The 72089-nt window shown below is 34.9% G+C and overlaps 3 protein-coding genes across 4 annotated transcripts in view; 1 reads left to right on the plus strand and 2 right to left on the minus strand.

The window, feature by feature from the left end:
* LOC149841220 (protein WEAK CHLOROPLAST MOVEMENT UNDER BLUE LIGHT 1-like) overlaps positions 1-5388 on the minus strand; it is a 7457-nt gene extending 2069 nt beyond the window's left edge. Inside the window, exons 1-3 of one of the 2 annotated variants that reach the window (XR_016431433.1) lie at positions 5230-5388; positions 804-1483; positions 1-584 (exon numbers count right to left, since the gene is read on the minus strand). The exon at positions 1-584 is cut by the window's left edge and continues 1457 nt beyond it. Coding sequence is in view for 1 of the 2 variants with exons in the window: in XM_090003699.1 (XP_089859825.1) it covers positions 1-584; positions 804-1466 (1247 nt within the window). In the remaining variant the exon portion in view is untranslated. The remainder of the gene's footprint in view (positions 585-803; positions 1484-5229) is intronic. The other variant, XM_090003699.1, reaches the window with a different exon arrangement.
* A 14160-nt stretch (positions 5389-19548) lies between these two features.
* Positions 19549-27333, plus strand: LOC149841221 (uncharacterized). The gene is made up of 7 exons (XM_090004711.1): positions 19549-19787; positions 20001-20064; positions 21220-21357; positions 24784-25014; positions 26430-26469; positions 26544-26641; positions 26724-27333. The coding sequence occupies exons 1-7, from the start codon at positions 19738-19740 to the stop codon at positions 26739-26741; spliced, it is 639 nt and encodes a 212-aa protein (XP_089860837.1). The 5' UTR covers positions 19549-19737; the 3' UTR covers positions 26742-27333.
* A 1167-nt stretch (positions 27334-28500) lies between these two features.
* On the minus strand, positions 28501-43319 carry LOC149841222 (ferrochelatase-2, chloroplastic-like). The gene is made up of 11 exons (XM_090003700.1): positions 43139-43319; positions 42748-42856; positions 41467-41788; positions 39920-40063; positions 32372-32473; positions 31901-32004; positions 31683-31809; positions 29928-30080; positions 29530-29630; positions 29168-29369; positions 28501-28857 (listed from the first exon to the last, which is right to left on the minus strand). The coding sequence occupies exons 1-11, from the start codon at positions 43185-43187 to the stop codon at positions 28633-28635; spliced, it is 1638 nt and encodes a 545-aa protein (XP_089859826.1). The 5' UTR covers positions 43188-43319; the 3' UTR covers positions 28501-28632.
* Between the last annotated feature and the right edge of the window lie 28770 nt (positions 43320-72089).

Genomic DNA, 72089 nt, shown 5'->3' on the forward strand with positions numbered 1-72089 from the left:
ATCTTCATTTCCTTTTCCTGTTTGAGGTAGTCTTGTTCTCTAGCCAAGGCTGCAGCAACCTTCTGCTCTTCCATCTCCAAATGGGATGCATGGGCCAACTCCAGAGATTCATTTGTAGTCATCAGCTCTAAAGTCAGTTCTTCAACTGTCTTTTCTATTTCCTTGGATGCAGATATTGCGTCCTCAGCTTTCTTGACAGCTTTGTCCTTCTCCTCAATCAATGCAAGATGCTCGCTTTTGAGAACTTCCAGTTCGTCCTTCACTAACTTCATCTCAATGAGTGCAGCTTCATGCCTGGCTTTTGCAGCGTCCAACTGAGCTTTGGCAGCAACACTAGCTTCATCAGCAATCCCTTGCTTAATTTCTTCAACGCGCATTTGAGCAAACTGAGAGTCTTGTTTTGCCTGCTCCTCTTCAGTTTGTGCCTTCTCTAAACTCACTTTTAGTTCTTCAATTAGTCTCTTGGTGCTGTCAAGCTCCTGTAGTACTTGTGCCTTTGCATTTTCAGCAATTTCCAATTCCTTCTTGCATTCAGGAACTTCCTTTTGCACCTTCTCAAGCTCAAGCTCCACAAGCCGGTGCCTCTGATGCATCAAAAGAAGTCAAAGAAAACATCCCCAATGATAATAATAAAATAATTACTATATGCAAGTGGAATCTAAAAATAAAAAAAAATCACATTACTTTTGACTAAAAACCAAAAGAACTAGCAACTAAAAAAATGCATCATGGCTGTAGCAAAATTCCATGAATTATGGCAAATCAAGCAAATGAAACTAGCAAAACAAAGATTTCATGCATACCTCCATCGTCCTCGTTTTATGGGCTTTCCAATCGACAATGCCTCCAAACTTGGTCACAGCTTCTTTCACAGATTCAAAAGGTGCTGCAGTATCAACAAGAGCTCTGTGCACCTTCACCTGCTTCACACTGCTGGAGGACAGACTAAAGGCTTCTGAAGTTTCAGATTGCCTAATTACAATCTCTTCTTGGGGTAATATCTGACTTTCCATGACAGTAGAATGATCCTTTGCATCTCCTGCTTCTTTTGAGATTATAGATGGCACCACATCGTTACCATGAAGACCATTTAGAATAATACCTCCTTCCTTTTCAAGTTGCTGACAATTGGTGTTCACCTCGGGTTTATTGTTATCTGAAGTCTGAGTTAATACAGTATTAGATACACCTGATTTTTCTGTCACATGGTCATCAACAAAAAGATTTTTTTCTTCCACAGGCAATGCCAACTTAGCTCCATCATGATCCAGTACCAGGATATCAGGCATGGCTTCTGAGGATGATACCTCATATTCTTTTACAACCATTTCCTCATGCATTTTTGCGCCATTAATCACTGGAATATCTGAAGCTGCAGAGTGGACACTAGGGTATTCTTGAGATGGTAATGAAGGGGCAATGGACGCACTAATTGGAGATCGCTCATCATTATTTTTTCCTTCCATTTCCTTGCACTTGTAATCTACAAGAAAAACACAGTGACTTAAACACTGCCTGCAGCCTGGAAGTAATTTAAGGTGTCACCCTGTGAACTATTAAATGCATGGAGCAGCAGGAATACAAACAAGCTATTGCTTTCTTATTTTAGGTGTCAAGATACTGCCGTTTCTAAGCAATTTCTAATTTTCTCTATCCATGCCCAAGATTTTGATGAAGAAATATCATTTTCACAAAAAACATTAATTACATAAAAAATTAGGACTTTGTGATACTCACACTTGAGGCACAATCCAAGTAAAAAACTATAGACACATTTCAAGGCTTAAGCCAATATTAGCGCCAATTATGAATAAGCAGTCAAACATAAGTAATTGGCCTCCCATCTGTTAATTTCATGAAAATCATACTAATCCAGAAACAGACAAATAAAGAAAGTAACATTGACTAGTAAGATTATTATCTTCAGAAAATATTATACACGACATTAATGCTGGAACTTTGAAAGAACCTAGCCTTGAATCTTACTAGAAATGCTTTTTTTCTTTTCTTTGAGGGAATGATCGTACAAGAAATTCTAATTACACGAAGCATGGTGTGTGATGAATTTATTTCCAGCTAAAAAGTTTTTCTGTTACTGTGTAGTTTTAACTTAGTTTAATGCAGGCTCAAAAGCCTACAACAGAAAATAATGCCATTAGGCACTAGTGAAAGTTTGCTGGTAATGCGCTGGCATACCAAGCATCAGGTTGTTGGGATAGGTAATGCAGTGCACTCCAGGTTGCTGCGATCTCAACATGAAATAACAAAATGCATAAGCATATGCCTAGCACTAATATTAGTGGTAGACTGATGCATTGCAAGTCATAATCCTCATTAAGATTCTTTGTATCTCCTTCTCCTTCTGTTTTTATCTTTGGGTGTACTTTCTGATATTTTCATGTTACATGAAAGCATAGGTATATCATCAGACGCCTGGATAACATAGGCCTAATCATGATTCAAACCAGAATTTTTTATGCATTGTGATAGAGATGTATTGTAAACCCATTGACAAGAACACCATTACATGACATTTTAGTAATTTTTACAAAGAAATTAAATTAAAATGTTACATTTCCAAAGTACAGATAATGTGGTTTTTCTCCTTTTATAAAATTAATTACCTTTGGTGAGTGTGATTTTTGTGTGGAATCACTATGGCAATCCAGATTCAATAGGGGTAGAAAGCATCCATTTAGGGCCCAAGATATTGCAGCAACACGTATGCATGTATATCATAGTAATGAATCTTGGTTTCAGAAATTTTCTCAGCACGGAAATTCTTATGAGTTTTTAAAATTAAAAAATCTTGGTAAACATAAAAAATATATCAAAGACTTAGAAATTAAGAATAATTACAAGATTGAAAAAGAAAATAGAAACAAAAACATCAGATTAACACCACATTAGGAACATGATAATGGCAATAAATTGAATTGATCATGTTTTTCATGGTTTGTGAATTTATTGTGATAAATTCAAAATATGACTAATATTTGGGACTATCACACACACAATGCATGTGTGTGTGCATGTGTGTCTGTGAAGCGTGGACAAGTTACTGCAGGTGACATTGGGATATCTGAGAAAAATCCCCCAATCTTGAATTCTGGTAGGAACTACTGAAGTGGAAGTTATATGCAAATGCCACGATGAATGCACCAAGAATAACAATATATCACTGCTGTAATAAAATAAATTTATTTCTTTGAAAGCATTTCATTAAGCTGCAGGTCGTGAGAATACTGTGCACTTTGGGCTTCCCTACAGAATACAAACCTTGGGATTGCTCTGAAATTTCCTATGGCACATTAGCATATTTGCCAATTAAAGTAATGTGAAATTAAGCTCAACGAGTTTAATATTTGATTAATCTAGTAAAAATTATAGGATACTTAAATTATAGTTTAAAACAAATTATACATCTATCCACTGGAAATGTCTACTTGCAAAATGAAAAGATCAGTGAATTAAAAAATCCTCAGGTTGTCAAAGGCATCATATGCTTTTTTGCCTAACAGGAATAGATGATGAAAGACATCATATGCTTTTTTGCAACCATCGCCTGCGGACAAAGACAATGTTTTCTTTTTTCTTTTTTTCCTCAAGTTATATTTTAGATCAGCACAAGTTTGCTTCCTCAATGCACACAATCATGCAGACATGGTATGAAAGTATATCTTTGATTCTCAAATTGTGCTTTCACCATGTGCAAGCTTGTTGATGTACATGAGCAATGGTACACCTCTGAAGACAGCTTGACCTAAAGGTAGTTCAATTTCTTTGTACAGAGGGGAAAAAGCGCAAATCACAATTTAAAGCATAAAAGGAGCATCATGATGACAAAATCATGACAAAGAACTTGACAAGAACACTGTTCATTAGCTAAGAGCCAATCACAACCCGTAGATATAATATTTAAGCATGATACAAGAACTATAAACACAAAGAAAAGTGATTATATTATATTGCTTTCAAGTAAGGTTTGAACATGGACCCATCTGATCAATTTAGCAGCAGCTAATGACACTATTTTACAAAATATTTTTGTCAGTCAAACATGCAAAGATAAAAAATTCTTAATCATGCCTCAGTTCTTCCATGATATCAAGAGGAAACAAGATTATTGAAGTTATTTACAGTTTTGCAAAGGAATCAGTTTGCAGCCATATCCTCATAAAGAACTGCCATACTACTTATATGCGCTTTGAGGGCATAATTTCAAGTCAAACTGGCAGGAATTCAATCGCTTGGTACTTTGAGAAACCAAAACAAGATTTTGATTTCCACCATTTCCTGAACAGAAAACTTTAAATTGAAAAAAAAACAAAAAAAAAACTGAAACCTTAATGAAAATGATACAGGATGTTGGAGAAAAAGGGCTGAAAAAGTGAAGTCGCTTAAAATGCTAAATAAAAGAGACAAGATTTCAGAGAAAGAACTCACCAGGAGCAAAACTACCCAATAGAACATAGATAACGAACAGCACAATTCATAACAAAGAAGGCGGATAACCATAAAAGTATCAATTGAAAGACGGTTGTAACTCAAGAGCCACCTCACTCATTTCGGATAAAAAAATTCAAAAACTCGACAAGATAGTAAACAAACCTTCAAGCCTCGCACGCTCAATTCAGCGTTACAAAACACCACAGAAACCAACACAACACACAAAAAAAAAATCACACACATATAACTTCACTGCAAATGCCCATAATCTTCGTTCTTCACCAGGCACCAAAGTTCACTTGACCACCTCTAGCACCCAAATTCCACATAACGCGATGCAATGCCCCAATTCTTACCTTAATTCCATGCGGAACAAAAACAAGTAACCCTAACCACAAGCAAACCCCACCCAATTTCAACATTTCCCACCAGAAAATCGCGAGAAAACCCCAAACATCCCACTATCCACTAAGACAAAATGAGACAAAACCACAAAATTCGTCCAAACACCGATCACAGATCCAGGACAAAAAACATAGAATTCAAAATCAATAATCCGCACCAAGAGAACGATTTCCTCGGGAATTGAAACCCCAATTGAGGATTTAATCCAGGAAAACATATCTACATTACAAAAGGAGAGAGAGAGAGAGAGAGATTTGGATCCGTCGTTCAAATCAAAAACCCTAAATTTCGCCATCATTTCAGACGAAAACACTCACAAAGAGCAAATCAGAAAAACAGAGGAAGAAATCACAAGAAAAAAAGCCTTAACATTACCCGAAATTCTTCCTGGAAGAGCGAAATCGACCTACCTCGATGATTTTGTCTGAAAGGAACAATCTGAAGGGCGAAAGGAATAAATAAAAATCGGAAATTAAAAACAGAAAAATGGGGAGAGCGGAGCTCAAAAATTTATAATCATTAAACAATCGCTGCGTCGATCTGACTTTCTTTTTCTTTATTTATTCTCTGTTTATTTATTATCTGTAATTAATTTAACTCGAATTTCTTCTGTAATGGGGACAACCGGAAGGTCCGGAACGGCTTTTTTTTTTTTTTACATTTTATAATTTTCTGTGTTTTACTTAAATATTTGTGACAGAAATGCATCGTCCTGTCTCTTGTTTTGACCCTTCCTTTCCGACCTCCAATTGCCACGTGAGATTTTTTCGGAGGGGGGAACAGCCGCAGCTTTTACAAGAATGACACGATTGTCCTCGTTTTTCTTTTTTTGGGTTATTTGCAAGAGCATATCTAATTTTTTTGTAATTCAAATTCGCTGTTTTTTTTGTCATATTCGGATTCCAGTTCACATATTTTGCTAAAATCAGGGTCCCATCCAGATCACGTATCTGAGATTTTTAACTTGAAAATCAAATTGAAGTATAGAAAATATGGATTTGGGTCTGTGGCCTGGGCAGAAAAGGCTTAGGTTTGGCCCTTAATTCCCACCTGACCTAGCCCATACGTAGGGCTGGAAACTTGATGAGCTGCTCATGGCTAGGCTCATAAAGCGCTTGTTCAAACTCGTGAAATAGGCTAGACATGCTCGAGCATGAACAGTCAACGTTTTGTCTCACCTCGGCTCATATATATATATATATATATATATATATATATATATATATATAGCCCTTGCACAATTGCATGCCGTTCATCACAGGGTGCAAAAGATGCTAAAACATGTTATTTGTGCATTTTAGCACTTTCGATGATTTTTTATTGCTTCTAAAGGTCCTAGTTTTCGTTGAGACCTTTAGTGGCAGTCAAAACCAACCATTAAAGGTCTCAGCAAAAACTAAGTCCTTTAGTGGTGGTCAAAAACCACTACCACACTTTTGCTCTTTTCATATTTTTTTGGCCACAAGCATTTTGTTGGTAGCTGCGGACCTAAGAGTTGCGCAAAGTATCACTCACTATATATAAAAAAGTAGTAGCTGCTTAATATAATGGAAGAATTTTTTTTTCTAATCAAGTTATTTATTTTTATTATTCATTTAGTTTTGTTTGATCATTCATGCACATATGCAAATGTGGTCTACATGCTTGATTTATAAGAATCAACTGTTGGATGGTCTTATTCGGACACACTGTTAGGTTTTTATAAGATTTAAAAATCAATGGTATATGATTTTTAAAATATATAATGCTTACAAATTATCTTTTATCAAAAAACTAATCCAAGGGTTATTTCTTAGCAAATCAGCCATTTCCAACACATCTACAAGGTCAAATTTAAAAACAACTCAAAACTAGCGATAGGCTTAAAAAGTCTTAGGCATCTCTCTCTCTCTCTCTCTCTCTCTCTCTCTCTCTCTCTCTCTCTCTCTCTCTCTGCGGAAGGGGTCGGGACTCCCCCCCCCTTTTTTTCTTCTTGGTCCGGAAGGGGCCATCGACCCCTGCCCTTCTTTTATTTTTGGCAGGGGTCGATGCCTCTGCCCCTCTTTTATTTCCGACAGGGGCCGATGCCCTTGCCCCTCTCTCGCCCCGCCCTTTCTCTAGCTCTTTCTCACCTTGCTCGCTTGATATAACCCCTGCCTCGCTCCACAACCGACCTGCAACCGGATTCCCTTCGCCGGTGAGTCTGCAGGTATACTGCCACTCTCTCTCTCTGTGCCAAGCGATAGCGGAGCCCTTGCTGTGTCTTGATGGATTGCTACCCCTGTCATATATAAATGTGCTTTGCAAGTGCGTAGCTGAGCTAATTGTGTGATGCTTAGTGCTAAGCATTGCATGCGGCTAAAAGTGCAATGCAAAAAGAAATAAGAAAAAAATGCAAAGGCAATAGCATGCAAATCGGGTAAATACCCGTGGTGAGTAAGTGATGCAAGCACATCACAGGTTATTTAATTTTTTGGATGCAACAATTTTTTGTTCACGCACTCACTTAGTTGTGGATATATAAGACTGCTTTGATGGAGTTCGAAGATTATGTTGAGCATGATTTTAATGTATGAAAATAAAAGTGCTCTTATTTTTGGAGTTCGAATTCCATGCTAGTCATGGTAATAGTTAGCGGGATATTGAAGTTTTTTGCTGCAAGTATATGTTTGACATTGTTTTGATATAAATTACTTAAATGTATTGTAATGTTTGATGTGACTATATTTATGCTTGCATGAAGTTATTTTCAATTTGATTATGCCTTCCATGTGAAATTGTATCATGAAAATATGCTTCAAATGAATGTATCGTGTTATGAATGAGTTTGCACATGAAAATGAATGATAAGTTATCAATGCTTCAAACATGCTTCAAATGAATGGTTTTGCACATGAAAATATTAAGTTATTAATGCATGCATCATAGTTCTTGTGATTGAATGACATTATATATATATATATGTGTGTGTGTGTGTGTGTGATATATATATCAAATCATTATATCTACCATGAATGCATGATAAATTAGATATTTTCTTCATCATAGCATTCTTATGATTCTCTTTTAACTGGTTAGGATAATATTCATAACATCATAGGACAAAATGACTGCAAATTGTGAATGAATGTACCGTAGGATAGTTGACAATGAGGTATCACTTAAATATATGGATGGTATTGACAATTTTATTGAATTTATAATGACAAGTGTCAGTATAGTGGATCCCAAAGGTCAGATCAGGTGCCTTTGCACGATGTGTAAGAACAATCAATTTATAGAATCTCATGGCGTTAGACATCACCTATACAAGAAGGGTTTTGTGACTAATTATCAGAATTGGATGTTTTATGGTGAAGAATTTGGAAACAATTTTGACACACGAGTAGATGTGGTGCACGATAATTCATATGTAGATTTAATATTTGATGTCGCAGGACCAAAACTGAGTTCTGTTATGGGTCCTAGTGATGTACCAACTGGGGTAGAGGAAGAAGCAGCAAATGATGCAACTAATAAATTTTATGATTTACTTAGAGATGTTGATGAGCCACTTTGGAATGGTTGCGAGAGTCACACTATCTTGTCTGTAGTTCTTCAACTATTGAATTTAAAGTCTAAGTATAATTTGAGTCATTCATGTTCTGACCGTCTGAGCTCTATTGTGAAGAGTATGTTGCCCAAAGATGAGAAATTACCACAAAATTTTTATCGTGCGAAGGTTATAGTCAACACTTTAGGTATCAGGTGTCAAAAGATAGATACTTGTCCAAATCACTGCATTCTGTATTTTAAAGATCAAGAAAATAACGAATCATGTTCGTCATGTGGGCATCCTCGGTTCAAGCCAAAGACAAGAGGCAATGGTAGCACGAGGTCAAAAGAAGTGTCATACAAGTCGCTCCGCTACTTTTCTCTCACCCCTAAATTGCAACGATTGTATATGTCTTCGAGGACAGCTAAACACATGCGATGACATGCAAATAAAGTTCGACATGATGAAGACAAGATCACGCATCCTGTTGACATGAAAGCTTGAAAGCACTTTGATCGTACTCATCAGACCTTTGCAATTGAAGTGAGGAATGTTATGCTCAGTTTATGTACAGATGGATTTAATCCATTTGGGGGTAGATCAACTCCATACTCGTGTTGGCCAGTATTTGTCACCCCATGCAACCTTCCTCCAAGATTGTGTATGAAGCGTCAAAATCTTTTCTTGTCTTTATTGATCCCTAGTCCGACCTCTTCAGGCCAAAATCTTGATGTATACTTAAGGCCATTGATTGATGAACTGAAAATACTGTGGGATGATGATGTTCTCACGTACGATGCCCACAAAAAATAAAACTTTAATATGAAGGTTGTTGTTTTATGGACAATCAGTGACTTCCCTGCATATGGTATGTTATCTGGTTGGAGCACACATGGGAGGTTGGCATGTCCGTACTGCATGGAGGATACAAAATCTTTTAGATTGATTCATGGAAGAAAGCCGTGTTGGTTTGATTATCACCGTCAATTTCTACCCAGCGACTATCCATTCTGACGACAAAAGAATGTGTTCTGAGCAGACACAACTGAAATGAAAGGTCTACCTACAAGGTTGTCTGACATAAAGATTTTAAGACTATTGCAATACTTTCTATATGGACTGACAGATGCCCGTAGTCTGATGCCCTTTCTTGGATTTGGAAAGGATCATAATTAGACAAAGAAATCTATATTTTGAGAACAATCATATTGGTCGACCTTATTGATACGACATAATTTGGATGTGATGCATGTAGAGAAAAATGTGTTCAATACGGTAATGAATGTCAAAGGGAAAACGAAGGATAATTTGAAGGCCCGTATGGATTTAAAAGTAATATGCAAAAGACCAAAATTGAAACTCAAAGAGTACAATGGCCAAGTACTGAAACCAAAGACAAGGTCCATGCTTGGACCAGATCAAGTAAAGCAGGTATGTCAATGGTTGAGACAATTGAGATTTTCAGATGGATACATCTCTAACATTGCTCAGGCTGTGAAGATAGACGAGGGACAATTATATGGGTTGAAGAGCCATGATTGTCATGTCATTATGCAACGGTCGATTCCCCTAGCATTCCATGATATGTTAGATAAACCTATATGGGGGGTATTATTTGAATTGAGTAGATTTTTTAGAACATTATGCACATCAAAAGTTGTAGTAACTGAGGTAAAGAATCTCGAAAATTCTGTCATCACTACAATTGGTAAGGATGATGACATACATTCTTTTCGTGTGAACAATAATAAGTTACTTAATTGGTCGTAATCATAGTCATTGTTTATGCTTGTAAGTCCGCGATGATGATGTTAATGACCAAGAAATATGTGATTTACAAAATGGTCGGACCAAAGTTGTGCAATGTTACAACGGGTATATCGTAAATGACTATTGATTCCATACAAAAGACTACAGTATAAACAAGTCAATAATGAATAGTGGCATGTGTGTCAAGGGTAACAACTATGTGAAAATGAATACAACTTCTATGGTGTTATAGAAGAAATGATGGAGTTGACTTACTTAGGCATAAATAATAGGGTAACTTTATTCAAGTGTCATTGGTTTGATCCCACAGCAACAAGAGTCGACAAAGCCTCAAGCATTGTAGAGGTGAATTATAAATCAAGGTTTGAAACATATGAATTATTCATATTAGTCTCGCAAGCTCAACAAGTTTATTATACTTCATATCCAAATACAAGAAAGTCAGATAGAAATGAATGATGGGCAATTTGCAAGGTGAAATCTAAACTATACCCCGAGTCTGATCAGTTACAGAAAGACAAGATTGCTTAAGAGAGTGATTACTATCAATCAAATGATATATATAATTTCTCTTATGGTCACGATGTCGCACATGATATGCATGTTATATCTCCATTATTCGATGGCACACATATGGAAGAATGTGATCCAAATGATATACCAAGTGGATGGGCGCCTAATTTAGAAGAATAAGAGGACAAAGCAGAGAAGGAGAAGGAGAAGGAAGAAGAAGAATATGAAAGTCAAACAAGTGATGAGGAAGCATACTCGAGCTAGTGAAATACATCTTGTAATATATACCTTATGTTTGAATGTATTGCAATGTTTGATGTGAATGATTTGAATATATTGCAATGTATTGCAATGATTTGAATATATTGTAATGTTTGAATGTATTGCATGAAGTTATTTTCGATTTGATTATGTATCTATAAAGATATAGAGTTGTGTAACTAATCCAATTGCATTGCAAGTTAAGGATAAGTTATCCATGATTAGCAAGCGATGTCATATCTTATGTTTGAATGTATTACAATGTTTGATGTGAATGATTTGAATGTATTGCAATGATTTAAATGTATTGCATGAAGTTATTTTCGATTTGATTATGTATCCATGAAGATATAGAGTTGTGTAACTGATCCAAATAAAATTTTTATTTGTTAGAATATGGTTCATGGAGGTCACAGTGGTCGAGCACCTAGTGGTAGTCAGTCTCAGCCTTCATCTTCACGGGCTGCTTTGATAGGTATATCATTTAACTAATTGTATACTTGATTAGTTTAAATGTGCATTGTGTGAATTTCTAACTCATTTTTCTATAGATGATGTTTCGTCTGCACATGACCCACCTACACCAGCTATTCATATACATCACGAGACAACGCCGGATGCAAGGTCTTCTCAGTTTGACACACGATGACTCATTCAAATAGTGTATATCAATAATCAATTGTAAGTATTTCATTTTCACTTATTCATACTTATCTTATAAATAGTGTATATTGACTATCTTATAACACATATATGCATGATTGAATCACTATAAAAGTTTTTTTACAACATTAGAACACATATAAGCATGATTCCATCACTATGAAAGTTTTTTAACTGCCTTATAACACATATATGCATGATTAAATCACTATGAAAGTTTTTTGATAACCTTTGAACACATATATGCATGATTGAATCACTATGAGAGTTTTTTGACATTAGAACACATATAAGTATGATTTCATCACTATGAGAGTTTTTTGACATTAGAAAACATATAAGTATGATTTCATCACTATGAAAGTTTTTGACATCCTTAAAACATAAATATGCATGCTTGAAGCACTATGAGAGTTTTTTTACAATATTAGAATACATATAAGCATGATTTCATCACTATGAAAGTTTTTGACTGCCTTATAACACATATATGCATGATTGAATCACTATGAAAGTTTTTTGACAACATTAGAACACATATAAGCACGGTTCCATCACTATGAAAGTTTTTTGACTTCCTTATAACACATATATGCATGATTGAATCACTATGGAAGTTTTTTGACAACCTTAGAACACATATATATATATATATATGCATGATTGAATCACTATGAAAGTTTTTTAACAACCTTAAAACACATATATAAGCATGATTTCATCACTATAAAATTGTTTGACTGCCTTAGAATACATATATGCATGCTTAAATCACTATGAAAGTTTTTTGACAACCTTAGAACACATATATGCATAATTGAATCACTATGAGAGTTTTTTTACTACATTAGAACACATAGAAGCATGATTGTGATACAAAAGATATTTATTTGACAACCTTATAACACATATATGCATACTTGAATCACTATGATATTTTTTTGACAACCTTAGAACACATATTTGCATGATTGAATCACTATGAAATTTTTTTGTCAGCCTTGGAACACATATCTGAATTCTGTTAATGTCCTTCACTTTATTGCTAGCTAGTATATGTGTAATTCATTCATGTTACTTTGATTGCCTTAGATTAGGTGTATTGTATATAATTTATTTCATTATATTTTGTTTATCAATACTAACCTTCCTTTTCTCTTGTAGGATGCTGAAGATAATCAGCATAGAGGAGCTGATGGAGGCATGGATGAAGGGGCAGGTCGAGACAATGAAGAAAATGATGCTTAAAATCTCGACGATGATTAGATTCATGTGTTGAATTTATTGCACCTTTTTGTTGTTTCAAAAGAAACTCTTTGTAAATGTTCACTTGTAAATAATTAGAACTTGACGAGGATTATAGTGGATCGATAAATTTTTTCACCTTGTATCTTGTGTTAAATTTGTTCCAGCTGCTTTGTATATGTATTTTTTATGTGTACTTTATTTTTTATACACAGGATATATAAATTGTATAACAAGAAAATTTTTCTCGATATTTATATTTTAAATAATTTTTTTTTTTTTTTGCGATGGATTAGCGATGGGTATTATCTGTCGCTAATTAGTATCGACCTCCAATTTAGCGACAAATTGGGGATGAATATTTATCCATTAGAAAACTGAATCGGCCTATGTTTTGCGATAGATTGTAATCCGTCGCAATTCTGTCGCTACAATAGCGACAGAATTAGCGACGAATGTGTATCTATCGCAAAATCAAATCTCTACGGATTAACGATGGCCTTGCGACGAATCATGGCATTCGCTAATTCGTCACAAATGAGTGACGAAAATAACGACAAATATTTTCTGTCTCTAATTAGCGACTAAGAAATTGCAATGAAAGTTATCCGTCGTAAATCCGTCGCTAATCCACAAATATATATATATATATATATATATATATATATATATATATATATATATTGTAGAATGACTATGGTTGAAGTGTTTTGCTTACAAGGAATAAGTTTAGAATTTAAATCCTAATGCTTACAAGTTTGAAACAATTATTTATTTTGTAAACTAGCTAGTTTGAGCCCCAAAAAGGATTGCTATCGTGGGATGGGGCTTATGTCGTTAGTTTGGCGGTTGAGGGTCAAATCTCATGGGCATCACCCTATGCAGAAGCTGAAGTGTTGTGACTTTCTGGGGGCAAGAAGTAAGCCCACGAAGTTTTATGCTTGCCAGGACAGTATCTGTAAGTATGTCAAGGAGAGCCAGCGTGACTAGGTCTCTGTTCCGGGTGGTGGTTTCTCCATGTAAATATAAAAAATAATGAGCTATAGTTTGAGTTTGGCTTAGTAGTTTAGGTTTAATTTTTAAAAAAATAATATTTTTTTTTGCAAAGAACTTGCTCATGCTCAGCTCATTTAGTTCAGGCTTTTCATGAGCTCAAACTCGGCTCTACTGGATACAATAAACAAGTCAAACTTGAACACCCTCTGTATGGTTCGTTTATCAGCCCTACCCATACACACATACACGGAGGGTAACATACCAAATTGATGGGCTGAACTTGAATGGCCCATTGGCTATCCAAAATACAGCTTTTTTTAACATATAAATGAAAAATAACACTATCCAACAATCAATTCTTAACAAATGGATCATGCTTAACGCATCTGCAGGGTTGGATTCACAAAATATCTATTAGAACATGTTAAATTAAGTATGCTAAATGAAACATGCTAAATGGGGTTTTCCATGCTTTTTCGCAATTCTGACCCTATTGATGTATTTGACATGGTTGATTTACTAAGAATAGATAACTGAATTATGTGTTTCATCAAAAAAATTGGAACCTCAAAACTTACAAAGAGTTTGAATGATCTATTTTTCAAACCGTATAAAAACCCTCTCATGTATCAGAATTGAATGCACCAAGAGCTGATCCCTAAAAATTAAGTGCCTAAGTTTTTATTTTTAAAATTTTGTACAGTCAGAATTTTAAAAATAAAAACATAAAAACCCCAAAAACCCAGTTTGCATCTATCATATCTAAAACTTACCCATTTTTGAAATGGTTTTGAAATTGATACCTAAACCCATATGTCCACCAAAATTGGGTCTGTTGGGGGTATACCCAACCCAACTACACACTTAGGTTTTGCAAGGATTAAATATACAGTGAAGATGGACCGTACAAGTTTTATAAACGACCGAACAAAATGTGATCATCTTGTTCAAGATAGAATTGTTTTGCTCAACAGAAGCAGCTTGATTCGTTTACCATTAGTATTGGCAACAAGACTTGGTCAACTTGATCAAGTTGGCTCTATTAACCTAGTCATGGCTGTTCTATGTCACTCTTTCAAATGCCCCAAAATATTTAACTTGAAAAAATACATGATTTTTTTTTAAAAACACAGCAGAATTAACTTAATAAGAATTCCGTTAAAAATCCAGGTTGAGTAAAAGGTAATTAACATAGACTTTCATTTTATAAATCAAAATGTTTTAAACATCATTTTAATCAATTACATGTTAAGCAGATTCTTAAACAATAAAGAAAATTATTTAAAATAGAGTTCCACAAGACATGTAAAAATGTATGGTCTCGTGGCATCACCTGTAGCGATGCCCACATTTGTTCAATGCTGATCATTTTTTATCTAAAAATTATTAAATATTGAGGTCAGACTACAACAAGTTTGAGTAAGTAACACACAAGTAATATGAATGTGCAATATGTCAAGGTTACACAACACACGTTCTTCTTCTAGTATATAATAAATATTTTCATTCACGGATATATGCAATTCATACACAGTTCATTCTATAAACCATTAATTCATTAAGCAAACAAATTCTGAATTTACAAATATTGCATTGCAAAAATAAAATACAACATTCACATATCCAAACCATGTCTAAGTGCACAAAAAAATTATATAGTTTTCTCTGATTAACCTTTTCTGTGGGTAAACTTGAGATTCCAGTTTATTTTAGGAAATTGCTTAGCCATAACAAACATCTATTTTCCAATGCAAGTTTGATGCAAATTCAGACCTCTTAAATAAGAGAAAAATAAACGTTAGAGTATGGAAAAAATGGAACAAGACATTTGAATAACAAAGTGATTTGTGATCAATGTTGTGAAAAGCGTTGTGGCACAGCGTAGTGCTCCACCAAAAATTGAAGTGAGGCTTAAGCCTCAAAAAAATTTTCTTTAACTATAAAAAAACCTTTAAAAATATCTACAAATACAAATAAATAATAAAAATGCTTTTTTGATAAAGTAACAATCAATAAGAAACAGAAAATTGCAAATAAATAGCAAAATTAACATTTTTTCTTCTTTTATAGAAAATTACAAATATAAATAGTTTTCTTTCTTTTTGTCTCTCTCTCTCTCTCTCTCTCTTTCTTTCTTCCTTCCTTTCTTTTTCTTTTCTTCCTTCCTTCCTTTTCTTCCTTCCATTTCTTTCTTTCTTTTCATTTTTTTTTATTTGTTGCGCTATTTACCTGCGCCTCAAGGTGCAGAGGGCCTCACCTCAAGGTGAGGCATGCTATTTGTGCCTCAACTATGCATATGATACGTGACCTAAAATGGGGTTCCAGAACAAATATGAAATTTTAAAAGGAAAAGATGGAAAAGTGCATTCATTTTTTTTATTATTATGAGGGAAAAACTATTGTGCTAAAAGCTATGTGCTTGATTTTTTGCTGTTTTTTTTCTTGATTATGCATTTGTACGGATGATTAACCATTATTTTTTGCTTAATTTTATTTTTGACAGATAATGATGGTAGTAGTGGTGGGGATGATGATGGTTTGGTGAGGCTAGTGGTGGTGGCTCAGATGGTTGGGGACGAGTTCTCTTAGACCATATGACAGGCTTTAATTTTTAGTACACCATCATCTCAGATCCACATGGTTGTCTCCTACACTCCGGTGATGAGAGATTGGATCCTTTAGACCATATGACGGGCCCAAAGAGCTCGCCGTCATTCCAGATCCACAGAAAAATGTGCAATCTTAGTATGTCTTCTTTACTTAAATTTTCAGTAATCAAGAAATATACAATTTTGCAAGGTACTCTCCCGGGTTCTGGGGCTATTGCCACACCAACAACAACTCAAATCAAGCCACACCAATACAAACTTAAAGTTCTAATAGCCATATGCATCAATTTCTACTGCTACTTATGTATAATAGACAAACGAAGAAACACTTACAACCTAAGAACTAATGCAACAACAATTACATACTATGCCATGCAACCCTATGTATTCATATGCAAACACTATAAAAAATCATTTCAGGGTCACAAAAATTTATTTCTAGCAAGTTTTAACCCAACACGGATTCACTTAGTTAAATGCCAAGCCACCAATTCATTATAGACATCCTCCTCTCCTTACAATTAAACATGCATATATATATATATATATGCTTAGTTAAATGTCAAACCTCAAGACCACCAATTCATCAAAAAATCTTTCTTCTATAATTATAATTTGAAAGCAAACGTATATAAAATCAAGATATTATTTGACATAAATCATAATAATAGTGATGAATGTCCATGGAAGCTCGTGTAACAATAAAAAAGAAGCTCAGCTCCAAAAATTTCCGTGCACCTACTACAATCTTATTCAATGCAAACCCCTCATGATAACACATTAATTAAAATTTCACAACCTAGACATGCTGAAATTCATTCAAACACTAAAACGGAATTTTTTGTAAAAGGCTTAAAATTTATTCAAACTTAAAATCTGAAATTCTTCTTCCATCAACTTGATTCACTTCTTGTGCAATTTCTATTGGTGCGCGGTTGATTCACTTGTACAAATCCCATTAGTGCTCATGTCATTATGGGAAAGTGCAGGTTGAGGTGAACAAGATTGACAATTTCATCGTTTGTTTGGTTGGTCTCTTAGGGAATGATGTGAAATTAAAATTTGAAATAAAGATTCATGGTTTTGTTGTTAGGAATATCTCTTTATATTGTGGAATAAAAGGATGGTTTCTCTAATCTTTTGCCAGGATTCATATGGCTCTTCTTCCTTTTCACTCCCTCCATTTTCCTCTTATATTCTTACATGATTTATATATATATATATATATATATATATATATATATGAGAAATGCTTAGGTACTAAATTGGTGGTCAATCGCGCTGGCCGTTCATCACGCACGTTGACGTGCAAAAAAAATAGCATCAAAATGATGAGTTTTTCTGCCAACAGGGCATTAACGGCAACAAAATTGTCGCCGCTAAAGGAGACAACAATCATGGCTAAAGGTCATTAGCAGTGATTTTTATCGCTGGTAATACTTATTTTTCTGCCCAGAGCATTAGTGGCTATAATTTTGTCCTAATGCCCCTTTGGTGAAAAAACTCATAAAAAATGTGATTTTTTTGTTTTGTTTCGTGCTGGCTATCCATCAACGTGCGCGATGGATGGTCAATGCGTTTGACCACTGATTTAGTATGCATGGATTTCACAGCTCTCTCTCTCTCTCTCTCTCTCTCTCTCTCTATATATATATATATATATATATATATATATATATATATATATATATATATATATATAAAGTGGTAGCTGCACAAATGTTGGCCATCCATTGTAGGGCGTTATGGATGGCCAGCACAACAAACGTAGAAAAAATGCTGAAAAAGCAAATTTTTCTGTTTTTTGGCTTTTTGAGCGCTGTTAAAGGTCCCAATTCTGCCGGGACCTTTAGCGACGCTTGAAACCACCACTAAATCATATAAAGGGCACAGTCATCCTTTTTAAAAAGAAATTTAATTGTTTCAGCATTTTTTAAGAAAAAAATATGATGGACGCTCAACAACGTCTCGTATTTACTACTGTGTATATATATATATATATATATATATATATATATATATATATATATATATGAAAGTCTATCTGCAAAAAAACTATGCCAAACCTGCCCACCACAATGTTTTTGCAACTTCTGGCAGACCAGCTAATTACGTTTTTGCACACTACATGTCAAAGATCTTCCCAATGGTGGTCTTAGATCGCCGATCGAAGATACTTTGCGATGCAGCCTATTTTATCGTACTCAAGCCTGCATAGTTAGAGAGATCCGTTTTTTTGGCTAACTTTGTCATCATTTTTAGCATCGTTTGACAACCTCTGGTGGCACATGAATTATCGTCGACATCCCTCCTGCACCGCGAGCCCAAAACCTTTAGGTGCTCGTCCAATCAACTGGTAGATCCACACAAAGTGGTGAATTTGATGATAGGTGGGTCCAGATGTGGGGTGGGTAGGTTTGGCAGGTTTTGTAGTGGGCAAGTTATATATATATATATATATATATATATATATATATATATATATATATATATATATATATATAGAGAGAGAGAGAGAGAGAGAGAGAGAGAGAGAGAGAGAGAGAGAGAGAGAGAGCAGTTCATTTTTTTTAGGTCATGTTAGAACCTTCCAAAAAATCATAGTTTTTAGTTTTTTGATAGTTTACTGTTAGATGTCTTTATCAATGTTTATTCAATAGAAAACATGATTTTGCTTAAGCATCTTTATGCGCATATGTATATTTTAAAGAGGCAAAAAATTGAACATTGATATTGTATTAAATTTTGACTATAAATTTTCACATTTTTATGTCAAATCAATACAAAACACCAAAAACCATAAAATTTGAAGGGTCATGACACAACTTAACCAAAAAAGGGGCAGCAGCATAATCCCGACACTCTCTCTATCTCTCTCTATGTATAAGTAGGAAAGGAGAACCGTCTAATCAAAAAAATCTCCAAAATTCACAACCAACGATGGGATGTTTTCCCACCTCCAATGCTTGAGCATCGATGTCATATATTTATCATTTATAATTTATTTAGTAAAACTGTACGATACCGTCGATTTTTAGTGCTTTAAAAAATGCATCTAAACATTGAAATTCATAATCCAAAACACGTCGCTCAATAAATAAATAAAAATTCAATATGCAAAGTCCAGTTGATGAAAAACTCGATCATTAGAATTTGTAGTTAAAGTGTTGAATGTGTCAGACGTGTCTTCAGCCTGCATTTGTCGTGTCTTAGGACACGTGCCGCTAAAATATCGTCTCCCTGTGATTTAGGCCCTTCCGATCGGAGGCGCATCAAATACTTTGTTGAGCGGACTTCGGTTTGGCGGCGACCATGGCGATTGACACCGTCGAAGTTCTCGCCTCCTCCTCTTCTCACCTCAGGTATCAAATCCAATCTCTCTCTCTCTTGTGCTGTCGCTCCTCCTCTTTTGCCGCCCTTTGGGCCAGCGGCTCCTGCGTGAGTTCGTTTTGTCTGTCTGATGTTCTTTTTCTCTGCTGCTTTCTTTTATTTGTTTTGGCTTTTGCTCTTGTTCAGTTCATGGGTTCAACATTTTGTCTTATGTTATATTTCTTTCGGCTCTTTCTCTTGTGTAGGCGTCAAGATGGAGAGGCCATCCGTCAGTATTACGTCGCCGTCGACAGACTCCAATTTAAGATGGTAATCATCGTCTCCTCAGACACAAAATCGTTACAATTGATCACATGGGTAGTGCCATAAATTTTGTCAAATTTGGTTGTTTCAATGATGGAGTTGTCTTAGGAAGTGATTCCTTTCGGTAATTGTTGAAGTGGGTGCTTCCTGAAACCAAAATTTATTTCTCCCCATTGACTTATAGACATCAAAAGAGGAAAATATGAGGAAAAAACTACATAGCAAATTCCATATCTATGAAGATGTGTCTGTTCTCTATGAAATGCTTAATTTGCTAAGGATGGTGGTCTGTTAAGTAGAGAGTTTAGTTTTGAGAAGTGTCCCATACCATTGCTCACAAAGATAGCATCATTTCTGGGACAGTAGACCACTGACAAGTTCTATTTGGACATAGAACTTGAAATTTACAGTGGGCAAGTATATCATGTAGATCTTCCATCTTCTCTTCTTCATATGAGAATACTCTAATGGGTGATAATGTCAAAGATTCTATTTGTCTCACTTATTTGATAAAGGATCTAACCCAATGTACCTTGGACGCAAATGGGATTGAATTTGGTCTCAAGTGTGGTGCCTTGTGTAATGCCCCTTGTCCATCAGAAGGGAGCGTGAATGGCACTAAGATACTTTGGATGTGATCCATTTGCACATTTCTTCCCTATATCTTCAATAATTGTTCCATTTTGATATGCTCTTCTTATGATAAGATAGATTGAGGTCCTAGTCTAGAAAACACTGAATGCATGCACTTGTTTCTCAAAATTGAGATGACATATGACTTATTTTTTAGTTGTTTAACCACGCATTGATTAATCATCTGAATAATGGTTTCTTTCTATCTTTTAATTATTAAAGCGATATTAAAGGTTGATATGCCCAAGGTTCATTGACAAATAATCACAAGGAAAAAGACTAGTTAACCAAAATGTGGGTATCTGAGTCTGCAATTTGTCTGCATTGATTATGTGATCTCTAGATTGGAGCTATATTCAGATGGTCTTTATGGTGACGTGATACTTGAGATATAAGTATAAATCTTTGCTTTTGCTTATACAGACACAAATGGCTGCAAAAGCCACTTTTCTTTAGGAGCTTACTGCTTGTAGAGTGTGTGTCAGTAAATTATCTTTCTACTTTAGCTTATTTGTTTGGTACTTGCAGGAAACATTGATTGATCTGTTGGATGTTATCGGCAGAAGATCTTCTTTGCCTATTGTTTTGTGCTGCAGTTCTCGTGATGAGCTTGATGCAGTGTGTGCCACCATATCCAACTTGACATCCATATCCTTGAGCTCATTGGTATTATGTCATTCCTGTAATGAAGTGCCAAATGAGTGAGGCGATATCTCCAAGAGCAAGCACGAAAGCACCCACAAACACAAGAAGCCACTAATGGGCAAGATTGCAACAAACCACAAAAGTGGTAAAACACACAAAATAAAGTGAAAAATTATATTCCACTCACATGAGGCTTCACAAGAAGCAATACAATTACATGGGGCCAAGCCCCTTATTTATACACATAAAGGGACCCAAGGAGGGGCTCCCATAGAGTCGTTGGAGCCCCTCCAACAGTCATATTTATGACCGCTGGAGGGGTCTAACGACTCTTGTGGACCCCTCTCAATTAATAAAGAAAAAAAAGAAAAAAGGAAAAAGAAAGAAAGAAAAGGAGAAAGAAAAGAAAGCATATATTTTAGGATATGCGTGTACAATGTGAAAAGACTATTTTGCCCCTAGTGGGTATTACAAAAGAAATATATATATATATATATATATATATATATATATATATATATATATATATATATATATATATATATATATATATATATTTAACAATTCTATTATGTGCAAGTATTTTTGTTTTCATCTTTTATTTTCGCTTATTTGGAGTAAAACTTCTGAGGGTACTAGTAGACATGCACATCCTGTTATATCTGTTTATTATTTTCAAACATTCTTTGGTGTCTACATTGTCTTGTTATCTAGGACGTATTATGATTTGAATATTTTTCTTCATTGCTAGGAAGCATTTCTATGATCTGTAAAATTTAAGAAGAATATAAATTTTCATAGAGTTTTCTTCAGTGCGAAAAATATAATTTTTCCTAGAGTTTCCTTCATGTTAACTAGTTATTCCATGATTAACTGGATGTAATGACAGATAAGGATTACTCTTCATGTTAACTTCTGATATTGCAAGCAAATAATTCTTTATAGATCAAACATACATGACCTGTTCCATCTTCAAGCTATATTCATTCAGTTTGGAAACTGAAGTCAAGAAGTACATACTAGAAGAAACTTGCATGTTGTTACTTTATAGCCTCACAACTTTGCATCTGTGGTGAAATAGACCAGATGTTCATTATTTAGGTTAATAATGATCCTCTGAGATTGGTGGCCTTTGAAATTTTATATACAGATTCTTATGTGGTATGCTGGCTACTCTGTGGGCTTAAATATTGTAATTGGGAAATAATTTTAATCAGATTATCTCCTTGCAACAACTATGATAGAAGAAGATGTATCCAAATAAGTGAATTGAGACGATGCTGTGAAAGAGCAAATTGATGTTTTTGCGGTGCATTGCACCAATACAATATCATAGACACCATATGCATATGGACCTTATAAACAACTAAAAGCAAGATAAAGAGTATAGAAATGCACATTCTTTAGATTAACTCTAGAAATTCCTAATCCTTGTTCCTAATAAAATGGGCAAACTTACACAAACTCTGAGGCTTGAAGAAAAGTAATATTTCCAAAGGCATCAACACCTCAGGAGAACAAGAGATGGAACTGAAGCAATCACAGAAGCAGGATACGAAGAAGGGGGGATGCATGCAAGCCTGATAACATCGCACAAGAGGGTTTGGAAAGCCCACATCTTGGCATATAGCAACTATAGATCCAAAAGAGACAACAAAGTCCAAGCCAGCAACTAGTTGACAGATTGATAAATTGTGAGTACTAGTTAAGGTACCTGCAGGCTATCAAGTTTGAAGGAGTGAAAAAACAAGCAGATTGACTAAGCACTTTTGATGGTCTAAATGGATAACAAGCAAGAAAAGCATTAGCTCTACCAGAACTACTAATTCATGCACAATTACTCTATAAAATAAGGCCCTATATTGGCGAAGTCACACTCAGTTTTGTGATGTGACATACACAGTTCACATTTAGTTTAGTCCAAGCCAGTCGGTTCATCTTCACTTTTGAAGTCCAAAGGAAATGATGACCTCTCTCACCTTTGATTTTATACATGTCCATTGACAATAAATGGACAGATAGATGATCTCAATGTACTATTTGATATTTCTTGATCAAAAGGAATGCGGACTGCAAAAATTTCTTCCTCTGGAGAACGAAGATGCAAGTCAAAGCCCAACTTCTCAATACATATCATTCTTGCTTCTGTTACCTGCAAGAACAATCTCACTTCAGCTCTAATAACCGTAAACAGCCACATTGACAGACTTTTCAAATAGTGTAGCTTATAACTGAATCATAAGTTATGTCTTCAGTACTTAATCTTGAAAGTCTGCGTGCAGCATCTGTTATAAGTCGTAACAGCTAAATATGCACTGAAAACAAAACCATTTGCTCTTTTCTTCTTGGAAAGACCAAAAAGGAAGTTTGCTATAAGTAACAGTGCATATACCCCCTGTCCTTTAGGTGATCAAGTTCTTTTGAACTACAAACGGCAAAACTCTAAACAGCAATGCACGCATAAAGGAAATAAATGAGAACTGAGAAGGCATCTGAAAATACCATTTAGGACCCTGAAACACTGGCATTGGATTCCTAGCTAGACATGTCATACTTCAAGAAACATCTTCACAAAACCAGTTCTCATTTTAAAGTTATAAAGAACTTTGGAGTTAAGAACTTGAATTGATACAGTATTTGTCATTTCTAACTTTTTTTGCTAGGCCAAGGGTTGTCATTTCTAACTTTAACAAATAAAGATACCAAAATTTTGTACTTCAGAGACAGAAGCATGCACTCCAACTTAAATGCTTGTTATACAAGTCCATCTAATTTATAGTGTTAAACCACCTTAAATATTCTTAAAGCACACAGTTCCTTGACCCCTTAATACTATATATAGAGGAGAGTAGGGCATGAAAATAGAGAACAATCAAGGATTAACTCGTCCACCTAGGATTCATGTCAAGTTGGATTGTCCTAATGCAACCCAATTAATACATATGCAAAATTGGATTTGAGATTCAGATTGTGATTATACCATGCACCCTCGAATTAACAGAATTTGATTAAAATTGGTGAAAACTGAACCAATTGTATATAGCATGAAATGAAACCTTTATTGCACAAAAGCTAAAGTAGATGAATTCATGATGTTTTTTCTTCATGATATAGATTACCCAACTCTTTTACATATAAGAGATCTGTGGTACATATATTCTGCATAATGCAGAAGAATTATTGTAGTCTGGTACTTCTGCTAGCACAAACATGCTCCTGCAAGTATGCATTCTTTTTTGCGGTTGATATGTTATATTGAAAACAAACATGCTTCTCGTGCTGCCACTGCTGGAGACTTTGTACAAGATTGTAGATAATAATTGCTGATGCACAGGAATTTGCTCATAAACGCAAGTGCGTTCTTGTACTCTAGTGGTTGTTTCTTCCAAATTTTTGTAAGTCCCAGATGATCACTGAAACGTGATTGTTGTCTCGTTGTCCATACAGTACAGTGATATGGCAGAATCTGAGCGTGCATTGACAATTGATAAGTTTCGTCAAGCTACTGTTGAATGGAGTCGCAAGGTCAATGCCCCAGAAGAGTATCTTGAAGAAAAATCTGAAGGCCAGAAATCATTTGTAATGGTTGTAACAGATGCATGCCTACCTCTGGCTGCTTCTGGAGAGAGCCCACTCTCTGCTCGTGTTTTGATAAACTATGAGCTAGCAACGAAGAAGGTGCACCTAATTTTTTTCTCAATAAGAATCATATTGTTTTCATTCTTTTGTTTTCTGAAGAAATCAACGCCTCTGCTCATACACACACGAACACCAACACACACCATGGTCAACTGCATGCACATTCCACCAGCAAATTTTCTTTTTATGTGTATATTTTAATTTTTTGGTCAATCTAACCCTATAGATATGATCTACATGTTTTTTTTTAGTAGGAACCAGGTTTTGTATCACGTGTTTGTGACATGTTTGCAAGATTTTCAAGGCCTTACAAAAATCATTGGCCCCTACTGTCAAATTTTCATGATGGAAAAGCATGATCCAAAGTGTGATCTCTAATAAACAAACCATGCTGAACACATTTATGAGGTCAGACTGAGTTGTTACAACTTGGAACTATGATTTCCAACTAGATTGTGCATGCAGTCAACCATTGCAAATGTGTGTATATTACTCTTTGGCACAAACTTATAGGTGTGAGCTTTATATGATCAATCTGACCCCACTGATGCATTCAACATAGTTCGTTTATTAGGAATCACACTTTGGTTCCATGGCTTTGATGAAAAGATGATTCCTTCAAACGTGAAATTTTGGCACATTGTGTTTCGTTCATTTTTTGAGCTCTTAAAAAAACTGTTTATGAAACACAATTGGGTGATCCAAAACATGCTTTTGACTAAACAAGCCTTGTAGACCATATCACTAGAGCTTGATCCGGAAAAGAATCTAGAAATTTGAAAAAACAGGGTGGTTTTACTAGACTATGTACATATATGTATGCATTACATAGACGTGTGTGCTTATGTATAAGATTCTTTTTCTTTTCTTTTCTGGACACTCTAGAGTTTTGTTTGAAATGGCATCGACAATATATTGATTTACAACATAACAAAGGAATCACAATTGATAACAATAAGGGCATGTTTGTTTCATAGAAAAATGACCTTTTCATGTGAAAATGGGTTTTTTCCCACCATGAATGAAACAGACACCCATACATGAGCCCTGCCATTTTCGTAGGAAAGGCAACATTTCCTATGAAAACTCCTTTGCCCCTCCCCTTGGGGAAATGATTTCCCATGGTAATCCCACTAATAGTGGAAGCTTTTTGAAGAGTGTACCTTTCATACAAAAGGCACATCTCTTGAAATAGACGGGCCCTAAATGTAATACTAAAAGCAGAATTTGCTGCTTATGATTATAGTTTGTACCTTGTGGTAAATGACTTGTAGGCAGTTTTTGAACTGGTAATAATTCAGCTTCAAACATATGAGACAGATAAGTTGGTTATTGTGTATGGCTGGATGCACCTTTTGCCTAGGTAAACCCTTATTCATAGTGTGCTGATTTAGGTGTAGAAATTTCATGGTGGCACTGGAATGTATCTTCTCAATGTTTCTAAAATTTTGCAGGAGACATATTTGCGGCGCTTGTCTACTTGCTTGGCTTCAGGTGTTAGTCTTCAACTTTTCTTATTCACTGTAGTGATCTGGCTGAATAGTTGATAAGAGGATCTGGACATGCAGATGGTATTGCCATTAACATGGTTGTTGGAGGTGAGGTGGTAATCCTTAAAGGCATTGAGGAAGGCTGTGGCATTATCATTGAAGAGATGCCTATACATGTGAGTCCTTTGCTAGCCATGATCTTTGCAATATTTCTTTGCTTATGTTGAATTAGAGATCTTGTTTGTTGTGTTTCTGCAGATATCAGAAGTTTTGTAGGCAACAAAACAACTCGAATGATGGGGAACACCCACTGGAAACACAGGTGCATTACTTAGTCATGACAGCCTGAGAACCCTCAACTCAACTTGTTCTATTATATCTTACTGCATTTTCTTAGAACTTGGCACACAAGTCCTAGTGGAAAAAATCAGCTGCATATACTGGGAGTTGTCACCTTCTGAGGGTCAGTCAGAAACTTTTAACCAGTATTTATGTGCCAAAATGCCTTGTCAGTATAATGTCAAAAAGGAAGACTGCTTATTTTTTTAGTTTTAAGTTATGCACATGTACTTTACAAATTTTCCTATGGTCCCTTTTTTTCTTGTTTAGTTGGGCCCTCGTAAATTCTAAGGAATTTAAAATATTAGAGAAAATGCAGAAGGGGTCTCTTTACCTGCAGCTAATAAATGAAAACATGTGCAAGTATGGCACATGGCATGGGTTTGAACTTTGGTTCTCGGGAGTTCTGCTGTTTGCTGATTAATTCTCAGGACATGATGTTTGCAATTCATAAAAAAAGTGGAAGGAAAACGGACATTGGCAATGCATTTGAAATCCAAACATGGGATGGTATTGGGTTTCCACTAAGTGAACAAAATACAGGTATTTCCTGGCACGCACCTGAAGAGCATATTCACAAAAATATCTCGTTCTCAGAAAATGTCGGGGAAATTCTCACGATATTTAAAAAAAAAAAGATTTTCTCAGGAAAATCTTGGGAAAATATCAGTGCACATAAATATATGAAAAATAAAAATAAAAATGCAAATATAAATGATATAAAAACAGGCCAAAACATGTTTTTATCCCATTAAAATTGGTTACAAACATGATCTTTTCAAAATAGGAAGTATTTTAGAAATGTCACGTTTTTCTGGTATAATATAATCTCTTAAAAATATTGTGATATCACGACTGCTGAAAAGGATGTACATTTTCATTTGTAGGGCCTGCAAACAAGCTGAGTCAGTGCCTATCCGAAAATAGAAAAAAAGAAAAAAAAAACTGAGTGAGCCGAACTTGTTCAAGCTTGGTTCATTTTGGCTCAACAAGAATGTTGAGTTCCGGCTTGTCACAAGCGCAGAATGGATTGGGCTTCAATTAGCTCGTCAAAAGATTCAGTCAAATTCAAGCTGGTTATTTGGGTGAAAAAAAAGTATCGTTTTCCTGCGTTTGAGAAAGCCAGCACCAACTAGGCTCTTGTTTTTCACCCAAATTCACCCAAGATCTCCTCTTGTTTTATTAAGTTTCATGCATTCTGACTCCCAATCTTCCAAATGTAGGCTCAAGAAAGAGCCAACTAGGCTCAGGATCTATTCTACCATCATAACCTTCAACCACACATGCACACAAACACAAACCTATGTCACAGGGATACTTCAATTTATGCCCTTCTATACTATTTCTGCACAAAATTGACTGTATCGTGTCCTCTTGCCATGTCATTCCCCTTTTATAACACGTATATCTCTCATTTGTATAATGCCTCTCGCTTAAAAGAACATTGCAAAAGCCTTTTAACTGCTGAAATCACTTTCCTTAGTTGCAGGTGCTGATTTACAAATACATAAGAAAACCAACTGAGTACTGTTAATCAGCAATACGATTAACCATACATTTCATATAATAAAGCACATCAAACATGCAAAAATAAATAAATGAAAAACTGGAATTTTTTTAAATTCACCAAGAAAAGACTTATTAAAGGATCACTAAACTAGTAATATTATATCATTCCTCAACATGGAGCAAGCAAGAAAAAACGTTACATCATACACATTAGGCGCTGTCACATTACAGATTCTTACAAGTTCCGCATGGCAGTTGATGGTTGTTCTAGAATAGTGATGAATAGCAGCGACAAGATGCAATATCCCCACAGGGCTTATTAATGAATTGATGGGAGAACGCCCCACTGATGCAAGAGGCCTTCACCAGTAGTTACTTCCAAAACCAACAAAACAAGCACAGCAAGCATGGCTGCTCTACCATTCCAGGTCTCGGCGCTCTTGGTCCAACCCCATTCCCACACTATAATCGGTGATGGTAGCTCTCTGCGTTGTGAATCATAGGTTGCCAAGAGCTCTTCCACGCTACCAAGAGGAACGAGACTCTGCAACAAGACAATATCAACTCATAGTGAAGTCAGAATAATAAGGATAATACCTAACAATAATTGTTGGAAAATTGTATATAGGAACAAATGGGAGTAGTGCAGTGACCATATTGTTAATTTTTGTCCTTGAATAATTTAAACACATTTAAGCAGCTGCCCAATATACTAATACAAAATATTCCGTTTGTGCATGTTATTTTGATACAAGTGACCCACCACAGATCACTAATCATATCATGTAGCAATGCAAATGTAACAGTCCTCTATCAGGTAGGATAAGAGCAAAACAAATGTCTCGGAGGCTTACTTGGCGAGCTTCAAGGTTAGAGACAGCCATTGCACCAACATAGGGCAGAGATTCTATTACAGCATCAGCCAAATCTGAAATGAAAGTGGGCTCACACCCTAAGGCAGGAACACGGCCCCATTTCTTTATACCAGATTTTAAGGCCAACTCCTTGTACTCCACATCAATTTCTTCGAGGGTTTCAATGTGTTCACTGACAAAGCTATGAAAACATGCACGATAATTAGAAGATGTTTTCCTGGAAGAAGCCAACTCAAAATATAGCTGTGCATATAAAATAAAACAGCACAATAACGAGCTGTTAAGCTGAGATTTCAAAGGAAACCAGCTTTCCAAGGCAAATTTAGTGATGGAATAATCACCTGATAGGAACAGCGAGAAGGCTCTTTATTCCTTTTTGGCCCAGATCTATTATTGTTTCATCAGTATAAGGCTTTAACCATTCAACTGGCCCAACTCGACTCTGTCACATTCACATATTGGAAAGATTGTGAGTAAGCAACATTAAAATCTAATCTAGCCAAGAAGAAAGAAAAACAAAAAAAACAAAAAAATAGAAATCTGGAACATGCAAGGTATATTAAAGATGAGGGTGAAAAGGTCATGATCAAATATATTAATACATACCAAGGTGGGCCAGGTAAGGCAAGGTGGTCGTGGGGCCCCACCTGGGGTTTTCCTCGCTTTGGCGAGGGTTCCTCGGCATAAAAAAATAATAATAAATATATTAATACATACCCATTGCTAGTAAAAAGGTTACCTGATAAGCAAGAGTATAGGCATTCCTAATTCTTCGTTTCTCCAACTCTTCCATGATCAAGTCTACACACTCTTCCATCTCTGCTTTATATGGATCACCGGCTTCTTCAACATATGCAAGTGGTACTCCATGAGCACTAAAAAATATCATCACCTATGGCATGGTTCTTGTGAGCTTTTAACATATCGCTTTTGAACGGAGCAGAGCAAAGCTATTTACTACAATTACAGAGTAAATCATAACTGGAACAAGTAAACACAAACTGCTAATCAAAAAACAAGAAATCTCAAAACAATAAAAAACCAAACTAGCCCAAAAAGGGAGGGGGAGGGACATGCAGCTCCACAAAGTGTAATCAGTAACTCAATTGTTTAAATGATATATGCAAGAAGTCACCTACAATAATCATGCACGAATAGTTTGTTGAAAAGTTTCTGTTAAAAGAACAGTTCTTATTAGTTGAAATTGGACAAAAGAGGATACCACGTAGTTCTAGTGCAACACCAAGAATTATGCCCAGTGAATTGAGAACCCTCCTCAGGAAAGGACATTAAGGCTTTAATGATGGATTCAAATGACTGGCAGACCTAGTTTGTTCATTGACATGAAAAACATAATCCAAAGGAAAAAAACAGCTAACTTGATTGTACTTTTTATCTAATCAAAACTTATAAACAGTTTAGGTTTTTAATTAATTGTTGGGCATTTTAGGTCTAGGCTATTGAATGATTAAGCACTAAACAGCAGATATGCAACAGAAAGGTGGTATGGATGCAGTTTAGGTGTTTCCTAAGAAGAATATTGGATCAAAAGAGAACTTTTTGTGGATCTGAAAGATCCAACACACACACACACACACACACTTAAGATCACATATCTAACACACTCAAGGTCAACGCCCATGAATCCTGCTTCCTATGTTGAATCCACCTAGGCACAACCATGACACAAACAAATACATTTGGAAAATATGGATGCACCCAAGTGAGGCACCTCCATCCTTCCTAAGCCAATCTCTCTCTCTCTCTCTCTCTCTCTCTCTCTCTCTCTCTCTCTCTCTCTCTCTCTCTCTCTCTCTCTCTCTTAGTGGCACCTTGGGAGAGCATGTCTTAAAGGATGGGCAGTCCATCTAGTATACACACACACACACACACACACACACATACACACACAGAGAGAGAGAGAGAGAGAGAGTCCAATAGAAAAGAGGGAATGACAGAATGTCACAGAGACAAACATGGGTATGGAACATGACATGGACATGATTGATACAATGCGAGAGTTTTGCCATATATATATATATATATATATATATATAAAGCGATAAGGCATGAATATCATCTCAAGTACAAATTCTTGAACAACAATTAATATTAGCTGAGAATTGAAATGTAATATTCTCTCCAAAAAAACTCCAATGTAATCAATGACAAATTTAAAAGGAAAATACAACACAAATAAATAGAAAACAATCAATCAAGATCATAGGAAGAAATAGATAAAGTCGTGTTGACCTTGCTTGACACATGTTTGACCATGTCAATGAAGTGTCGTTGTGTCCTATGTCTTGTCCAGTTTTGTGTCAACACAGTAGACAGGACAAACCCGTGCTAAGTGAAGTGTCCGTGTGAGATAGGAGGGAATATCTATTTTTCTTTTCCCAATTGATGAGGAGAAGTTGGATCTGATAGGAATTATAAGCTTCATAATACCAAATTCAACATCCAAATAAGTAAATTTCCATAAAAGAAGTACCTCTCCAGGGAATTCAAAAGTTTGCAGTTCCTTCTCGATTAGATTGGCCATGGCCTTGATATATCCTTCACGTTGGTACCATGAAGGTATAACTGTGTGCTGCATGTTAACCAGATACTCATCCTCCCTAAGCACAAGACAGTCACCACATACAAAAACAAGTATGTATAAGACATGCATATTGAACATTTAACATTTTATAGTAAAATCATGTTCACCTGAATATGCTTTCTAGCAATCGAAGACTGGAACCACTTGTTGAGATCGAAAATTGAGGATATAATGGAAGCACAACAAGTTTGGTAATGCCATCCCTTTTAATCTGTAAAATATGCAATCATAAGACAAAATTATTACCAGTTGAACTAAATAGATAAACATTTAAGAAGTTGGAAACTTTTCTATTAGAAACATATACACCAAAACATGTGTTTGTGTGGCATAAAATAAGCTTTGGGCTAAACAAGCAGATGAAAGAGCTACGCTCAACCATATAACTTAAAACAGTTACACAACCTAAAGCAGATCTTCAAGAAACCAGAAAACAGCGTTCACAGTCAGCCACACAAGCAGCACTCAAAAGAATGGAATTTCAGAAAGAGCATTCCAACAAATTAACAAAAAGCAAAACAGCTAAAAGCCTAAAACTAATTGCCTGTCTTTTGACAATACGATTTGACAAGATTCACCTGTTCAATTGCCTCTTCAGTAAATGGGTGCCAATAACGCATTCCCACATACACCTTTGCAGGGACATTCTTTGCTTCGAGAGATTTTCTTAGCTCTTCAGCCTGTTAACAAGATGCAACAACCAACTTTTAGACTGCAAAGTAGAGTGAGAGCAAAACACTATAAAAGCAGATGCCAGTAGGCAAGCATATCATCCATAGGAGTATAACAGGATGTTAAAATAACTCTATCCTTTTTGTATGTCTCTCTCTCTCTCTCTCTCTCTCTCTCTCTCTCTCTCTATATATATATATATATATATATATATATATATATTCATTGTAAAGTCAACTAAAGTTGACTTTACACTAGTTGGGAACTCAGTCCAACAACTAGATTCGTGTTGGGAACTAAGCCCAAACAGCTAAATTTCTAGTCCAATGGCTAGAGAGGACTTTCTCTCGCCTCTCTTTACTCTATCTCTTCCTCTCTTTTCTCTCTCTCTATATATATGGTGTGTGTGTGTGTGTACCTATCGTGGGCGAGAGAGTGATGGGTAGTTTAGGTTCATGAGTGTGAGCGTATTTGTGTAGTGAGGTATTTTGTATAATGTTTTTCTTTTGGCTTATATATTTCAATCATAGTTTAAAAACTCACTGGGTCAACCCGGTGACTCGATTGACTCGGCCCGGATTGACGAGTCATCGGGTCAAAAAACGAGTGCCGACTTGTTTTGAACAAAACTCGGCCGAGTCACCGAGTTGACCCGGCCGAGTCATGGACGAGTCAACCGAGTCATGGGGTGAGTCAGCCGAGTCATGGGCAAGATGGACGAGTCATGCATATATATTCATATATAATATATTATATATAATTACATATATTATATGAAATATAATATAAATATTATAAAATATACATAATATATACATATATTTATATATTTTATATAAAATATAAAGTTAACATGACCCGACCGAGTCACCGAGTTGACCCAGCCGAGTCACAAGTCATTCAAGGACGAGCCGAGTGACAAATCAACGAGTTTTAAAACCATGATTTCAATGTTCATTATTAATGAAGATACATATTCATAAAGACTTGTGTTTGTTGTATTTATTTTTCATTTATATGTATTGCATGTTGGTATTTGGGTTTGGGTTTTGAGTGTCATGGATTCCGCGCCACTTTGTGACATGGTATCAGAGTGAAGGCATCATGGTCTTGAAGTTTTGTTCGTGATCGTACTTAAAAAAATTTGACTTGTTACATGGCTTGGAATCAAGGCTCTCTAATTCCAGTATGTACATTGTGACGTTATGGCATGTGTTTAAAATAGAATCATTTTAAAATGAATATGCTTTTTCATAAATCCATTGAAAGTAGAACTTGTAAAAATTATTGTATGTTTTGCATAAACATTGATTATAGATAAGTGTATTTTGCAAAAGTATGTGGTTTCTTAAAATCTTATATGTTTTTCATGTTTTGCAAAATACTAAATTTTATAATATGCCCTCCTTTGTATGACGCTTAATGAGTGTATTTACATGAATCATCTAGTATTTTTTTAATATTATGATGTTTTAATGAATTTTAGCTTGTGACATGCATGATATTTTGAATATATTCTTGTACTCCCTAATATTGTATCCTCTCCACTATGTCACATGGGTGCGGGTGCGGGTGCGGGGATTCGGCACTTCCAAAAAACCCGGGTGCGGGGGTGCGGCAGGGGCAAAAATGTAAATATATATATAAGGGGGTCTGGGGTTCCCCCGACGCGAGTTTTTTCAAATTTCATTTTATATACAGCTGCACGATAGCGCACCAGGTCATGTAGATCTGAGTACAACCCCAATATGATGTTATTTGAAATCCATGTCTAAGAATAATATGTCAGATTTGGATCAGAGATCTAAACAAATCCAATCCATTTGCAGCCCTAGCATTGGATGCTGGTTTGTGAGATTTTATTTCACAAGTTTATTAGTCCTCATCAAGGTTTTAAAATCCGTGACTCGGAACTCGACTCGTTCTTTATTGACTCGTGACTCGACGGGTCAACTCGGTGACTCGGACCGGGTTTTGTTAACTTTTGATTTTAAAAGAAAAACAATATATAATTTGTCTGAAACCATGTTTTTGAGTAAACATAGTCTCCAAACGTCTGTAAGAATATAAAAACAACTGCAAAGAGCTATAGAGGTTTGCTTGAATAATTGAATTTGATATCTATACAAGCACTTTGACTAATTCATGACTTGAATTAGAGGATTTGGTCACCATGAGTTCAGTCTGCTACTACCTAAGGTTCCTAAAATGGCCAACCATATATGCTAGCTTGTTTTAAAAGTTTTAATTCCCTCTCTAACAAATCCATAAATGTAAAACAGGGATATATGTGCATATTGAAAGTTTACAGAATGCCCAATATCAACATAAATAAGCAATTTTCTCGTGTATAAAACTATGCAGGAAATATATTAATGGCACAACTATAAAAAGACTACTAATATTTGAATAGGTACAATGCTTGTTCACATAACAAATGGATGATGAAACCTAAATGTGACTTCCCATAGGCACAGTTGACCCACCATATATAGTGAGAATCATTTCTTTAAAACATTTTGCTAGAATAAGTTGATAACACAGGGTAAACAGTAGTTCGAACAACATGGCGATTTTATTCTATGGATTTAAATGCCTTTTTATCTTTAAATGATTTTTATTTTCTTTTTTATACAAAATCTGGGGGTAACCCTTGTTAAAATATATGTACTTATATATTTCTAAACTGTAATTTGAAACTCAAAAAACAAATTTCAAACATCCCAAAACTCGCCCGAGTCAAGCCCGAGTTTTGGCAAACCGAGTTTGCCTTGCCGGGTTGACTCGCTGGAGGGGCGAGCCGAGCCGAGTCAGCCGAGTCAACGAGTTGACTCGGCGAGTTTTAAAACACTGGTCTTCATAGGCCACGTCGATCTGTAACAAGTTCATGCTTAAGAGCAGATCTTGGTTATTGTGGCTTCTATTTCGTCAGGAGAAGAGTTCGTCAGGAGAACAGTGAATGCTAATAGCCAACAAGGCTACCACCATCATATTATCATTTATTATGGAGAGAGAAAATCCTTTACGAAAAAGAAGGATTAGCAAGGCTACCACCATCATTATCATTTATTATGGAGAGAGAGCAAGGCTACCACCATCATTATCATTTATTATGGAGAGAGAAAATCCTTTACGAAAAAGAAGGATTTTGAAAAGGCAGGAGCAGCAGCAACTGTCAGTAGCTGTCAGGAGAAATTTTTTTTAAAAATTTCGCAGCCCAATTCATAGGGCAATTTTTTTTTAAAAAAAATCCAAAAAAATGGACCTAAATGATCCTGGGTGCGGTCAACGCACCCAGGATCGGGTTGACCGCACCCGCTCCCGCGTCGAGTCGCGTCGACGCGGGTGCGGCACCCTGCTAGCCGAATCCCTGTGACATAGACTCTCCATCATCGTGTGAATGTGTTTACATGATTTTTTGAGTTTAAAGTATGATTCTTGAAATATTGTATGGATTTTATGTATGCTTTAAACTCTTAAATGATTTACTCATTGAGTTATAAAGGCTATAAATTGTTTAGAAATATCATGAATGTTTTATAGGTTCATGAGATTGCACTATCATGATTGTGTGACATCGATGTTTGACTTTAAGTTGTTGCTATATTTAAAATCATCTTATTATACAAATTTTTGTAAAGGATTAATGATTGATTGAGTATGATCTTCGATGGTTTAAATTTATGAGTTCAAGGAGCGACTCTTATATTTGATGAAATATTATCTCTTGCTTTATATTCTTAGGTATATGCCATGAGTAGCCTTTGGGATTGTTATAACTTATTTTGGATTGCATGAGCATGCCATATTATCATGAACTTGAATGCATTCTTTTACATATTTTATATGATCTCTTTAAACATCCATGATGTGCTCTTAATGAGTCCTTATATATTATGTATATGCCTCATTGTTAGGCCTTTTTCCTATAAAAAGATACCACATTTTTTATGTATTGAGCTCTTGTGCCTCTTAGTGATTGGTGGCACTTGAAATCTTTGTGTTTGTGCTTCCGCTATTTGTTTATGCTTCTTTTTTGTCCTCTAGTGGACTTATGATCTAGGGCAAGAAAGCGCCTTGATCATTCCCTATTATATAATCTTGTTGCCTTTGCTTGCACAAGATTTATGATATATTGACACCTTGTTTCCATGAGATTACATTATATCTTAGAATCTTTATTGAAACTGATTTGAAATAATGTTTTTCAAGTCATTTATTATTCAAACTCACATTATTTGAAATTTATTTTCATGAGTTATTTATTGTTTTTTTGTGGAATTTGTTTTATCCATCACCGAATTATGTTTAATGCATCATTTCTTTTTGACCTTGTTGTTATTGGGTCATGGTTAGCCGTTGAGGTGAGTTATGTATGCACCTCATGCCATCTTATAAGTCTAGATTCTCAAGGGTTATGAGTGACGTGTTGTCACTTATCTTGGGTCTGATTGATAGTAGATTAGCCTCTGAATCCTTGTTGGCTTTTTTGAACCAGAGATGTTGGTTGGGGTGAGTTGTGTGCACCTCGGTTTTTGTCAATTTAGATTGTTGGCTTGTAGTTCGACTCTAACTGACGATTATTTGATCTCTGATTTTATGAGTGTGTTGTATACTCATTTGTTTATTTGGCCATTATTATTGTGTTGGATGCTTATAATTATGTTTATCTGTGATGACCATCTATTTTTTAAACCATGGTGTTTTGAAAGATTGTTAAAATTGATATCATATTCTTCTTGATGACAGTAGTTTGCTTTCATTATAAGCCCTCTTTACCTCTTGTGTTTCTTCCTATTATGCCTCTTATTTAATTGTCATTATATGTAGACAAGAGATGTTTATTCACGCTTTTGTATGTTTGTTTTGCCCATAAGTGGCATTATGATTATGTTCTTGTTTTAGTAGTTGGTACACTTATTTTGAGTGTTATTATATGTAGACAAGAGATATTTATTCACACTTTTATGTTTTTGTTTAGCTCATAAGTGACATTGTGATTATACTCTTATTATATTAGTTGATACACTTATTTTGAGTGTCATTATATGTAGACAAAAGATTATGCTTTCAATGTGGTGAGTTATGTGCACCCATTGGTTATGCTCTTGTTCTAGTCGTTGATTCACTTGTTTTAAGTGTCATTTTATGTAGACAAGAGATGTGGGTTATTCACACTTTCAATGTGTTTTTTATCCCTTTAGTAGCATTGTGGTTATGCTCTTGTTCTAGTAGCTAATACACTTGATTTTTGAGGTTTGAAGGTCTATTGAGATGATTGTTTGTGGTGGTCGAACTAGCGTTAAGATTTGCAAATATCATTCATTGTGTTATGTGGGATTTTTAAATCTCTTCGTAATTTTTTCTAAATTCATTTGCTCTTGTAAGAAAAATGGTTATTGAAATATTTTCATGCATCTTGCATTAAATATATTTTTATTGCATGATTAAGGATTTTAAATGTGTTCTATGTTGGTTGTCTTGTGTGTTTTACATCATGATATGCCTTGGTTACATAAGTTATATTTTGAATGAATCTATAGATATTGTATCTATTATTGAAATTTAAATTGTTATGATCAGTTTGAGACTTTGCAACTCTTTGAGACATTAAAGTATCGCCTTTGTATCTATATTGATTGATATAGTTGTTGATCCAGTTTGCCATTGTTGCAAAATATCATTTCTCTTGTTATGATTTGTATGTGGGTTTTTGAATTTCCTTATTATTTCTGTTATGCATTTGAATATGACTATTTGATTTGAAATAAATTTTTTTATAAATATTTTATTTTAAGGATTTAAACTCCTTTGTGAGTTACTTGTTCATGGTATTGATGTTGTATAAAAATTCATATTTTATATCTTTTATGCATTAATGTGCCCTTTGTGATAGATATATGCGAGTATTGACTTTGAATAATGCATGTTGTCATGAATGTTTAAAGTAATTAATGATTTATGAGCTTATCTTTGAGATATTTTATGCATGCATTTCTCTTTTTGATAATATGCAATTATGTTCTCTTATGAATTAAGAACTGTGATTTATTAAAATTATCTATTGAAGTGTCTCTCAATGACTATTGTGTTCAAAAAATTAATGATTTTTCAAAATTAATTTTTTAAAATGATTTAAAAATGTTAAATTGTCTTATTAAATATTTTCTATATATTTTATTTCTTGTGTCTTTGACCATCCTCTCTCTATAATATATATATATATATATATAGTTGAGATGTTTTGTTAACTCTATTTGCAAGTTCTCAAATATTGATGATATTGAAGATCCTAAAGACCCTTTGTATAATAGAAGGTATGATTGAAGATCAAGAGGATCCTTTAAGGAAGCAACGAATGGAAGAACTTGATGAAGTCAATGAAGACATTTTATGTAATGAGTTCTTTCTTTGTAATTGCAAACTCATGGTGAATCACCGTAAGTTTGAAGGGGTGTTAAGATTACTCTATCCTTTTTTTATGTATATATATAATATATATTCATTATAAAGTCAACTAAAGTTGACTTTACACTAGTTGTTGGGAACTAAGCCCAACAGCTAAATTTCTAGTCCAATGGCTAGAGAGTGATGGATAGTAGTGAGGTATTTTGTATAATGTTTCTATTTTGGCTCATGTATTTTAATGTTCATTATTAATGACAATACATATTCATAAAGTCTTGTTGATGATACATATTCATAAAGTCTTGTGTTTGTTGTATTTACTTTTCATTCATATGTATTGCATGTTGGTATTTGGGGTGGGTTTTGAGTGCCTTGGATTTCATGCCACTTCCTGACACAAGATACATAGGTGTTAGGCAACCATGAATTCACAGCACAAACTATAAAAACCCATAGAAGGAAACTACACAAGGTTTTATGAAGCCCAAACTAAGCTATTTGAGTAGGAGGACACCGTCAAAACTAACATCTGCAAGAATATAAACCTGTTAAGGAAGAAATGCAAGACATAATTGTGCCACTAAAAGGACTTTCAAAGCTATGTATAGAGTGCAATAAAAATGTATAAGACAATAAATAACCAACCTAATACATGAATGTAGGCTATAATCAATACATAGTTATGATATTGACAATATAAGTGAAGCATTCCTAAAAACAACAGTTCAGGTGTAGATATGTCTTAAAGGCTTAAAAGCAGAAAAACTACAATTTCCTATAAAGCTGAGATAACAAGGACATTTGTCTAAAGGGGCATCACTTGCACATAGTAAGAAAGAATTGTCTGTATTGTTGAATTTCTAGAATCAACTTTTTGCATGATAAATACAAGAAAAAAATTCCCACTGCAGTTCTCAACAGAATTATAATATCACAATCATTATATTTAAGTCAAACAGGCTCCACAATAATTTACAAGTATTATGAAAAATATCATCCAAAAAAAGCATTGAAGAAGATTTTGAAAATAATGCATCAGATCGTACTTGTGCATCTGTAATCCTACGTAAAGGAGAACCACCTCCAATGGAAGCATAACCTTCCTTGCTCTTTGGAGCTCTGACAATAGATATAAATTGTGCTAATGGTTTCTGGAGAAATCGGAATAACCTTGGCAGCCGTATAATATCCTGTCATACATTGAAATTTTGGTATCAAACACAAATATGGAGTCATGAGGTATGAAAATAGACAATTTACCTTTACTTAACATGCTTTCTTTTCTGTTCACTAAGACACACAATAATGAAAATATTGTACTATTGAACAAGAGGATATCATTTTTTCAGAAGTGACCCACTCCATCTTCATCCAGAAAGATTTACTATCAAGAACACAAATTACTTAGGAGCACAATTAACCAAAGCACCATGATTTATATACAAGTTCAAATGAATCTTGGCTTTCAATCACATGATCGCCGATAAAAAAACAAAATGGAAATAAAAGAAGACTTTACTAATTCATAACAGATGAAAAAAAATTCTCGTCAGAAGTTAGCATGAAACCCATATACTTCCTTGTTTGACCTTTACCTTCACTCAAATTAAAGTGTTATGTTGAGAACACCTAAAAAGAGGATCTAAAACTAGGGATGCAAACGGTTTGGCTTTCGGATCAAGGACAGCCAAATTTTGCAAATTCCCCTTCCTGAATCTAACCTGTTGGCAACCCTATATAAAACTCCTTTTGTGCTTTAGTTTTTTCTTTTAAAAGCATCAACACTTTGTTCTAGCTTCTGTTTTATATCTAGGCAATCTTAGCAGTAGAGCAGCAAGCTATGAAAGAAAGCTCAGAATGCCAAAACAAAAAGATTCTCCACTAATGTATTGACAATATGACAGTCACTGTTCTTGGTTGTTACCAACATCCAACAAGATAACATTATATTTTGATTAGGACAAAGTGGATGCACGGCTGGCTTAGGCCGATCAAACAAGTTCAGACAATCAGTTAATATCCTACTGTTAAGGGCATCACAACCATATCAGGAAGGGAGCATACTATGTCATACAAGCTGCAATAACAGTAAGAGTTAGAAATGCATAAGCACACACGCAATTGTGAAACACTTCAATTAACAACATGCCATGGTTGTGTTTGTGCACGTGCATGAGAGAGAGAGAGAGAGAAGCATTTATTAGAAGTAAACAATAACCAGATTAAGAAAAAGAAACAAAAAAAGAGTGAGGCAAGATAAACACACCCAGTCCAAAACTATCCACAATCTGAAATATGGCATTACTCCAGTGTGATACTAAAGATAATAAGAAGTAAAATTTATCAATTACCAGTCCAAGGCTGAAACTCATGAACATAAATCACAAATTGTTGAGTTCTTGTAGTTTCAAAAGACTAGCACTTTTAACTCTGGGTATTGCTAATGCATGCACAGAAGTACAAGCCACAAAAACTACAGACACAACTCACAATTTCAATTAGAAACCATATGTGCTGGAGTTCTCATGATATCATCAAAACTCTAAAATAAAATGGGGCCAGATAGACAAAACAAGAAAAGAAGATTTCTTACTGGGTCGGCAAAAAGATTAAACAAGAAAGGCTGCACATCATCAAGAGTCTCAGGGCCTCCAAGATTAAGTAACAAAATTCCAACTTTTTCATTGCCAACAAAAAGCTTCCTGTCTGGATCCTGAGCTCCAGCAGTCGCAAATGCCTTCACAGATGAAGAATACCTTCCTGGTGGCCCCTTTCCTTCTAACAAAGAATATGGCTCAAGCCAACTTGAGTAATGTCTATAATTGGTGCAAAACTTGGATCCCCTGCAAGCCTCCTTTGGAAAATCAGGACAATGTAGTAGCCTACCTCTGGTGTATAATAGTCGAGGGAACAGCCTGTAATAGAGAACATTGTTCCTGAGGTGAAGAACCAAGACACACTATTCCATAACATGTATTTCATGATAAAAAAAGAAGGAAACCAAAATCTTTATCAAATCCACTATGGAGGTTGATAACTGAAGGTTTGTTATAAATTTCCATGAGATCTACAGTTCAAAACTCATGTTTCATAGCTGCACATTTAAGTATCATAAAGAGAAGATTTAGGAAAAACAAAATCCGCAATGGGGAGATTTGACAAACATTCATACAGTAAGTAGATGTGAAAAGATGAGACGCTAGAAAGATAGGAAGATTCTCAGAAATGCTGTAAAAAATTCAACAGAAAGCACAAATATTGCTAGTGGATAAAACGGCATAAGGATGAACCTCTGCCACAGAGTGTGTAGAACAGTTTTGTTCAGATTTTCTGTTGTACAAAGTATTGACATTGTTTCCATATCTCAAGCTTTTGTGTTGTACAATGTATCGATCATCATAGGCGCACATAGTTAAACAAACGAATGCAACCAAGCAGTTTTCTCCAGCTTGATATACTGATAGCAAGCCTGCCATATATTAGATATCTTCCAATGCTTTTCCATCATACCCACCACAAGCTCATAATCCAAACCAACTTTTAGTAAATAAATTCAATCCCGATCATTCCATAATAAGTAACATCTATGCTCGTTAAAGCATCCATAAGGTCACGCGCTGTTCCACAATAAGAACATCACACAGTAGAAAATAAGAAAGACAAGAAATCGCATCATTTTTTTTTCACTAGCAAGCGGAAGTTTCACTAGCACGAAGTAGCGCAGAAAATATCATCAGTAGCAGATAAATCATCCAGTTCATCGCAAAACACGAAGTTTCCTCCCAAAATCTTATAATCTGGCTAGCACGAACCTCTACTTTTAAGGACAAAAAGGAAAAAAAATCAAGAAAACTAGGAACTAAAAGCAACTTGCCTGTTGCCGGAAGAACCCAGGCAAGTAACGCTCCCAAATTTGACCTCCGTGGCCGCCATCTCCATCACTCCTCGAGTACTCGCCTGAAGCGACGATGACACCCTCTCCCCTGTAATTCATCCGAACAACAAGTAACTCTCCAAAGAAACAAGGAGCAAGAAGAACAATAAAACAAAAAAAAAGATACAGAAGCCATAATCAACGCGTAAAACTAGGGTTATATCAAGAAAACCCAATCAACAATCAAGCCGACACCAGGAAGAAAAAGAAAAACAAGGTAAAACACACAGAAACCAGAAATCAACACGTATACTAGGGTTAGATCAAGAAGAAACGTCACTAATCAAAAAGAAACCAAGAGGAAGAAGAATAAGAAGCTATAAGATCTCACATTGAGAGGCCGGAGCGGAGAGGGAAACCGCGAGCACCTCCACCACCATTGCGATTCTAAACTCTAAATTTTGTTGGAGGGGGAGAGAGGAAAGCGCAGCTCCGCACTCCCTCCCTTTCTCTTTCTCTCTCACACACACTCTCTCTGGTGGGTTGCCCAGCGGCAGCACTCCCGAGAAGAAAGGGAAGCGAAACGCTGAGCGTGGCCTTAAATAGGCACAGCGGAAATAATCCTGAACGACTGGTGGGTGCCTTTTAGGGTGAAATTATCTCCATGCCCTTACCTTACCATCTCATCTCATCTCAAAACTTCTTATTTTTATTTTTTTCTTTTGAAATGGGATCAGGTGTGTCCGGAATTTTAGACCAATCTCAGATTTTCGGCTATCCCGGCGTTAACTCTTCGATATATTCTTGCTTATAATATCCTCGATCCCACTGATAACAAGTACGACCAAATCATAGTGACAAAAGTTTTTATTGGCAATTTCTAGTTTTTCAAAAACTCGTGAGAAATTGGAAAAAAATCATAAATCTCGTGTTTTTTTTGGCAAAATCTTGGTAATATAAAAATATAAAAATGTTTTTTTATAAAAAAAATATTAATAAAATTTATTAATATCATGTTTAAATAGCATTAAATAGTATTTATGTTTTTTTTTTCATAAATCTTGCAATATTTTGAAAATCTAGCAAAAAAAATGTTGTTTTAAACTTTCAGGCAATTTCTCATGATATCATGAGATTTTCATAAATCTTGCGATATTTGTTACTATGGACCAAATAATCTGATGGGAGAAGTTGAAAAACCGTACCACATAGTTCCAGCAACAATGAAAGGCAAAGTACTTCTAGTCCTGGATGCCGTTGATCGCAAGATGAATGACATTAAAACTTGTATGAATGGGATGCCCGTCACTTGGATGGGCCTCATCTGTTTTCTTAGGCATTCGTATTTCGGATGAACGGCACTGATGGGGTGTGTTGTTTAAGGTGAACAACATCCAAAGCACCCCTAACTTTTTTTATTTCTGGTATTCGGGCTTGAGAATGTCAAGATTTGAGTTGGATTGGGATTTTTTTTATGCGAAGCATGGTGGCACGATGAAATGAAAAAATATATTAGTTAAAAGAGGTCGGGATAAGCCTAAGAAGACTTGGATGAAGATGATAGAAAAGGATATGAATGCTTTGAACCTCACCGAAGACATGGCATTGGATAGAAATGATGGGAGTAGAAGGATAGAATGATTCACGTGGAAGATGCAAAATGATTTTCTTTTTTGGTTTGGTGGCATGATGACATGTGCCATCACATGTCACAACTTTGAATGTGCTTCTCCACTTGGCTGCACCGTGAAAAGATCAGGTGCAATATGATGCAACAAATATTTGTGCATGAGGCACAGCATCACCCTCCATCTTGGAGACAGGGCATGGGACCCGAAACCTGGTGGAGGTCCATGAAGTGCTTAATGCACAAAATTTTGTGCCATCATATTGCACTCAATCCGGACCCTGGCTGCCCCTCATTGTTGGCTGACCTGTCAGTTGTGGGCTCAAGGCACACTCAAAGTGTGCCATGTGGTGGCACCTGTTCCTGGGTCTATGTTTTTAGCCGGAGAAAAACGTGAAAAGCTGGGATGCAATATGATTGCACAAATATTTGTGCATTAAGCACCTGATCAGGTGTGGAGCCCAAGACCTGGAGGGTGATCGACTGTTTTATCCACGATTTTTTTACACCAGACCCAGACTCGAGAAAAACTGTTTCAGTTTCCAAGTTCATCAACCTAAAGTCCTATTTTGCTTTTACCCACGAGGGTGTGCACTCGGTACTTTCTTTTGGGTCTGGATATGGATCTTGCACCAATAACCGATCAATGAAAAACAACTATGAGAGTGGTCGTCACCTTTTTTTTACCTATTATTACTGCATCTGATATTTGTGTTTTTCCAAGGTTCATAAGAGACATTCTGAATGTGGTTTCCTTCACTTATCTTTTATGTTTTTTTTATTATAATTTCTTATGTTATTTTGATTTTATAATTTCTTATTGCCACGCGTTTTATGGGTATGGAAGACGGACTGAAGCCACGTTTGGAAAACGACAAAAGTTTGCATTAAAGATAGGTTTTTGAAATCACGTGGAAAATCACAAAATTTCACCACCATTTATAGGTGGATAAGATTTTTCATATGCACAAATGTGATAAAAAATTTGTGAAATGAAAATTTTACATCCTTTTAGAATTTCTCCACCTCTCTCTCTCACAAAAAAAAATAGAATTTCTCCACCTCAAACGTGCCTTTGAGGTTGATGGGAATTTTAGTGAAGCCAATTTGAATTGGCACGACTTTTTTTAATATTTACATGGATAAACCACTTTTAGGATAAGAAACCTAATCCGGTGAGCTTTGTTGTCTACTTACGGTCGCTGTCCTGGCAACGTAAAACTTTGTGGGCTTACTCCTTGCCCCCGGGGGGAGGGCGCAGATCAGGTCATGCTGAACATGAGCGTTTTTGCTCATGCTGACGTCGTGGCTGTCTGTTTGCATATTGGATGAATGCCACATGGTTTTGTTGACTTTTGAGCTTTTTAAAATGCAAATCGGATGGCCACGATGTCAGCATGAGAAAAAACGCTCATGTTCAGCATGACCTGATCCGCTTCCGCCCGGGGGGGGTCGCCATGCTTGAACTTTTACCCCCATAAAATTTCACCTTTGGGACGTGAATTGGCATGACTGATGTGAGAAAAAAAAACTTTTTTGTTTTATTTTGTGATGAGCGCACAATAATCTCTATATTTCTTTAGGAATGGATGATGGGTAGCTTTGTGCAAATTTGTTGTGCTATGCTTTTGGTTGAACTTTAATATTTCCTTGGAAAATATTTCTGGAAAATGACTATAGACGCTTGTGTGAGTCTATTGTCATTTGTATAAATGTTTGTTGTACTTTAAAATGCCCTTTGAAAAGAGTTATGGCGACTGACCAAAGACAGTTGTGTGTAGGGGTAAGCCAACCCGGCTCGCCATGGGCCATGATTTTAGGCCCATACCTGTTAGGTACCGAGCCTAAACCCAGCCTGTTACATAGCCAGGCTTGGACCGGCCCACGGGCTACCAGGCCAGCCCAATGTTTCTGAGTATTTATTAAATTTTTTAATATTATAAAAATTAACTATTACATACTAACTTGGATACCTGTTATTATTTATTTAATTAGTTGCATAGGAACGTGCTATTTGTTAATTATTACTATTTACCTAATTACTTGCACTAATTAGGAATTAGTTGCATGTGAACTTGCCATTCTCTCATTAACCTATACTTTCAGTCTATCATTTATGCATTTTAAGATTGGGCCAGGCCGGAATCATGGACTTCTTCAAACCCAAGCCCGTTAAGAACCAGGTCAAAACCCGGCCTGTTAGTAAACGGGATGGATCTTTGACCGGGCCGGCCCAGTCAGCCTGATCCATTAGCGGGCTAGGCTGGACCGATGCCAACTCCTAGTTGTGTGAGACTACTATCATTTGGATAAATGTTTTGCTCTTTTCAAATGTCCAAATAATGCTGGAGTTTTTGGACCATCCTAGTGCTGGCGATCCCCCTTTCTAGGGCTGGTAAAGAAACCTAGTAGCTTGACTCAGCTCAGTTTGTTTAATAAAGAACTCGTTCATGATTGGTTTGTATAATAGGTGAGCCGAGCTATAAGCAACTCGTTTAGCTTAAATGAGTCAAGCCCGAACGCAGGGTGTCCAGCTCAGGAGAGCTTGTATAGATAAAAAAAACATTTTTTATGTATAATATATATTTTAATTGTAATATATACAAAAAAGAATGCATAAAATATATATAAAAAGAGAAAACTAAATGAAAATAGATACATAAAATATGAACTATTAAGTATAATATACAAAATATATATTTTAAGTGTAGACTGTTGTTTGTTTTGAGTGTTTGGTTTTTGAAGTGCTTGTGTTTTACTTTTAGGGTACCTACTATGTAGGTGTACATGACTTATATTGCGCAGACTGTTGTTTGTGTTAAACTCTTTTGAACTATTTGATGTTATATCTTATCTGAACTTCATGTTGGATTATTAGGTGCTGTAGTTTTTTTATGGTCAACTATATTTGTGTGTTGTTATACTTGGTTTCTTGATATTGTTGGAATGATGACAACAATGCTTGATTTGTATGTAATCTTATATTCTTTGAGATGGATAGTGGTTATTTCAACACATGTACTTGAAATTCTGGAATAACAATCTTGAAATTATAGATTGATTTAATGAATTGAACTTGCTTTCAATAGGTTTTTTCTAGGTTATTGGCATGTATTAATGTCTGATGATTTGCAGGTGCACAATAGTTCTTTCAGTCTTTTGTGGTTTGTGTTGTTTCAATTACACAATCACTACAAGAAATTACATTTTACTGATGCGCCTCCTATACAATGCCAGTAATGAATCATTGTCGCGAAATATGCTCATGTCAGTAAAGAGATATGTTATAATGGCGCAACATATTGGCGCGACTATATTTTGTGCTGATAAAGTAAACATTTTTACTGATGTAAAACACGCTTGCACAAAGTTGTAGGTTATACTGGCACGACATTATGTTGCGCCAGTATGATGCTATTATTGACGCAATTTTCGTTCATGCCAGTGAAATAAAGTTCTTTACTGACACAAAAAAATAGCACGTATTGCTCAATGACAACTGTTGAGTGGGCTGCTTTGAGAGCTACTACTTGCACTTTGTTTCATTATTATTCTTTTTTCTTCAGTTTTTGTTTGTTGATAAAAATAATTATTGGCAACTCATTTGATAACCATTTGTTTTTGGTAGACTATTGAAAGATTGCTCACAGAGAATAGAACTAGATGAGCTGCAAGCACATTATCCATAAAGGTATTGTTATTTTGTATTTGATACTTCAAGTGTTAATATTCTTTGTTACAAATCATACTATTTTCTTGAGAGCTTAAATTCTTAATCCTTCATTTTTCTTTAGGTGAGTTATGTGATATATTCATTTGTGCCAATTCCTACCATAGCATGTTTTTCTATGTATCTTTGTTCTAGGTACTGAATTTTCTATATATTGATAGGAGCACAAAAGGTCTATTTTTTCGCGGATTTAGTATTCACTTTTCTATGTTTTGCTTGCTTGATTTTCAAACATGCTGGGTTTAATGTGGATTCATGTGTGGATCAAATCCTTCGGAATGTAGTTTTAATGAGAGTTTGCAAAGAAAGAAGCCCTCAGCTATTCTTGATCTAATGTTTTAGTGAATTGTATGCTCGACGAGTTGTATAATACAACCTAATGATTTATCATTGTATTTATATTTTGTATGACTCCCTGATTCTATATATGATGTTATTGAAATATAGTCTCTCTCTCTCTCTCTCTCTCTCTCTCTCTCTCTCTCTCTCTCTCTCGTCAGGATGGGTGGTTTTCTGGTTACCATCTTATAATTGTGCTTTAGTTTGGGATCTATTTTTTTTACTTTTGGTGCAAGGCTTTGAAGAAAAAAAATGTAGCCTCGCTTGAGTATATACGTGCTTCTTTTGGGGATTAAATTTGCCTCAATTATATTATGGACTAGGGGCACATTTGGATGATGCCCAAAACTTTGTTTCTTAGAAACCAAGTTTTAGGCTTCCACCAAGTTTTCACCTAGAAAACCTATTTTTGAAATGTTTGGAAGACATTTCTAAAACTAGGTTTTGGCGCAAACCTAGTCCAAAACCAAGTTTTGGAAAAAAGCATAGATTGCTTTTTTCACCCCCAAACCTAGTTTGTCTTTTTTTTTTGAAAGGCAAGCTGGGTTAGGCAGACCCCTACCTGTTATTATTCAACATACCACTGAGGTTTGAACCTGCAAAGTCCCACCATAAAGAGACGTGCACTGACAGCTCCTACCAACCACGAGTCGGCTTCTTTTCTCCACCCTTAATGTCACCCCTCACTCCTCTCCACTTTTCCACCACCACTATACCAACCATTTTTTTTTACTTTGCAAATTTTTTTGACCATTTTTCAGCCAGCCACCCACCGAAAAATTACCTGAATGGTGCCTTTCGACCAAGACAGCACCAGCCCAGCCATTTTTTGCTTGATGGTTGGCCACAAAATGACTGATCTATTTTTATTTTGGTTTTTGTATTTCTCTTAGTTTTTGGTATCTTCAACTATTTTTCAGCCATCCACCTGTCAGAAAAATGGTCAGTTGGTTCTTTTGGTGGAAACCAAGTTTTGAACATGAAAACCTTGGGAATTTGTTAATTTGGGTGATGCAAAACCAAGTTTCCACAAACTTGATTTTTGCATAAATCAGGTTTGTAAAAACCTGACCACCCATTTTTTTCAATTAACCAGGTTTTCATAACCTGGTTAATTGGGGCAGGGGGCTCCGAACCTCCACCAGGCTCTAGACAATAGGAAGTGGACTACATATACACTACAATCTTTTGCATATACAATCTAGTTGGGATCTCATGATGCAATCATTTTGACTCATTGTAGATGTGTTCAACATGGTTAATTTGTTAGGAATCGACTCTTGGATTGTGCCTTTTTTCGAGTAAAATGTACATCCTTACAATTAAATTTTTTTAAACTGTTTATAACTTGATCTTTGGATCATTGAAAAAATCCACTCACACATTGGAATATGGGGATCCAAATGTCAGTCCTAACAAAACAGACCACGTATATCATATTTACAGGGTCAAATTTGCCAGTGCAGCGGCTTTGAAAGCAAGCTTCCTAAGAGCAGCAAATGACTTTCTTATGCTTGCATTGCATTCTTTGTTAATCATATTGAAAAACTTCATAAAAATGGTTGTACCCCTTATCTACAACCATATCCATTGGTTCCAGTTTGATTAATCTCATAGGTTTAAATTAAGTTTAGATCATTCTCATGAGAAACTTTAACCAGATGGGATGCTTTATTTTTTTTAATAGGCAAGCTGAGAGATAAACTTGTGAGATTCGAACCTGAGACCTCTTGCTTATGATAGTAAAACCTAACCATCCAACTATCTCATTCGATCCCAACAAGATGGAATGTTGTATTTGTAGCCAGAATAAGGTGTGTGTAAGATTTAAAAAAATTTAGGATCCAGTGGAGAAAGAAAATCTGTAATATGTTTACCATTAGTCAATTTAGACGTATAGCATTAAAACTGAGCTCTTTAGAACTGCTTGCTGCACATAGCTGCTATTGTTTGGAGCACCTTCAAATTAGGGGTGCCAATGGGTCGGGTTTGACCCGGACCTGATCTGTACCAAACCCTATAGCGTCAGGGTTTGGTGATAAATAAGAAGGTTAGAATAGAATCTGTGTGGGACGTGAAGGGTTTGATTAATATGTGGAGCTGGGTATGGTTTGTGAACTTTCATACCAGACCGTGCCCCCGATCCGAGTTTTGACTAAGATCCATAAATTTTCAATATAAAAAAAAATACAAAATATAAATTTACCGGGTATGGTTCAGGAGTCTGGTTCACTTAATCGGATTTGGGTATGGTTTCTCTTATGGTGGGTCTGATTGGACCCGGTACTAGCATCTCAAATCAGGTTTGGGTCTGGTTCTACCTGAATCTAAATGTTACAGCTCTTGTCAAGAATCAATCTTTTTCTTTGATAACGAAGGAAACCACGGCACAGTGCGGTCAAGCAGCAACACTTCCAGTAGAGCCAATTAGAGCTCATTCTTAGAAGGGCTGACTAGTATGATAGTATGGTGTTTGATTAAGGGTGTCAATGTGTGAGATCTGGTTTGGACCCAGCTGAGACTGGACCCGGATCTGTATGAGGTTCTGGCATCGGGTCTAAACCTGGGTCCAACCGAACCCATTATAAGGGAAACTAGTTCTCTTACATGAATCAGACCCAGACCATATCCGATAAAATAGTAATTTTGATCTTTTGTATATTGAAAAATTGCAGATCTTAATTGAAAATTGGGTAGGGCCCAGGTCTAGCATGAAATTTAACAAACCATACTGGGCTCCATGTATTAATCAAAACACTTTGGGTATGACCCGAATTTTAATCAGTCCTCCTTTATCACCAAACCTTGACCCTATAGGGTTTGGTAAGCATCAGGTCTGGGTCAAACCCGACTCATTGACACCTCCCTATATCTGATAGATTTGCTTGACAAGTAAAGGCATAGATCATGCCTATATTCTCTAAGGTGACCTTTATGCATGATTCTGGACACAGTTGGTTCTATGCTGTTCAGACCCTACTTTCAAGGTGACGTGGTCAATGTGAACACTTTTGGGTCAGGGGTCCGACTTACCAGATCTGACCTGTTTTTCTTGGATGGAGTTACGTTTACATGTAAACTTCCTGTAACTGAAACTTGTCGAAATACTACAAGAAATAAGACCTTTATTGGTGCTAAATTAGCACTAGTAAAAGTCTGCCTAGCGTCGTAAAGACCTTTATTGCACCTAATGTAGTGTCAATAGTTTCACCAATAAAAGTGTCATTTGTAATACATTTAGTGGCACTAATGCATTGCATCAATGAATGAGTTTTAACTGGCACTAAAATAGCACCATAAAAAGCCTTTTTTGACACTAAAAAGTGTAAAAAAAAATGCAATTTTTGGCACTTTTTTAGCGTTAGTGATATTTTTTTAATTTAATTTTTTTCTCATGTATAACTTACTCATACATTTATTCAATAATAAACTTATTAATACATTTATTCATTAATTAAAAAATAAATATGTTCATATATACATCCATAATTCATTCATTTAAAAATATATAAACCACTTCATATATTCATTCGAAATGAATTACCTCATTCATTTCATTTATTCTAAAATGAACAAGCTCTTACATATATTGATAATTTTTATTCAATATGAACAAACTCTTATAATCATTTATTCATTCATCACCAAACACTCCACAACTTCAACCCTCCATAACTCCAGTATTCACATATAAACACATAAGTATCTTAATTCAATATGAACAAACTCTTATAATCATTTATTCATTCATCACCAAACACTCCACAACTTCAACCCTCCATAACTCCAGTATTCACATATAAACACATAAGTATCTTAATTTAACACTCCATTACTCTAGCATTCACATATGAAACGTTGCAAGAAACACAACATATACACATACATAAACATATAATTATTTTTATTCAAAACTCCATAACTTCAACATTTACATATAAAACTCTGTAAGAAACACAATATATACATATACATAAATACACACCTATCTTCATTCAAGAGTCTATAACTCAAACCCTTCATAACTCTAACATTCACATATACACATCCATAACTCCATCATGCACATATTCAACCCGCTATAAAAAAAAAGTATGCATAAAAAGGAGATAATCTGAAAGCTCATTCATATATTAAAACCAATATAAAAAAATTTATACATATAAATAATGTCAGATAACAAAAAAATAAGTTTTATTTTAAATATATACAATATCAGAACCAGAAGTGCGCTGTGCTTGTATATGAGGCTTGTGAATAAACATAGATAAAAGAATTACACACACACACACACACACATATATATATATATATATATATATATATATATAACCAAATACAAATTTATGTACAAGAATAAAATGTTTAGTTATATCAACTTACCTAAGGAGCTTATGAGAAACTTAATTGATTATTGACCACCATTCTCAGCAATAGCACCTTCAATCCTACGACCTCAGATTCCAAACCTGTGAGTCATTCTTGCATTACATTTATCTTCTCTCGATACATAGTGTTTAATGCAAGAGTTCTGCTCGGCTTGAATTTGCACTGAATACTTCTTTGCTGGACACACCCATGCCAAACATCCATACATATTCATATTTGCCTGATCCTAAAATCTAAGAGAGGACATCCCCTCATGATGGGCCGTCCATGGATGCATATGACATCTGAGATAATTGAGCTATCTTGTTTCTGATCTCTGTATGCAAGACAACATGTTAATCCAATAAGATTTATATAATTTGTTTTTATATATAATTATTCTATGAAAAACAATGAACCTTAATAAAGCATATAGGCCTTATCATTAGTTGATTTGTTTTCTCATTGACAACCTCAGGTTTTTGGCTGGTATGAGTCATGCAAAACATTTACTCTTGAGAAGGCCTCGCCCCATCATCATCAACCTACAAATAAATGAAATATGATTAAAAAGTGCCAATTCTTATACATAAATGACAACCATGCAAAATATTATACGTACATTCTATTCTCGATATCGTGTAAAACTCTTCATGCCTGTAGTATGCAAAAAAATTTGTTGGGCAACATTGATTGTGTTTTTTGTACTTAGTGCCTATAAATACATGTAAGTGATATATATACATATTATTATAATATAATATAATAAATGCATACAATATTAACATATAATGAAAAATGCAAACCTTCAATTGACGAGAATCAAAATGACGTATCAAACATTTTCACTAATTATCAGGGATGTAAGGTGGACGTGTAGTGAGGCACTCCTCGAGAGTACTATACTGCTTGTAGATCATCCTAAGCTTGAACCTAAAGTTTCTCCAAGCTCTAGCATATTCCTTCAACACCCATCCTTTCAATTTCAAAATTATATATTTTTCTTATATTAATAATATATATATATATATATATATATATATATTACCTATTGTTGAATGAATAAATGCTAAAGATCAAATCAATTATAATATATATATATATAATAAATATACATACCGAAACTGAAGTCTAAGCATCCTCATTATAAGAATGTGGTAATGCACGTGAGGTAAACGAATATAAAGATGTTTGGTAAGGATCTCGCATGATGGTTCATATGAAGCTACTAAGGTATTGTTTACCTCCTCTTATAGGTTGTCCATAGCTATTAATGACAACCTTATGATTCTGTCTCGGGCGAAGGCATACTGTAGCCAAAGCACATGTATGTCATTTTATCCTCCTACTATTGCATTAAGAAAACATAAATTGATAATTTGTTAGTTACCATAAACAACACTACATTGTCAATATAACATAGCAAAATACTTAATGACTCAACAATCTTCTTACATTGATGCTTGCAATGATACTAGTTAAAATTAAATAATAAGTTAAAATCTAAATTATATATAAAAAAATATAGATTTAACATGCATTCACTCAAAATATTACAAAATTAGCAATTAAAATATAAAAATTCTTAAAATCTAAATCATATATAAGAAAAAAATTAACATATTTAGCTTGCTGTCACTAAATAAGTTACAAAATTAGGAATTAAAATATAAAACTTCTAAATTTTAAATCATATATAAAAAATAGATTTAGCATGCATTCACTAAATAAATTATATAATTAGTAATTAAAATGCAAAACTTTTAAAATTAAAATCATGTATAAGAAAAAAAATTTAGCATGAATTTACTAGATATATTACAAAATTAGGAATTAAAATGTAAAAACCTTAAAATATAAATCATATATAAGAAAAATATTTAACATGTATTCATTAAATAAATTATATAATTAAGAATTGAAATACAAAACTCTTAAAATCTAAATCACATATAAGAAAAACATAGATTTAGCATGCATTCACTCAATATATTATAAAATTAGTAATTAAAATAAAAAAACCTAAAATCTGAGTTATATATAAAAAAAAGAATATATTTAATGTGCTTTCACTAAATAGATTACAAAAATAAGAATTAAAATATAAAACTCTTAAATTCTAAATTATATATAAAAAAATAAATTTAACATGCATTCATTAAATAAATTATAAAATTAAAAATTAAAATGCAAAACCCATAAAATCTAAATTATATATAAGAAAAAAAACTATAGATTTAGCATGCTTTCACTAAATAGATTACAAAAATTAGGAATTAAAATATAGAACCCCTAAAATTTAAATCATATATAAGAAAAAAATCTATAGATTTAAAATGCTTTCACTAAATAGATTACAAAATTAAGAATTAAAATGTAGAACCCCTAAAATCTAAATCATATATATAAAAAATAGATTCAATATGCATTCAATAGATAAATTATAAAATTAAGAATTAAAATGCAAAACTCCTAAAATTTAAATCAAGTATAAGAAAAAAAATTAACATGCTTTCACTAATTAAATTTCTAAAATATCAACTAAAATATAAAAACTATAAAATCAAAAATTGGAAAAAATACCTCGTAGGTGGTGTCAAGCGGTAGGAGTGAGCACTGACAGTGTTGGCCGGTGAGCACATAGAGAAGGAGAGAACATAGAGAGACAAAAAGAGGGAGTTGTCGGCCTTCGATGATGTCCACTGAACACACACACACACACACACACACACACACACACATATATATATATATATATATATATATATATATATATATATATATATATATATATATAGAGAGAGAGAGAGAGAGAGAGAGAGAGAGAGAGACGATGGTCACCGATGAACACAAAGAGAGAGAGCTGCCAGCAGTGGTGGTCATCGATGATGGCGGTGGTGGCTGATGAAAACATAGGGCAACTAAGAGAGAGGGGGAGAGAGAGCTTGAATGTTCCAGAAGTTGATTTTTTTAAAATCCCTAATCTTTCTAGGTGCAACAAGTGGATGCACTTGTAAAAATCTTTTTTGTGTGCTAGTGAAAATTTATTATACTGGCTCCCTATGTTTGGCATCTGTATAACTTACTTTTTCACTAGCATTAAGCGTTAAGTATATTAGTGCTAGTGAAGATGATTGGCAGAAGAGACATACCATTAATATATTATTTCTTATAGTAAAACTTCACAAATATTTTATTAAATTCGCATATATAGTACAAAGTTCACATAACCAAATATGTGAACTTCTGAAACTTGTCAAAACTTCACCTTATAATAAGGAAGTGACTATTATGAAAATGACTATTTATTAAATTTTTTTTTAGCAATAAAAGCAAGACACCGGTAATTAGATAACCAATTATTGTACATGTATTGGTTTTTGTCAAGTACCCAACCCATCTAAAAGGGCATAAAAATGCCGACCCAATATTATCCAAGTCAACCCAAACCTGGCTCTATGTTGCTCTAGTTTGAGTTGTTATTTTTGTTGGACATCTAACCTGATCTGGCTTGAACCAAGCATTTATATATTTTTTATGATGAAGTCCCCCACCGAAGCAGGCAATCTTCGATTGGGGTCACCGACACCGAAGCTTTAATTATGAAATCAAACATTTTACGTCATAACAAATATATACATTGGGTCGACTTTGGGTTTCCATTTTTTAATCACATAACCCAAACCCGAACTCAAACTCACTTACATGCCACTTGGATGGTAGGAACTGTGTTTATTGGTGTCTTGCCCAAGGCCACCGTGGTTCAACTTGGCTGGAGATCACACTCGATCGTTATGATGAGATGATTATAACTGTTGAGATGGATTTTTCTGGCTGGATTCTCCGATGGGACCTCATGAAGATTATCCAGTACCAATATGTGTTGCAGGAATTGCTCACCATGTGAAAATTTGCTAGTCTGATTAAGTTTTCATCTCTTGCTCAAGGACTTTTTTTTATGATTCGCTTGAACAACATGGATGAATTGACATGAATTGTTCATGGACGTCCATGGAGGGTGGCTCGATGAACCTTGGTTGCTCACCAATAGTGCCCAGGCATGAATTTTAAATTACAAGTTTCAAACAGATCAGGCCCCCCTCTCTGGATTCGCCTACCTTAGGACTATCTGTATAGTACTGGACCAAGGATGTCTTCAAAGGAGTCACAACATTTCTTTAAGGGGAGCCTATTGGAAATAGATAGCCATACTAATTAGCGACGAAACACCTACACTTTTGCATGAACGCTGCTGCGTCTCAGTTCTGCTTAACTCTGCGCCTAAATGTCACATAGAAATAGCTATTCTTAATAGGCAAACATTTCTTCAAGAGCAAAAGGTGACCCCTGTGGAAAAGCCTGATTCCCCTCCCCAGGATGAGTGGAGATAGGTCAAACTGCATCGCCGCAGTCAACCAGTTCAACGATAAAAATCAACAAGCACAATCATCAAATCGGTTTACTGTATTTATTTGTGAGGACACCAAAGTATCAAGTCTCCGTCGTACTCCGATTTCCCTGATTAAGAAGGATGATGGACAAACCATAAAGGATGAAAGTTGATACTCTTGAGAAAATTTTCAAAATATATCATATTTTGTAAAGTTTTAATTAGTGCTTTATTGCTTCCTACCAAAAGTGCTTTGAAAATGTATATTCCTATATTTAAGAGGAAGATATCTTTCTGCGGATTTAAATAGAGTCATTGTTCTTTATTCTTTACTTTGATAACCCTTGTATATTAGGGTGACTTGCAAACATTGTTGCGCTTCGTGTAGGAATAAATGGAGTGTTCACGCACACGTGCACTCCTTGCACGCATGTGTTTGCAAAGATCTTTGAGGCGCAATGTGGCATTTTGATGGAAATATACTTTGCACTTCGCACGCTCACAGCGGTGCAAGACGTGTGAGGCGCCGAGGTATGTTTTGACCGCACCTTAACCTTTGACTAAGCCATCTTTGACTTTTCATTTCTCGATTGATTTGGCTTTTTGAATGACTTTAAAAAGCATTTATATAATGTTTATGTAGCATTGTGACTGTTGGACAGTTTTGGAGGTCCTTGACCATTGGTCAAAGGTGGGTGACCGTTCATGGTCTTTTTTTTATCTAATTTTCAAATCGTTGGATTTATGACTTTTAATTTCATTTACCACAAAAAACGTGTTGACCTTTCTAAAGTTTATAAATTTCTTCATTTTCATCTTTTGGTTCATCAAATTTTCCGCTTGACTTGCAAAGTTCTCTTGTGGGAGAGGTCACCTGATCTTGCAAAGCAGTGACGCTCTTGAGGTCCAAGCCTAGTTGTATCCTATAAACTCAATCGTGAACAAATCCTTTTTGCATCTTCAAAAATCTCGAAGTAAGGCGATTGAAGTTCTAAAGATAGCAATCTTAAGAACGTCAAACCCATCACAGGTTGAAAATCGAACCATAATAATTATTTTAAAAAAAATTGTTTTATTGAATAAATATCATGTGCAAGACAAAAATACAAAGACTCAGAGAGAGCTCAAATCATCCTAATCTATACAAAAATTTCAATTGAGTCATTGTGTACTATAACATCCGTTTGTTCATCTCTGTGAACCCGATTTTTTTTAATAAAAATAAGACAATTTAATGTCAAAATATATACTAATAGACCTTTATCGGGTTTTTAGTATGTACAAAATCATGTACACAAAAATATATCACACCTCTCATATGTGACGTTTCACAATATATAAAATACATCCCTTTTATGTGTTTTTCCACAATCACAATTGAACTATGTATATAATAACAATATCTTTAACTGAACTAAATCTAAATATTTATAATTAATTGAATGATCATAAGGATTTTTTTTGTATCTCATAATCCTTTATGAGTTAAGTATATCACCAAAATAATTTAATCTAAATAATCAATACAAAATTATTTATACAATCAAATTAAATAATTAATTAAATAGATAATTATGCATTTACATACCTATCCTATATACATGAACCATATTATTATCTTTCAAATTAAATTGCTTTTGCATTATATGACACAATAGCAAACATCACACAAAATTAAGTGTCAATCTTGATTCAATAACTGAGACACCATTAGCTCGATCAAAACTACATGCATTCAAACTTTCAAGGGACATTTATTCAAACATTTTATTTTTACATTTTACTCTTGTGCCTACACCAAGTGTCCACAATTCTTTCATCAAGAAATCACTCCACTAGTAAATCATAGTTCCACTGTTAACACACATGTACATGATTAGGCTGTCTAGCTCTATCAGTCGAGTTTGTCCCCTTAATCAGTCGTGGTTAAGGGAAATGATCCATTGTCCTTTAGATTTACTAATCTTGGATTCTCATCCTTACAATGGTCATGAATCTTAGATTTTTCATTCTCACAAAGAATCTTGATCTTAGATTTTCATCTTCACAGGCATCTTGACCTTAGATTTTCATCTTCATAGGGATCCTGATATTAATGCCTGAGGCTTTGTCGACTCTTGTTGCTGTGGTATCAAACCAATGACACTTGAATACAGTTACCCTGTTATTTAAGCCTAAGTAAGTTAACTTCATTATTTCTTCAATAACACTGTAGTAGTTAAGTTCATTTTTACCGTAACTGCTACCCTTGATACACACGCCACTATTTGTCGTTGACTTGTTTACACCATAGTCTTCTGTATGAAATCGATAACTATTTACGATGTGTCCGTTGTAACATTGCACAACTTTGGTTGGACCATTTATATTCCTTGGTCATTAACATCAGCATGACGGACCTACAAGCCTAAACAATGACTATAAACATGACCAATTAAGTAATATATTGTTGTTTACACGAAAAGAATGCATGTCATTGTCCTTACCAACTCTTTCAACCATGCCACAAACTTATTTTCACGTTCGTTTTGTAATTCTGAATCAGTGAGATGGGGAAGTTCTCTTTGCAACTCTATATCAAATTGTCTGCACTTAACAAATAATTATATTATTGAACCATATACGTAGAGAACTTAGTGTAACATATTATATATACTTACTCGATATAGGGGTCGATCGCTCAGCAATTAAAAAGAGTATAGATTTGTGTTGCGTCTTGCTCTCGATCTTCTAAGAGTCTTAACCAGCAACTACCAAAGGCATGGCCAAGTGGTTGAAATATCGACAGTTTGTCAACTACAGTAAATTGTTCTACATCATCATTACGAGGTGGGCACGTGTAACGTGTTGAAATGTGAGGCTCAAAGTACATAGATGAGAAATTTGAAATCTCTTCTAAAGTGTACGCTTCATAAATAGAACCCTTCACTCTTGCTTTATTCTGAACCTTTTTTTTGAGGTCAAACATGCATCTATCAATAATATACATTTCGTAATACAACAATTTCCTAATAGCATTGAAGAAAAGAATATAAAAAAATATACCTTTCAAATGAGTACATCCACCGATATTGCACAGGACCACCGACCCTAAGTTCATATGGAAAGCATATGATCACATGTTCCATAACGTTGAAAAATACGGGAGGAAATATCTTCTCTTGCTGATAAATAGTAGTGACGACAGAATCATCTTGATTCTTTACCTTAGTTACTAGAACTTTCGATGCACACAATGTTCTAAAAAATCGATTCAACTCGGATAAAACCTCCCATATAGGTTTGTCTAACATATCATGGAATGCTAGGAGAATCAATTGTTGTATGATAATATGACAATCATGGCTCTTCAACCTATATAATTGTCATTCATCTATCTTCACAGCCCGAGCAATGTTAGAAACGTATCCATCTGGAAATCTCAATTGTCTCAACCACTAACATACCTGTTTTACTTGATATGGTTTAAGCACGTACCTTGCCTTTGGTTTCAGTGGTTTGCCATTATATTCTTTGAGTTCTAATTCTGGTCTTTTACATATTACTTTTAAATCCATACGGGACTTCGAATTATCTTTTATTTTTCCTTTTACATTTATTACCATATTGAACACATTATCAAACACGTTTTTCTCCACATGCATCACATCTAAATTATGTTGTATCAATAAGGTCAGCCAATATGATAGTTCTCAAAATATAGATTTCTTTGTGCAATTGTGATCCTTCTCAAATCCAAGAAAGGGCGTCAGACTACAAGCATATGTTAGTCCATATGAAAAGTATTGCAATTATCTTAAAATCTCTATGTCAGACAACCATGTAGGTGGACCTTCTATTTCAGTTGTGTCTGCTTTGAACACATTCTTTTGTCGTCAGAATGGATGGTCGCTGGGCAAAAATCGATGGTGACAATCAAACCAGCACAACTTCCTTTCATGTGTCAATCTAAAAGATTTTGTAGCCTCCATGCAGTACAGACATGCCAACCTCTCATGTGTGCTCCAACTAAATAACATACCATATGCAAGAAAGTCACTGATTGTCTATAGAACAACAATATTCATATTGAAGTTTTGTTTTTTATGGGCATCATACGTGAGAACACCGTCATCCCACAATATTTTCAGTTCATCAATCAATGACCTTAAATATATATCAAGATTTTGGTCCGGAGACATCAGGTCAGGAATCAATAGAGACAAGAAAAGATTTTGACGCTTCATACACAAGCTTGGAGGAAGGTTGTATGTGGTGACAAATAATGGCCAACACGAGTATGTAGTTGATCTACCCCCAAATAGATTAAATCCATCTATACATAAATCGAGCCTAATATTTCTCGCTTCCATTGCGAAGGTCTGATGAGTATGATTAAAGTGCTTTAAAGCTTCTGTGTCAACAAGATGCGTGATCTTGTCTTTATCATATCGAACTTTATTTGCATGGCATCACATGTGGGTAGCTATCCTCGAAGATATATATAATCATTGCAATCTAAGGGTGAAAGGGAAGTAGCATAGCGACTTGTATGATACTTCTTTTGACCTCGTGCTACTATTGACCATTGTCTTTGGCTTGAACTGAGGATGCCCATATGGCGAACATGATCTGTTATTTTCTTGATCTTTGAAATACAACATACAGTGATTTGGACAAGCATTTATCTTTTGATACCCCATACCTAAAGCATTGACCATAACCTTCGCACGATAAAAATTTTGTGGCAATTTCTCATCTTTGGGCAACATACTCTTTACAATAGAGCACAGTCAGTCAAAACATGATTGACTCAAATTATACTTGAACTTCAAATTCATTAGTTGAAGAACTGCAGACAAGATAGTGTGACTCTCACAACCATTCCAAAGTGGCTCATTAGCATCTCTAAGTAAATCATAAAATCTACTAGCTGCATCGTTTGATGTTTCTTCCTCTACCCTAGTGGGTACATCATTAGGACCCACAGCAGAACCCAGTTCTGGTCCCACGACATCAAATATCAAATCCACGTATGAATTATCGTGTACCACATCCTCTAGTACATCAAAATTATTCTAAAATTCTTCACCATAAATCGTCCAATTCTGATAATCACTCACAAAACCCTTCTTGTATAGGTGATATCTAACGCCATGAGGTTCTGCAAATCAATTATTCTTACACATCGTGCAGGGGCACCTGATCCAACCTGTGGGATCCACTGTACTGACACTTGTCATTGCAAATTTAATAAAACCATCAACATCATCCATATATTCAAGCGATACCTCATTGTCAATTATCCTACGGTACATCCACTCACGATTTGCAGTCATTTTGTCCAATGATGTTACGGATATTATCCTAACCAATTAAAAAAGAATCATAAGAATGCTATGATGAAGAAAATATTAAATTTATCATGAATTCATGGTAGATGTAATGATTTGATTCACACACACACACACATATATATATATAATGTCATTCAATCACAAGAACAATGATGCATGCATTGATAGAATATTTTCGTCGCTAAATCCATAGCAAATTTCAATTTTAGCGACGACTATTTTTCAATTGCTAAGCCGTCACAACTTTGTGACAAAAATAATTCGTCGCCAATTTTCATCGGTAATTAACATTTTTCTTGTAGTGAGAGACAATCCTTTTTGGGATAGACTTGAATTTGATATGAACCATAGATACCTGACCACAACCCCCCACAATGAACATACTTAGCGACGATTCTAAGACTACTCTAATTTGGCAGACCCATGTCAGTTGTTTCCTTTTTCACCCAAAACAAGCAGGGATACCAAGGCCAAGCAAACTGCTAGTCCTGTCACCAACACCCCACATGAAGGCAGGCCTAGCATTGTTTGTTAGCATGCATGAACAAGAGGGGTGCCCTTTTTACCTTGTGAAGGAGACATCTTTTCTGTTTTTTTTTTTTGTCATCACCGCATTAGCTTAGTTATCTTGTCATGATTTCCACGTTCACTAATGAGTTTTGCACATTAAGTTTAGTTTAAAGAGATCATGCGAACCCAAAATCAGCCCATTCATAGCATAGTTACCAAAATTGAGACAAGTATGATGTGATCAGAAAAGCGTAAAACATGTTTATATATACTTGAGTATAAAATTAAGCCTGAAAGCACTCATCATTAGAGGTGTCAACTGGTCGGTTCGGACCAAGGTGGAACCAGACTTGACCCTGATTTTCGGTTATGGTATTGGGTGCGGACCCGAGTCTAATATGGCCCACCATAAGAGAAATCATACCCGGACCCGATAAGAACTACATGAACCAGACCTGAGCCATACCCGGTAAAATAATATTTTTTATCATTTTTAAATTAAAAAATTGTGGGTCTTAATTGGGACTCGGGTCGGGCCCGGGTAATATTATTTATCACCATACCCGGACCCCTATAGGGTTTGGTACTAGACGGGTTTGGGTAAACCCGACCCGTTGAGGGCGTACTCACCATATGTAGGTTTTACAATAAAAATATTTTACCAAAAAAAATTCTTTTAACATAAAAAAGGTGCATTTCCAACATCAACGAAAATTATGATTTTATCAGAGGAAGCGAGCTTCCCATAAAAATTCAGAAGAACGAAGAAAAGTGCATAGTCTCATACTTGGGAAGCGTGTTTCTGGGGAAGCGAGTTTTAGAGTTTTTTAGAAGCTTTCGGTGACTATGGTTCATACCAACAAAAGCCTAGGCATTCATTCATATGATATGAGGACCATTATGAACTTTATGTCAATTAAAAAGCAACTTGGGACTCTAGCATAGGCCCAAAGAAGTGTGACATGAGCAGCAGTACTGTAGGAAGGACCAAAGATTTTTTTGATGAGGTTGTGGACAAGAGAAAAGAAGGATGGACCATGGTTGTGGCCGGAGGGATGCATGAGCATGTATGACTAGCGTTTGCAAGCTTCTGTGTCCGGAATAGGGCCACGTTACAAACTGCAAGAAACCTCCTATGTGGATCTGAAGCCACAATTCAAAAGGCTGAGCATTAATGCCATGTTTTGACAAACCATTTGATGCTGCTTTTGTCGAATCCTATGACATGAATCCCGGATTCTGTGGTGATGAGGATAACGAAGAAAATGCCGCACAATGGAGTAACCAATGCAAAGTTAGAAACTTTGGACTTGTCTGTGGCCAGGATTGGTTGTCTACCATGTCCTGATCCGAACCGCATCCTACTGTAGCGGTACGAGTTTTGGATTTGGATACCAACATGGTTAAATGAAAAAAAAAATAGATATGGTCCTTTTTTTCTTATTACTCTTCAAAACTATTAGTTAAAAGAGGTCGGGGTAGGCCTAAGAAGACATGGATGGAGGTGATAAGAAAGGACATGAATGCTTTGAACCTCACCGAGGACATGGCGTTGGATAAAAATGAATGGAGGAGAAGGATTCATGTGGAAGACCCATAATAATTTTCTTTGTTGGTTCATATCGCCGACCTCAATTGTTTTGGGATGAAGGCGTAGTTGTTGTTGTACTCTTCAAAACTAGGTCACTCAGGGCATGTTTGCTTTGGTCAAATATGAGAAACCAGAAGCTTGGAAAAGTAGAATCTCTGAAAGCATAACCAACTTTCACAAGATTCAAAGCAAAAACAATTACATGTACTTTTTCGTGTTTTACTAACTTTGAGAAAGTATGATGATTATGATTTAAAATCACATGATCCAAGCATAACATGGTTTTTGCAAATGTGCCCTCACTTATATATGGTTTTGGCCCGCGAGGGATCTCCCCATTGGGCAGGAATGATTCATGAATATCATGAAGTTGAGAGGATGTCACCAGTTCGAAACCTGCAGTGTATCTCCTTTGCCACAGTGGGTGTACTTTTTGGTGAGCAAGGAGGATATAAGGGTACGTCTATGCCAATGAACTCAATGGCTGATGTGTTATTTTTTTTTCTCTAGTTCTGGTTATCCAATAAAAACAGAAGAAAAACTTTAAAATTTGCACCTAAATCATGGGTAATAATAAAAATCACAACTAAGTTTTTGATATTATAAAAAACATACCTAAATTTTTTCATGGTTAATAAAAAAAGAAAAAAACAGGGTTTACTTCCGTCAGAGTTGCTGTCAAATGTGGGCTGAAATTATCAAAACTTGTATAATTTTTATTATCACTAAAACTTTATGCGTGTTTTTAAAAATGTTTCAAAAAAGTTATATTATTTTGAGGGTAAATCAGTAACTTTTTTATTGCTTAGGCCAATAATTATCTAATTTAAATTGCCAAAAACATGTTTTTGATTAATGAAGCGTAATTATCAAATTTAACATGCTTTTAACAATATCAACAACTCAGGTGTGTTTTTATCTGTAGCCAAAACTTTAGAGGTGTATTTAATTTGGAATTTTTAATTTCCCCCAAAAAATTATGTGGTTTCTATAAGAACAATAAATTGCAATGTTGTCAGTATCGGCCCTGTATTGTTTGGTCAACAGTTCAGGTGAATCCTCCGATACCGATACTCAAGTGATTCCATCTAAATTGGCCAAAAAATAATTAAAAAATATTATGTGTAACACGTTGTTAAATCCATTAAAATAATATTTTAAAAATTATTAAAAAATATCCGATTCAGAGGTGAAACGTACCAATTTTCTGCGGATACGATAAGTATGGACCGATACACTCCGATACCAACAACATTGATAAATAGAAGAGATTTGGATCATGGCGATTTTGGCCAGGTCATCACCAACATGGTTGGTTGGTTAGTGGGGCCCACCGACGATTCTCTATCTCCAATTTCTTGGGGCTCTGTTGACTTGAGATAACTGTAATTTTCGATGAATATTTTAGTGTGCAATCAAGCCCATTCATTTACATTTAATGCACGAAAATCACTGTTCTAAGCTTTAAATTTACGATTAAACACAAGCTAATATATATATATATATATATATATATATATATATATATATATATATATATATATATATATATATATATTATATGTGTAGTCAGTTTCTTTGTTTCATGATAAGATGTAGACTTGTGAAAACTTTCCCATCATTATTGTGATCACATACAGTTTCTCCTGTTTCATTCTTTTGTTTTTTATTTTGACAAAAGCATGGCTTCCAAGGATGTACGTGGACCTTGATTGCTTTTTTGTAGACAATCTACTCTTCAGCTTTTATAAAATATTATACTAGTTTACTCTTTTTCATGTGAATCTCTATTTTCAGCTCATTGAACTTTCATATGAAAACAACTTCCCTTTCTGTTTTTTTTTAACTTGGGTCACTGTAATTTTAGTGGGAAAATGATTTGTTGCCCCCACTTTCACGTTGGAAAAAAGGTAGGTCCTGACAGCAATCTGCTGCCAGCTCTAAAAGTAAACAATCTCCTCCCACTTTTTATTGGACACTGATTTGTACATTTGACAGCATGGAAATTTGGCTTTTGGGTTCTGGTCTTGCTCAATGTTAGCATTATTCTTAGAATTAGCATTGATAGATTAAGAGAAAAGACGAACACCAAAAGATATTTTTGCTGTGAAGAGATCTATGGATGTCTGGTGCATGCATTAAGCCATAGCTTAGACACCAGGAACTTCAAAGTAAATAAATAAATAAAATGGGAGACAAATTGACGAAATTGAGCTTAAACTTGTCACTTGTGTTCTTATCTGACTGGTTTTTTATTTTGAAGGAAAACATAACAATTACACTGATCAAGGAACAGTCAGTTGCTCCATTAACCTTTCAAGGTGAAAAAGAAAACCTAATGTCTGTCGTACAAAGCCAATTAATCCCTTTAAACCATTGCTATTTGTAGTTTGGCCCGCAACAGTACCTTGACCGACTCTGGGTTCAATAGAAGCAAGCCCTCCGGCCAATCTAGCAACAATAAAGCAACACAAATTAGGGGATTCATAGTAAGCTCCTCACAACAACAAAATGAAGAAAGTTAATGATATAATCAAATAAATAAATGAATTATTATATATTACTTAACTTATTACTAATTAACACCCTTGTTGATGATCCTTTTCTTTGGCAACATCAACAATGTGATATCTCACTTTGGGTAAATCCTTAACCCTTCCTTCTCTTACTAATACTAAGTAATGTTCTCATAGATTATGACCAACACTGTGGTTTCAAATAGCAACTTTAAGTAATGCAGAGTTTTTTTTTTTTTTGGGAGGTGATAGAGGAAAAGTTGACAGATAAGTCATCATAACTATCATTTTTATAAAACCGGGCATGGGATTTTCACCTCATATGGCATGTGTTTGATATTATTTTAATATTTTATTGACATGTGTCATCTGTTAGGTTAAAATTTGGCATATTCAACTCAATTCAGTTTCAGAATTGAAATTGGCCGATTCCTTGAGCTGTTTTTAAAAACTATTTAGGGTCTGATACGATTCTAACAACATTGATTCAAATACAAGGTGAGCATGCAATCAACAAGTAATTTATAAATATGACATATATATCTACTTCTTTCTCACTCAGTAATTTATACATTTGACATATAAATTTGACAACCTCTTCAAACTCTCTGAAATTAGCTTGATAAGAGGTAGCTTCAGGTTGTTTGCTCATGAAGGGTGTGTGTTGAGATGAAGGAAGAAGGGAATCCTCAATGAATTAAGAGAATTCTAACTCCTAATTTCAAGGGAAGTATGAGAAATGAGTGTTCCTGCAAAAGGCAGAGCATTCTCTTTTTTTTAAAATAATTAGAAGCTACTATCATGGCTTAGACATCCTGTTATAAGCTGAGAGGTTCCACATTAGTGATCATCCTGTTTCAATCTTTGCAGTGTAAAATTCTATGATCACTCCCGTACTGCCCACCAAGGATAGTTTCTCGTTTGCTTTGACCCTACGGCGCACTTGAGGTACTCCAACTCGAATGCTTGACCCATCTAGCCAGGTGTGCACAGCCCTTGTGAGAAAAGCATTCTCTTTCTTGTCATTAGATATACTGTTTTAGGGAAAGACCAGCCAAAAGAAACATCAAGACTTGGCAACTAAGCCTAGAGAGATCCATGGATGGATATGATCAAATCAATTTCTTTCTTTTTCTTTTCTTTTTTTAACTTTTACTAGGCCTAAGATTAACCAGTCACTAAAGTCTCTTTGCTCCAAGCACTCCAGAGTGTAGACATCTGGTTAGGTGGGTCGGATTACGACATTCAAGTTGAAGAATGTGACGGGTTTGGTACCCGAGGTTGCTTCTTTTGCCTTATAGTAAAATGTAATATCAGCAGGCTTCCTAGACCATTGGATGGGCAGTCTAGGTTCAAATCTCATGGGTGTCACTTTCTTGCATAAGCCGAAGCTTGGCTATTTTCTAAGGTGACTAAAAAAAAAATGGCAGGTTTTCTACTAGGCAAGGATGTGAAGTGATGTGTGAAGCTTAAACACTTGATGCAAAAGGGTACGTTTAGATGTGAGAAAGATGTAGAAAAAGTAATGTAAAATGAAGAATTCTTAATCCTACCCTTTTAAACGGGAGGCTTTTTTGTTGAGAGAGTTTTTCTAAAAAATATACTTTTTTATAAGAATCATTCCTCCATTGAGAGGAGGGGTGGAGAAATATTTTCTACAAAGAGAAAATTTATTTTTACACTCTCCACCACTCCATCTCACCTCCGGCAAAAAATTTCATAATTTTTCATTTTGTTTTTCTCATGCTACGCAAACAAGCAAAAAAAAATCTTTTGGAAAACTTCTCATAGGCAAAACTTTCTTTTCCTATGAGAGTTTTTCTAGCTTTCAACATGAAGTGCAAAGCATTTTGACAGCATAAGAGAAAGTGGCAATTAAATAGAAACATGTAGAAAATGAGATAAATTTGTACTTTTTTTTTTTTACCAAGGGGGCTCCCCTGCTTGTTTGGTAGGAGCAGCTATTACACATCATCTTGTGTTGGGTCGTTGCAAGTTCAAATCCCAATGGTATCATTGTATAACTGGTATGGATCAGTCTAACCCCAGCTTGCCCTCAAAAAAAAAAAATTGTATTTTTACTTGGATAAATTTTTAGTATTTTTCTAAGAAGCACTCATTACTCATTATATATGCAGTTTTTATAACAAAAACTTACATTGGAAAAAAAAGTGGTGAATTTTTTTAACATAAACAGGCATTTCCAATATCAGGAAACTTCATTTATGAGAATTAACAAAAACATTGCCCACAAGGGCTCTGATCATCTGTACTCTCCGGTGGGCAGGTGGGACCTGATAAGTTGGACGGTTTTTTGTAATTTACTATAAATATCATTATCGCAGTTAGTGGACCATTATGTTAGTCTAACCATTAGCAACATTATAAAAGGCTTAATTATGTTGAAGTAGGTCAATGTGGACCCAAATCTGGGTCGGAATTATTGAGCTCCAAATTGGATATAGATCCAAATCGGATCAATATATTCACCCAGGACCCAGGGCATTTAGATGCTTCCATCTGTTTTAATGGCAAAAACTTATCAACTCTAGTAGTCACGCGTGAGACTCGTATCGTTCTTAAACAGCAACATGTTTTTTTTAATCCATTTTTGAAGGGTCCGATTTTATTCATCTCAAATTCAAATGGAGGATTCAGGATTAGAATATCATTAAATCTCTCTCTCTCTCTCTCTCTCTCTCTCTCTCTCTCTCTCTATATATATATATATATATATATATACGGGTTAATATTGGCTACTAATAAAGGTACGTAACTAATGAGTAGAAATCATTCTTTTCTTGAAAAATTCTTATTTTTTTGTAGATCATTGTTTAGTAGGAAACTAGTATTGAATCACGTGATTATGATAAGTAATTAGTCTTTTAAAGGGGTCCAAAGATCAATGGCCCACAATGTGTCAAAATTTCATGACTCTAAAGATCACATTTTTATATCAGAAAAGCAAGACCCAATAATCCATAGCAAACAAACTATGCTTAACACATGTATGTGGTTAGATTGAGTGGATACAACTTGCATCTATGATGTCTAGCTCATTAGTTTTGTACCTTCATTAATAGCTAATATTTACCGTATATATATACACATTGGTCAATATTTGGTGCTAATGAATGTATGAAACTGTTGAGTAGAAATCACCTTCTTTTTGTTTCTTTTTTTTCTTTGTAGATCAATCTTATGAAAATATTTTGTTTAGTAGAAAATGAGATTGTGGCATGTAAGCATGTTTTTTAAAAGCTTCAAAAATCAACAGCTTACAATGTGCTAAAATTTTGTTACTAAAAAAATCATACTTGTACACAAAAACCATGATCCAGAACTTGATCCTTAACAAACTAACAAACCATGCTGAATACATCTGGGTGTTCAAATGGAGTTGATACAGTTTGAAACTATTATTTCTACCTCAAAAGTTCCATACTTTCATTTGTGTGTATAAAAAATATTGGCTACAATCTAGAGTATGGTACTCTCTAGCTGAATGTGATTTGGTTAATTTGACTACACTAATGCGTTCAGCATGGTCCATTTACTACCGAAGGCACTTTGGATGGGGTAGTTTCGACACAAAAAATTATGATTTTCTTAATATTAAAATTTCAGGTATCCTAAACCGTTGAATTTTGCGGTCTATAGAAAATATGATTATACAACCTGATTGGATGATGCAAAACATGTTTTACTAAGCAAACTATATAGATCATATTCTTGGGGCTTGGACACAAAAAAAGAAAAAGAAAACTGAAGAAAACGTGAGAGAACAAGTGGTTTATACTAGAGGTAGCCAATATATATGGTTAGTATTTGGTGCTATTGAAGGGACATAAGTATTGAGCCTCGAAACCATAAGTTCAATCGTTATCAACTCAATCTAATCACATGGATATGTTCTAACATGAATTGTTTGCTAAGAATCAAACCTTGAATCATGTTATTTTAGTTTAAAAATGTGATTTTTTAGGTCACTAGTGGACGTTGATTTTTGAAGCTTTTAAAAAAACTATTTACATATCACAATCACATGATTAAGAACCTTAGACCCCCCCCCCCCCAATCTAATATCATAGATGTGATATACATGTTTTGCTTGAATGAAAATTGGCACTTGGATCGTTTGATTACAACATGCAGACATGATTTTAGAAGATTCCAAAAATCAATAGCCTACAGGGTGTGATGTTTTAATTACACTTTTTAAGCCATGTTGAATCCATCTATGTGATCCAATTACATCAAAACAACCTACACTTCTATAATCTAAAGGTGTTTGTGCCTTATATTACCATGACGCATACATACATATATAGGTAAATATTGGCTACTAATGAAGGTACAGAACTAATGAGCTAGAAATTATAGGTGCAAGTTATATCGACTGAATCTAACTGCATACATGTGTTCAACATGGATTGTTTGCTAAGGATCAAGCCTTGGATCTGATGTAAAAATGTGTTATTTTGAGTTATGAAATTTTGGCACATTGAGTGCAGTTAATTTTTGAACCCCTTTAAAAACTTAATTACTTGTTATAATCACATGATTCAAAACAAGTTTTCTACTAAACAAACCATGTAGATCACATCTGCAACATTTGATCTACAAAAAACTAGAAATTTTTAAAGAAAAAACTGATTCCAAATAGTAGCCAATTTAACTCATATATATATATAATTAGAATATGTAAACCAACAAAATATGTAAATTGGTATGCATCAAGATTTTCATAGGTTTTTTATTTATTTTTTCTAAAATTTTACCATAGGGATGCAATCTAGATGCTTGGTTTTATAGAAACTGACTCTTAGATCATTTGATTACAATGTGTAAAATGGATTTTTTAAGGCTTAAAAATCAATGACTCAGAATTTTTGTAAATATTCAAGCATACAAAAACACATTTCTTGGTTTGAT

This window comes from Nuphar pumila, chromosome 4, assembly GCF_984573655.1.
Source record: "Nuphar pumila chromosome 4, dmNupPumi1.hap1.1, whole genome shotgun sequence".
Classification (NCBI taxonomy): domain Eukaryota; kingdom Viridiplantae; phylum Streptophyta; class Magnoliopsida; order Nymphaeales; family Nymphaeaceae; genus Nuphar; species Nuphar pumila.

What these genes read in the sequence shown, in the direction of transcription:
- LOC149841221 (XM_090004711.1), top strand. Translation starts at nt 19,738, where the DNA reads ATGGCGATTGACACCGTCGAAGTTCTCGCCTCCTCCTCTTCTCACCTC. An exon ending in TCCTCCTCTTCTCACCTCAG is followed by an intron (nt 19,788 to 20,000) that starts GTATCAAATCCA and finishes TCTCTTGTGTAG; the next exon opens with GCGTCAAGATGGAGAGGCCA. An exon ending in ACAGACTCCAATTTAAGATG is followed by an intron (nt 20,065 to 21,219) that starts GTAATCATCGTC and finishes TGGTACTTGCAG; the next exon opens with GAAACATTGATTGATCTGTT.
- LOC149841222 (XM_090003700.1), bottom strand. Translation starts at nt 43,187, where the DNA reads ATGGTGGTGGAGGTGCTCGCGGTTTCCCTCTCCGCTCCGGCCTCTCAA. An exon ending in GTAGGATTACAGATGCACAA is followed by an intron (nt 32,474 to 39,919) that starts GTACGATCTGAT and finishes TCTTGTTAACAG; the next exon opens with GCTGAAGAGCTAAGAAAATC. An exon ending in TTGCTAGAAAGCATATTCAG is followed by an intron (nt 31,810 to 31,900) that starts GTGAACATGATT and finishes TCTTGTGCTTAG; the next exon opens with GGAGGATGAGTATCTGGTTA.